Source organism: Lepidochelys kempii, chromosome 24, assembly GCF_965140265.1.
Source record: "Lepidochelys kempii isolate rLepKem1 chromosome 24, rLepKem1.hap2, whole genome shotgun sequence".
Classification (NCBI taxonomy): Eukaryota; Metazoa; Chordata; order Testudines; family Cheloniidae; genus Lepidochelys; species Lepidochelys kempii.
This window is the reverse complement of record NC_133279.1, coordinates 15,133,455-15,193,780: the sequence shown is the minus strand read 5'-3', so window position 1 is coordinate 15,193,780 and position 60,326 is coordinate 15,133,455. Positions and strand designations below refer to the sequence as shown.

General features: G+C 56.2%; 2 protein-coding genes across 11 annotated transcripts; one reads left to right on the top strand and one right to left on the bottom strand.

The window, feature by feature from the left end:
• Positions 1-3,386: 3,386 nt before the first annotated feature.
• On the bottom strand, positions 3,387-31,612 carry LSR (lipolysis stimulated lipoprotein receptor). Of its 7 annotated transcripts, none has more exons than XM_073322854.1 (11): positions 31,251-31,612; positions 30,538-30,856; positions 22,114-22,455; positions 14,257-14,376; positions 11,035-11,091; positions 7,799-7,945; positions 7,369-7,545; positions 6,825-6,884; positions 5,986-6,117; positions 5,138-5,727; positions 3,387-4,090 (listed from the first exon to the last, which is right to left on the bottom strand). In XM_073322854.1, the coding sequence occupies exons 1-11, from the start codon at positions 31,269-31,271 to the stop codon at positions 4,055-4,057; spliced, it is 2,001 nt and encodes a 666-aa protein (XP_073178955.1). In that variant the 5' UTR covers positions 31,272-31,612; the 3' UTR covers positions 3,387-4,054. The 7 variants fall into 7 exon arrangements, with proteins under 7 accessions (XP_073178955.1, XP_073178956.1, XP_073178959.1 ...); XM_073322855.1 differs by having other exon boundaries at positions 5,986-6,114; XM_073322858.1 differs by lacking the exon at positions 6,825-6,884.
• A 3,498-nt stretch (positions 31,613-35,110) lies between these two features.
• LOC140902664 (myelin-associated glycoprotein-like) lies at positions 35,111-59,740 on the top strand. 4 transcript variants are annotated; one of them, XM_073322995.1, is made up of 11 exons: positions 35,111-35,243; positions 45,179-45,253; positions 47,310-47,678; positions 48,200-48,496; positions 48,867-49,124; positions 49,450-49,710; positions 50,315-50,602; positions 50,840-50,936; positions 54,258-54,357; positions 55,599-55,638; positions 56,726-56,812. In XM_073322995.1, the coding sequence occupies exons 1-10, from the start codon at positions 35,216-35,218 to the stop codon at positions 55,629-55,631; spliced, it is 1,806 nt and encodes a 601-aa protein (XP_073179096.1). In that variant the 5' UTR covers positions 35,111-35,215; the 3' UTR covers positions 55,632-55,638; positions 56,726-56,812. The 4 variants fall into 4 exon arrangements, with proteins under 4 accessions (XP_073179096.1, XP_073179092.1, XP_073179093.1 ...); XM_073322992.1 differs by lacking the exon at positions 55,599-55,638 and adding an exon at positions 41,075-41,142 and having other exon boundaries at positions 35,139-35,243; positions 56,726-59,740; XM_073322993.1 differs by lacking the exons at positions 35,111-35,243; positions 55,599-55,638 and adding exons at positions 40,544-40,690; positions 41,075-41,142 and having other exon boundaries at positions 56,726-59,740.
• Positions 59,741-60,326: the final 586 nt, after the last annotated feature.

The window sequence follows — 60,326 nt, the reverse complement described above, 5'->3', positions numbered from 1 at the left end:
GCTATCGCTTCCTGGTTCTGGCAGGGGCTCCCCCTCGCTTTTCGACGAGGCCTCGTCTTGATCACTGGAGGAGACGTTTATTAGCAGTACTAGAAGTAGAAGGACTGGTACAGCAGGACCTTGTTTATCCCATCGAATTGGGACCGGGACCAGATCAGATAATAAAACACTCAGGTAATGTGGAGAATGGGGGAGTGTGAAGCTGCAGTGCTGTCTCGCGGCCACAGGAGAGATCGCCTGCTTCTGGACCTGTGTGCGCCGGTTGTTTGGTTAATACGGAGAGCTGGATAATGGAGGGGCAAATAAACAGGGGCTCTACTGTACTAGTATATTAGATGTATTACGGTAGCACCTACCAGGACGCCATTGTGCGCTACGAACTGCACATTATTATTAGGTGTATTATGGTAGCGCCCATTCCTGGACCAGGACACCACTGTGCTAGGCACTGTTCATTGTTGTTTATTAGGTGTATTTTGGTAGCACCAAGGCATCCATCATGGCCTAGGACGCTATTGTGTTAAGTGCTGTGTATTACTGTTTATTAGGTGAATTACAGTAGCACCTAGGTGCTCCAGTCAGGTCCCAGGGCCCCTGCTGTGTGGCAGGTGGTGGACGCTGGGATCCTGTCCCTCGTTCTGTGCCAAGCATCTCTCTCTCTCTCCTCTTGATTGCAGCGAGTGGCTTCACAACAGCTCAGGCCTGGATTTCCAGCCTCCACTTTGCAGCTGCTGGTTCTGCAGCTGCTGGTTCTGTATACTCCTAGGTTCCCAGAGCGGATGGGACCATCCTGCCCACACAGGCTGCCCCCTTGGCATAGTCCCTGCCCCAGGGATCACTGAGATCTAATCACATTTATTACTGTGGTAACTAAGAGCCAGCCAAGACCAGGGCCATATTGCTCCAGGCACTGCACAAACACAAAGCAGCAGGCAGGGTGGGGAAAGAGCTGGGACACCCCCACAGCACGATCAGAGATGGCAGCAAGCCCACATGGCAGGAGGTAAGGTACCTGGGTGGGTATATCTTGCCTTCGCAGCCCAGAGTCCAGCAGGGTGGTGGCATTAGAGTGGCCCCAGCTGGGCCCCATTTCACCCCCTCCAGCAGAGCAGCCCCTGCTTTGGCCTCTGCAGTCACAGCTGCTCCCTTGGTGAAGTCCTAGCCCAGCTGGACTGTAAATGATGATCACCCTGCATGCAACTTTCGTTGTAACACTGGACTCTAGCTGCAAACCCAGGGCTCCCACTGCAAGCGTGTCCGGGTCTCCCTTCATCTTTCTGCATGTCCATTGCATTACTGCAGTGCCATCGCCCCCGTACAGCGGTAGGAGCCCCTAGCCTTCCTCCACCAGGGAGCTTGAGACTTGCATGCTGCTGTTTTACTTCCCCCAGGGATTTTAGCAGCTGTAGTAGCTCAGGGCCTTTTGGAATGGCAGGAGTTTGCCTATTAACACCTGTCTAAGTGAGACAGCTTAAATTTTATACCTGCATCTTTGATTTATTTAGAGAGACTCCCATTGTCCAAGTAAATTTAAATCCTCTCCTGGATCCTACAGAGTTCTTCAGCTGGGTAATACCTTGTGGGCTGGAGTTCCACTGGCTGATTGGAACACTTGTAAAAAGTTGCAGTTCCCGGGGTTTGTCCCACTAGGTGGGGACACTCTAAACACCAGGGGCTAGAATGTTCCTACTGGCCTGTGCTGCTCATGGCCACACGAGAACACAGAGCTCAGCAGGATTCACAAAAAGATTGGGATGTTTATATGCATAATCTGAACATGCACAGTTACATGCCAGAGCAAGGAGTCGAACCCAGGAGTCCTGCCTCCCAGGCCCTCACCCTGCTTTAACCCACTAGACCCGACTCCCCTCCCAGAGCTGGGGATATAATCCAGGAGTCACAAGAACAGCCATACTGGGTCAGACCAATGATCCAGCTAGCCCAGGATCCTGTCTCTAACAGTGACCAATACGAGATGCTTGAGAGGGAAATGAACAGAACAGGGCAATTATCATTTGATCCATCCCTTGTCATCCTGTCCCAGCTTCTGGCACACAGAGGATTAGGGACACCCACCGCATGGGGTTACATCCCTGACCATCTTGGCTAATAACCATTGATGGACCTAACCTCCAGGAACTTTAGTTCTTTTTTGAATCTCGTTACACTTTTGGCCTTCACAACATCCCCTGGCAATTTTGTACCTGAAAACTTTGCCACTTTGCTGTTCACCCCCTTTTTGAGATCATTTATGACTATGTTCAACAACACAGAGCCAGGGGGTCCTTGCTATTTACCTCTCTCCACTGTGAAAACTCACCATTTATTCCTAACCTTTGCTTCCTGTCTTCTGACCAGTTAATGACCCACAAAAGGACCTTCCCCATCACCCCACGGCTTCTCGGTTTCCTTACCAACTGCTTGCAGCTCCCACAGCCACCACCAGGCAGAGCCAGTAAGTCACAAACTCCTGCCACTGCTGCCTTTCAGCCTCTGCTTTTCTATTTTTGCTGCCCAATTTTTCCCCTTTAATACTTTTTAAACAGGCACAGTCCTGCCCCCATTTGCCCCCCCGCAGAGCACTTGTTTTTCCAACAAGGTTGGGCCCAGGTGACCAGTCTCTGCCGCTCAGCCCACTTCAGAGCAGCTCCTGGATCTCTCTATTCCCAGCCGGATCAGGGGCCTGAGAGGTTGGGAAGAGGAGGGGAGCACTCCCTGTGGCACCTGCCCAGTCTCCTCCAGGATGTAAAAATTAACCCCTAGAGCCTTCAGGCATCCAGCTGAGGGCACAAATAGAGCCCAGCCACTGCCCCCAGGGCCATAGTGTGGAGGGCTCAATCCAGGGGACAAATGGCCAGGACTTCACAGCAAGAGGCTCAGGCTCTTGCAGGCAGTGCTGCTGCATTGGTCACACTTGGGGCAGCTCTCCCTTCTCCCAGCGATGGGTTCAGGGTCGCTGCATACTCAAGCAGCATTGTTCACATTGAGGGCAGCTCCCCCCTCTCAGGGCAATTGGCCCAGGCTTTGTAGACTCCGGCAGTGTCCTTCACCAGTTGCACCCAGGCAAGCTCCCCCCTCAGCGTGCAGTTCTGATTCCATCCCGTAGATGGAAGAATTGAACATGCCCCCTTCAATCCACCCAGTCGCCTCAGCCTCACCCTGGAGCAACCGAGGTGGGGTAGGCTGGGCTCGGTGTCTGGAGCCAATCCAACTCTCTGCCCCTGAGATGTGGGTGCCAATAGCTGATGCCATTTGTTCCCGCCCACTGGATCATGGTAGCTACAGTCACAATGTTGGGGTCTGTAGCCCCTCACTGTGGCTGGCTCTGTTGCCCCCTAGAAGGGAAAGGCCCCGTGTCCCATTCCCCTAATCCCCTCCCACACACATTTTTAGCTGAATTTTTTATTTTCTACAACAATCAGAAAAATCTCAAAAGCCTACCGATAAAAAAAACGGCCCAGCTTTTTGCAAAAGTATGTACAGCACCTGGGATTCCACAACTCTGCTAAAAAACATATGTAATTTTAAGACAGCTTTGAAAAAAATTAGTCTTAAAGCTTCAAAATATTTAAAAATATCCAGGGAAAAAATTTACAGTTCTGTGGACCAGCTGGGAATTGGAACCAAATAATAGGCCAGGTCTCCAGCTGGTGTCAAGCAGACGTCGCTCAACTGAGATCAATTTATACCAGTTGAGGAGCTGGCCCAAATATTTCAACCAAATGCTATGTTAAAATTAAGGCTAAAATTTAGAGACACCCTCTTCCCCGACAAGGGCTCCAGATTTCCCCAGTAATGCCCTGCTTTTCCGTGGCAATCAGGAGCCCCTGTCCCTTGCCTGACTTGAGAAATCTCAGGCTGCACGTTGATCCAATTCATAATAAAAGCACCAGGTAGACAAGGCCCCAACTGCTTTGCTGAGCCTCGTGGCAACGGGCCAGCCAGTGTCCTGTGTGCCCTCCGAGGAAAGACGTGACCTTCTCAGATCCATGGCCTCCATCTCCTGCACTGGTGGTGCTCTAGGAAAGCGATCGGGAAGGAAAGTGGATTGCGTTTAAACCACCAAGCTCTCTCTGCTGAGGTCGGGGTTCTGGAAGGAAACAGATGTAGCAGGATCAGCAAAGAGAGGGCCCGTCTCCTGGTCACAGGCCCCCCCAGAGTTGAAATGCCTTCCAGTGAGACTCAGAGCACACCACCTGTTGAGCTGATCATAAAGATCAAGAGGTGATTTCCTCGGGGGTTGGGGGTGGTCTAAAGGCCCTTAAGTGGGAGAAAATCCAAGGCATTAGCATTACAGCTGTGAGAGTCCCAGGATATTAGTGAGACAAGGGGAGTGACGGAATATATTGGAAGCCTGCCTCCTTCACCAACACGTGCACAGACAACATGGGCCAGGAACTCAAAAAACCCCCAGGGGATTGGCTTTAAAAAAAACAAAAAAACAAACAAAACCCCACATCATCTTGGGTGCTTATTTTGCAGTCTAGTTCCAGTCTCAAAAGAGGTGGGGGAGGGAAGAGAGAGAGAGAAAAATCAGCACATGCCTCAAGATGTGAGGGGAAATGCCTCCCCAGCCCTCTTTCCCCAGCTATGAGTACAAGAAAACTGCTTTAAAAAAAAAAATCCCCGCACCAAACAATAGGAGACTTGTGATGAAACCCGAACAGGCAGCCACAACACCTGTTCAGTAGCCAATTCAGCAACCAGCCAGCCACCAGGGCTTTCTGGGGAAGGCAGAGTCCAAGAGGGACAGGACAGCAGAGCCCTGAGCCGCCCGTTGGCTTGGAGGAGTTTTGGAGTCTAGTGCTCTCAGTTATGTGGGCCCGTGTACATCCGCCTGCCCCTCTTCTATCCCCTGAAGAGAGATTTATCCTCCGGCAGTTAAAGGCTTCCTGCCCCACACATCCTGTCAAAGACCCTTACGTGGAGGAACAATGATCCTAGATCACAGCTAGATTTGTGAGCCACAGCTGCCATTCCTGACATGGATTTGCAACTTGGCACCCCCTAGAGGAGAAACGCCACGTCCCATTTGCTGCCATGCCCCACTCCTCCTCCCGAGCCAGCGCCACACTGTGGAGTGGGATGGCAGCTGGTGCCCCCTAGAGGGGCAGGGCCCTGCATCCCATCCGCTTACCCGTCGGAGCTTGCGGTCATTCTTGCCCCGGGAGGAGACCGACTCTGTTTCTGTGTAGGGTGGTGGCGGTGGGGGGAAGCCATCTTCATCCCGGTCCCTCCTGTTCCCTGATCGCGCGCTGGACCCGCTGCCCCCGTCCAGGTCCTCGCGGCTGCCGGCCCTCCCCTTCTTGCGCAGCGCCTCCTGCAGGAGCCGCCCGTCGTAGTGGCCCCTATCAAGCTCCCGTAGGTCGTCCCTGCTGCGGCTGCGCCGCTGGCCGTAGTACTCCTCCTCCCGCCAGTCGGGGGAGCTGTCCCGACGCTGCCTGCCCCGCCCTCTGCCCCGTCCCTCCGGCTGTGGGGACCAGTCACGGTCCAGGTCATCCACAGAGTGGGAGCGGGGCCGCCGGGCGTAATGCTCCTCCTCATAGCGCTCGCCCCGCCGGGGAGGGGGGAGGAGGTGGTGCCGGGCCTCACTACTCCGCCCGCTCTCCCCCTCCCCCACGTCACTGATGGGTGACATGGGCCGGGTCCGCAGCCGCCCCAGCCCCTGGCGCAGCTCCTGGCGCCGGTCGTCTTCGTGGAGGGAGCTGATCTCACTCATCACTGAGACTGGGAGGGGAAAGAAAGAAAGGGTTAAATAGGCCTCCGTGCTCTCCCCAGCGGCCAGGGCTGGCCCCGATGCCCCAGGGCAGCATTAGGGGCACTGTGCTGCAGGGAGCAGCATGGGGGCACTCTCCCCTAACAGGGCTGGTCCCGATGCCCAAGCATGGCTCTAGGGGGTGTTGTGCTGCAGGGAGCTCTTAGCATCCCCTGGGTTTCTTGCTGGGTGGAAGGAGAAGAGGAATCTACAGCCAGGAGGCTACTCACCTTTCTCCAGCTTGCCATTGGCCTGGCCCGGCCGTGTAGGGTCGAAATTGGCCAGCTCCTTCTCCATGTAATAAAGGACCCGCATGGAGTCGTCCTGCTGGTTAGCCTGGATCCGGTATCCGCTCCGCACTGCTGGGGAGAGGGGAGTGAGTTAGAGACTCCCTTAGTGCCGATCCTGTCTGGAAGGGGCAGGCACTACCAGTGAGATGCAGCCACCTCTGAGGCAAGGCAGCTAGGTACAGCTTAATAGCAATGCCTGAGATGCAGCCACCTCTGGGAAGGGGCAGCTGGGAAACAGCTGCACATAACGCCGCACAACAGCAAAAGAAGGAGAATCTCAGATCCAAGTGAATGGGGGTGGACTGGAATTGCCCAGTGTGGGATTTGGCCATTGGGTGTATGGGGCACTTACAGACCTTTAAGAATCAACATGCTAAGCAGTCTTTATGTTGATTGGTGAGCACCTCTCTCCGCACAGCGCCCCCTACCACCAGGCTGGGGCACTGGGGCCAGCACTGACTGCAAGGGGAGAGCACTCCTCCCCCCAGCAGAGCACTCCCCAGCGCTGCCTCCGACTCCAAAAGACAAGGGTGCCCTTCTGACAACTCCCTATGCCATAGGTCTCCCATCCTAGCACTGTCCAGGCCTGACTCTGCTTAGCAGCATGGCTCAGGCGGTGAAGGGGCTATAACTCGCTGCCTGAGCTGAAGGGGACACGATGAGACACAGAGGAGCAGTGCCGACTCCATCCAACAGGGGGCAGCAGTATCACCTCACCAACTCCTGTTGCTGGACTGTCATCTGCCAGGTCTCTGCTTCACAGCCTGGCTTCTCCTTACCTGAGTTCCCACCACTATCGGTATCCCGGAGCAGGGGCACCTGGGAGCTGTTCCCACCAACTACAAGGAAATCAAGAGAGATTAAGGACATCAATAGTTTCAGCCTTGCGGCTCGGTGCCATGATTTCCCCTCTATGCGCCCTAGTCCTGCAAGTCCCAGCGCTGCAGGATCAGGGCCCATAGTTCTACCATTATTTATTTATAATCTGGTAGAACCCATTGTGCCAGGTGCTGCCCAGACGCAGTGAGACACAGTCCCTGCCCCAGCTGAGATCGGGGCCCCGTCGTGCCAGGTGCTGCCCAGACGCAGTGAGACACAATCCCTGCCCCGCAAAAGGAGTCAGCTGAGCACCATAACTATGTAACTAGGACTGGGCATGCTGCTATCCAGCTTACATCCTACCCTCAGGATAGCCACGGGTGATGTAAATCAGCATAGACTCCAGTGGAGCTGCAGCCAGTTGGCAGACCCCCAGCTGGGGTCACTGACTCCAGCACAGTCCCTATGGTGGGAACACATAATTGACACAGAATGCAAAGTTACCGGAGCTGGCTCTGTCATACTCTGCCCCATAACCGTTGTACATGGGGCCCATGGGGATCATGGGGGCAGGAGGACCTAGCTTCCCGGGGTTTGGGTGGGAGTAGATACTGGGGGCAGCGACACTCTGAGCGTAAACACTGGGGACGCCGGCAGTGGCAGCTTTTCCAGCGGTGTAGACTGAAAAGAGAAAGCAGGGGAAGTTTGAGGGATCGGAACATGCAGATCAGCAGAAATAGCCCCATTGCAGGACCTCCCCAAACTGCCCTCCCAGCATCAGGGAGAGAACCCAGGAGTTTGGTTCCCAGCCCCCCCCCCACACACACACTAGACACCACTCCCCCCGCAGAGCTGCAGACAGAACCCAGGAGTGCCCCCCGCCCACTCCTTTTGTCAGTTTGTCGTGCAGCAGGAGACAGAGGAGAGAACTCACGAGCTTCTGGGCAGCAGCACCTCTCAGGGCAGCAGGGGCACCGGACATAGCAGCAGCAGGTGTGGGGACAGCACTGGCACCAGCAGATGCCGAAGAGGAGGAAGAGGAGGAGGAATCCCAGCACCACCAGGACGACGAAGAGCCAGTCTGCGAAGAGGGAGAGGTTTCTCATTATAGACTCAGTCGCCAACTGAACCCACCCAGCGGATTGGCATCAGGGCCTCCCTGCCCTGGGGACACAGAGGCATACACCAAGGCCAAAGTTTGACCTGGGGCTTTGGGTTCGAGACACCCTAAGAGGGGCTGATTTACAGGAGGCCCCGTGGGAAACAAACCAGACCAACTGGGAGACAGCAGGGCCTGGTGGAAAATACCCAGTTCTATTCCTAGCTCTGCCAGTGGCCTGCTGGGTGACTTGGACACATCAAGGCTCTGTGCCTCAGTTTCCCCTTCTCTAAAGTGGGGATTATGATCTTGACCACCTTTGTAAAGATGTGCGAATGGAGCATGCTCTGAAGGAGCTAGGCATTACTATTAGGTGGCATCTGGAGTTAGATGCACAAAAATCACCATGGGAACTTGCATAGATTTCAAGGCCCAGACAGGACCATTCGGCCCTGCTGCATAGTCCAGGCTGAGAACCTCCGCCAGCAATTTCTGCCTGCAGCCCAGATCTGGGGTTGAGCAAATGCACCCTTAACTTCGCCCTTTTTGTAGATTTCAAGCCCTGATCTGGTAGTTGAGCTAGGGAGGAGCTTAGAGAGATGCCTGATCTCAGTGGAAAGACTCCGAGGGCTGGAGAATCTGCCCCGTCCCGGGAGCAGTCGTCCCCAGGGTTAATTCTGCCCCCTGGGGAAAAATCTGCCCTTATTTCCACTCTGGATTTGTCTTACTTCATCCCCCAGCCATCAGATCTTGGTCGCCTTTGTATGCTAGGTTAAAGAAGTGGTGTATACAAAACAGAGCCAGTCAGTGGGTGATTAGCCTGCGGAACTCATTGCCACAAGATACTGTTGAGGCTAAGAATTTAGTAAGATCCAAAGAGGGAGTGGATGTTTGGACAACCTTGGCAAAGCCCTTGATGGCATTTGTTTAACACAGAAAAGTATGAACACTGCATGCAATCCACTCCAAAACTCCAGGGAATGTTTTAGGCATCCATGGGTGGAACCCTATTGATTTTGGGGAGAAATCAGAAGTCCAGAAGGGGGAAAACGGAGGCCCCAGGGGCCCCAGCATCCGATTAGCAAAGATACAGTTTCAAGCAACTCTGCAATGGTCTATAAATGAAGGAACCAGTTTCTGGTGCCATTAACACCTTCAGGCATAACTCCCCTGCCCACAGCTCAGTGTCCAGATGCAGTTTAACATATAGATACCCTGCATGACTTGTCTCCCAGACAGCATGGTTGGGAACACACTAGCTCCTGGCATGGGGGGGGGTGGGGAGAAATCATGGCGGGCACAGAGTCCTTGGCATGGTGAGGTGGAAGGAATCCCTGAAATAGCATGCAGATAAATACATTGAAGAGTGTGAGATGCTTAGATAGGACAGTGATGGAGGCCAGGCAAGCAGATCACCACCATGGTCTGTCTGACCCCCCCCATCAGGCCTATATCTTGTAGTCTGAAAGGAAGATGGGGTCAAGTGGGTTAGAGTAGAGGGGGATGGGAAGGGGCTAGGAGCCAGGACTCCTGGGTTCTATCCCTGGCTCTGGAAGGGGAGTAGGGTCTGGGCTGGGAGGCAGGGTACATACTCAACTCTGCTCTGTGCCCTACCACAAGGAGAGCGTAATCTAAACAAACACCAGGAGATGTAGAGTTCAGGCTCTGGAGCAGGGGTGGGCAAACTTTTTGGGCTGACGGCCACATCTGGGTAGGGAAATTGTATGCAGGGTTGGGGTGTGTGAGGGAGTGCGGGGTGTGTGAGGGGGTGCGGTGTGCAAGAACGGGCTCAGGGCAAGGGGTTGGGTGCAGGAGGGATGCGAGGTGCGATGGGGGTTCAGGGCAGGGGGCTGGGGTGCAGGAGAGGTGTGAGGTGCAGGCAGGGAGTTGGGGGACAGGGTGCAGGAGGGGGTCGGGCTATGGGGTGGCAGTGGCACGGATCGGGGCCAGGGTAGGCTCCCTGCATGCCTGCCCTGGCCAGCGGCCGGAACCACGTCCCTGCGCGGCCCGGGGGAGGGGAGGTGAGGTGTGTGTCTGCACGCACTGCCCTTGCCACACCTCCAGGTACCTCCCCTGAAGCTCTCATTGGCCACGGTTCCCCATTCATGGCCAATGGGAGCCGCGGGGGGCAGTGTCTGGAGGCCAGGGCAACGCACAGAGCCCTCTGCCCTCCCGGGCCCAAGGGACGTGGTGGCAGCCACTTCTGAGAGCGGCGTGGGGCCTGCGGCACCACAGGAGGCGGTCCCGCGGGCCAGATCCAAAGCCCTGACGGGCTGTAGTTTGCCCACCCTTGCTCCAGGGGGACTTTCACCTTGAGTCTGGCCCCTTTGAGGCTTGCACTAAGGAGTAAAGCCAGGTCAAAAATATTCCATCAGGACAGTTTTCTGTCAGAAAATGCCACATTGATGAAATCAAAGCGTTTTGCAGGAAGATACCAATTTCGTGTAAAGTACTGCTGTTCAGACTTGTTGTGTGTTATATAAGCCTCTGGCCCCCAACCAAATGAAATATAAACACTGAAACAAAGTGCTTTGATACGGTATTTTTGGCATTCCGCCCCCAACTTGGGGAGACCGGAGCCTGTCAAGATCCCGCCCCGAATTCGGAATATCGCCATTTCCGTTCTGCAGGAAATGCGTTTCCACCAGCACTATCAAAGAATTCCATGGGGCACCCACAGCACTGTCACCCGCTGCGGGACAAAACCAGAACTGGATGATATTACCTAGAAATCGATAATTATTATGAGGTAATTACTTAAGTATTACAATAGCGCCCAGCACCCCATGCTGAGCACTGTACATTTTTATCGCTATTAGGTTTATTATGGTAGTAGTTAGGAGCCCCGCTCTCGGACCAGGACCCCATTGTGCCAGGCGCTGTACAGACATGGAACAAAACCTCTCCGAAAGAGCGAATTAAAGCCCCTTTAGCTACTTCTCTCCTCCCACTGGCTCACATCCTCCTAGCTCTGCCTCAGTCATGATCCAAGAGTAATGTTCACTGCATAAAAGTTAAGTGGTGGCATAATTTCCCCACCCTGCCAGCCCCAAATCTAGCAAGGCAAGTACCTTCCATGTGCCCTATCTGAAAGCCTGGTAAAAGCTCCGAGACTTCAGATGATTTGCCTATGGGACAGAGAGACAGACAGTTACTAGAGATATAGGTGAACGCCGTAATGGCAAGCAATTTGAAGCCAACTGTGCTATAAAGGGTGGAGGTGGGGATAGCAAGCAGCGCACTGGCCCAGGTGGGCATTCAAACTGGCACCCGAGTGGTTGGTGCTTTAGAGAGCTCACTCACAAAGGGAAGAAATTAAAAAAAAAAAAAAAGATTTCGGCTGTAGCTACAGCCAGGTAACCCTGCCAGTCAGGTAGATCATCAATGATTGGGCCCTGCCATGTGGGCATTTGGTGCCTGGAATGGAGGAGAGACTGAACTCCTCTTTTTCCACTTATCTAGCAGCAAATCCTCAAGCCAGGCTTTCAAACTTCACGGCTGCAGTGTCTGACTCTTGCCGCAGCAAGATTTGACGCGGCCATCCGGGCAGTCTCTCATATCCTACAGGAGTGAAGTGGAGCCAGATGCTACATACTCCAGCAGAGAACCAAAGCCAGGGTGGGTTTGGCCACAGATCCACATGGTCCTGTTCTCCAGAACCCGCAAGCTGAATCTAAGATGGATTTGGCTGTAGATCCACTATGTTCTCCAGGGCCTCCATAACAGGATCCATAACAGTTTGGACCAACGGCACATTATCCAGAGCACCAGAGACAACTCCATCCTCCTCTCCAAATGCCTCTCTCTGACCTCAGCCTCCGGGCTCCCATCAGCGCCAATCCCTTTGCCCAACTAGTCTTGCTCCCCTCTCCCTGTGGCCCCTAGGGTCTCTGTCTCCAATCTAGCCAGCACCCCCTCTCCCTTCCAAGCAGTCCACCCCCTCCTGTTGTGCCATGGTGGCTCTGGGTGGGGTGCTGGGCGAAGGCCTCGCCTTCTGGGTGGGATGATGGTACCTGTGCCTGAACAGCCATCCAGCCAAGACACCTCTTATCCCCACAATGGCCGAACCTATGAGCACAAGAGTGCTAGGGGCAGGTGGGCTCTAGGATAAGGACGTTTGGGGCAGTCAGGCCACTGCAGAGGGATATCTAAGTGGGGTGATGGGAGGTTACAGAAGACAACTCCTTTCAGATCAGGGCTCCCCAGGCACAGCTGTCCTGAGGGAGGCCCCCAGGACGGAGGCTACTCAGTAAGGGTGCCGGAAAAGCATCTCCAGACCCGGCAATATTTTGCCCACCACTGAGCTCCTTTGCATCACTGCATTTCCATTCTACAGAGAGAGGGGGATGGATGTGCCTGCTGAGATACAAGCCAGGAGTCCTGACTCCCAGCCCTCACCCGGCAGATCTCCATGGATGAGCTGTTCAGCACTGCTACACCCACACAACTGAGTGCCAGCCTCCTTTGCTGTCCCCTATGGCAGGGAACCGTGGCACTGCTCATGGGAGTGACACACTGGGATCAGTGACATAACCCTGGAAAAACGCAACAGGATCAGAGTAATTCCAGGGCTAATTACTATTAGGTCGTGGAGTTCCAGTGCCCAGAGGGCTGCTCTCTGAATGTTGAAACAGGCAGGACATTTGGGGAGAAGAGCACGATCAGCACAAAAAGCTCCTGATTCCCAACAAACTAGAACAGCCAGGCATAGAACCCAGGAGTCCTGTTTCCCAGGCACCCCCTTTAACCCATTAGACCCCAATCCCCTCACAAAGCAGGGATAGAACCCAGGAGTCCTGGCTCTCAATTCCACACACCCTCCTACCCCCCGCTTCCCCCCAAAAAATCCATTAGACCTGGGTTCTATGCCTGGTTTGGGGAGGGAAATGAGGAGTCCTGGCTCCCAATCCCCTGCTCTAACCCACTAGGTCCCACTCCCCCAGGGATGGAACCCTGGAGTCCTGGCTCCCAGCCCCCTGCTTTAATGCACTAGAGTCCGTATCCCTTTCAGAACCCGGGATAAAACCCACTGCAGAATACAGAATTCCTTTTAGCTCCAGCAGGTAAGCTAGCTTCTAACTCCCATACCTCCTGTTAGCAACCAGGTCAGGAGAAAGACAGTAAATTTATGAGACGGGCGGCAGGGAAGAAGAGACGCTTCAGGAGATTTGGTGGGAGGGGCGTGTGGAAAGTCACATCTTACACCAGCTGCGAGTGCTACTAGGTAGTGCTGCATGATGGTTGGCATTGTGACTGGGAGTCAGGACAACTAGGTACTATTCCCACCTCTGCCAATGACCTACTGCGTGAAATAGGCAAGTCACTTGGCCTGCAAGCATCAGCTCCCCCTTCCACTCTTTGTCTCGTTGCAAATTCTTTGGGGCAGGGACTGTCTCTCGCTGTATGGGTAGCGCCTGGCACAACGGGGCCCCAATCTCAGCTGGGGCAGGGACTATTTCTAGATATGTGTCCGTGCAGTGCCCATTGCAATGGGGCCCCAATCTCAGCTGGCACTATTGTAATGTTAATAATGAAGTGATTGCTCTTTAGGAAGCTAGGCCAGCTGTGCTGGACAGACACGCCAGCTCACAGATGACACTGAATGGGAAGGAGTTAATTGAAAATAGCAGAGAAGACAGAAGTTAATACAAAGGGACTGTTGGAAAAATCTTCTTAGTTTCTGCTCCCTAAGTCTCTTTGTATTAACTCCTGTCCTCTCTGTTATTTACCTGACTGGGAGGTTGAAATTCCTGTTTGCGGAGCAGTGCAAGCAGCACAGAGAGGAAAGGGTCCATGAGGAAGATGCCGTGGGGCAGAATCGGAAAGGCCCCGGGGATGAGGAAGGGAGGCAGGAGCTGTGTAAGAGCAGGACAGCACTGCCCTGGGTGGGCTGCAGGAGTCACCGCTTCCCCTTTCTGGTTACCCTCTTCCTAGCCCAAAATGCTGCTAATGCCTCTGATTGGTGCTGCTGTTACTCTGCTCCAAAAGCCACCGTCGGGGAAGTTGGGCACTGGGCAGAGAATGGCACGCACCGATTTACCAGCAACGTGTGGAAAGGGAAGTAGCTGCCTAATCTGGCCCAATATCTGCCCCTGCCCAGCCCCATGCGCCAATCTCCGACCCTTGCTGCCTTGGAGCAGAGTGGTGAGCCCATCTAGCCTGGTATCCCACCTCCTCCCCAGATCAGACCCATGGACCCATCTAGCCTGGCATCGCATCTCCGACAGCACCCCCCAAACCCCAATAGAACATCCCGCTCCCCACCTGTTTGTGTCCAAGTCCTGGCCACTTACCCAGCACGATGAGCTCGGCGTAGGCCTCGTTGTTGCCCTGCAGGTCTTGTGAAGAGGTAACGGTGCAGTAGTACACGCCGCTGTCGCCCCAGGCTGTCTGGTCAATGCTGAGGTCGGCATCTGCAGGGGAGACAGATGAAGGCAAAGCTGGAGACACCAGAGCCAGGGCAGGAGAATCGGAGTCACAGGCTAACATGCAGGAGGGGTCTCCAAGCAGGAGAGCCAGTGCACCAACAAGGCCTTTCAGCATAGTCTATGCAAAGGTAGTAGTGTCCAGGGGTTACAGCACAGAGCCAGGACTCCTGGGTTCTATCCTCAGCTCTGGGAGGGGAGTGGGGTCTACTGGGTTAGAACTGGGGAGGCTGGGAGTCAGGGCTTCACATTATTGATAAGATACCAGCCAACTGGACAGTATTTAGAGAAACAGCCACAAAAATGGAGGGGGTCCCTGGGGGAGGCTCTCTGGCCTGCGCTGTGCAGGAAGGCAGACTGGATGGGCATGATAGTCCCTGCTGGCCTCTGTGATGTGGGGGGCAGGAGGGGAAATGTATGAATTATCCAGGGCTCATGGGACCAAGTTATGCAGAGAAATTAAAAGCAGAATACTCCCTGCAGGGCTAAACGGCTGAAGCCCCCACCTGCTGATCTCGAACAATGGCACTTCCACCAATTGAGGGCTTTGAAAACCGAAATGAACACTAAACCCTCAAGTATGCACGCAAGCCACCATGCCCTGCTGTCAGGAACAGGCTGGAGTAGCAGGAAGCCAGAGAACAAGCCCTTTTGATCTCAGCAACCCAGTGGCAGAGCTGAGACTGGAATCCAGGTATCCAGAGTCCCGGCCTGGGCAGCTTTGGGACAAGATTTTTCAGAAGTGGGTAATGATTCTGGGCCTGGATTTTCAGAACGTGCCGACTTCCCAAAAAAGAAAAGAAGAAGTCAGGTCTCTGTAAGGAGTCCCACACAAATCACTAGTTGCGTCTGAAAAATTTCAGCCCAATGTACAATGATCCCTCTAATTTTTTACATGCGGAATGAATTTTATGTGCACCAGTATGGAGGTGATGTGCGGCGTGGGTGGGACTGAGGGGTTCGGAGTGTGGGAGGGGGCTCAGGGCTGGGGCAGAGGGCTGGCATACAAGGGTGTGAGGGTTCCAGCTGTGGGTGCAGGCTCTGGGGTGTGGCCAGGGATGAGGGGTTTGGAGTCCTGGCTGCCCCAGGGCTGCAGCGAAGAGAGAGAGAGGAGTTCTCGCAGCCCTCTCTCACCACGCTGGGGCAGAGGCACCTCTTGTCTGCCGCAGGAGTCCCGGGGCCGGGGGAGAGGCACCTCTTGCCCCTGCGCAGTCCTTGATAGCCTGCTATGTGGCCACATGGCTTAGAGGAAACTTAGCCTGGCTGTGTGGTGTAGTGGATAGTGCGCTAGACCGGGGGTTAGGACACCGGGGTTCTATCCCCAGCTCTTGCCTTGACCTCAGACATGCCACTTCACCTATGCCCAAGATCTTGTATATTGTTGGTTTTAGGACCTGAACCATGAGTCAGTTTTGACAAACTTGGTCTAGGATTTTGCTGCATGCCCATTAGATCATCTTGTATTTTGGCCGGACGTCTCCTCTCATCTGGCCTCCTGTATAACACAGGCCAGGGACTTTCACCCTGTTACCCACAGATTGTGTTGGACAAAACCATCTTCCAGAAAAGCCTCCAGGCTGGATTGAATGACCCCAAGAGATGGACAATCCACCACTTCCCTGGGGAAGTCATAAGGGTTAATCACCCTGGCTGTTAAATTTGCCCTTCCTTTCTACTTGAAGCGTGTCTGGCTTTAACTTCCATATGTTGGTTCTTGTTCTACCATTCTCCACTAGACTGAAGAGCTCATTAGTACCTGGGATTTTCTCCCCACGAAAAAAATCAAATCACCCACTGATCTTCTTTTGGACAAACTGAAGAGATCAAACTTTTTCATTCTCTCACTCTCAGGCCTTTACTCCAGCCCTTGGATTATTTTTGCAGCTCTTCTATACACCCTCTGCAGTTTTTCCAACATCCTTCATAAAAAGTGCACCCCAGAGCTGGACGCAGCCTTCCAGTATCGCTCTCCCTGATGCCAGCAAGCTTTTTACACTTTATAAACAAGCAGTGTCCTCAGCTGCTCCAATTCACTGAGTGATGCTGAAATCTGGGATCTGTGACATCAAACGATCATCATAAAATCCAGCCACAACACCTAGCAGCCTAACTAGGACATAACTAGAGTCCTGAGCTAATTGGTTCAATTCTGCTGACCTGCATCTTCAGCCACAGTTTCAATTAGATTGACACTTCCTGTCCCAAATGGTAATTAAACCTTTGCAAAGCACTGCAAGGATGGAAAGTGTTATGTAAGGGAATCATTAGAATTGTGATCAGCTGTAATTAGGGTTATGACTTAACTGTTGGGTACTGCTGTTAGCCAATTGCAGTGTTCCACCCCTGAGCTGGCTGCACTCTGGTAGGGGGAAGTGATCCAGAGTTTATAAGCACAAGACTCTAGATGAGTGTTAGAAACTGAAGATTTTTGCTGCATGAATCACGCACCAGTTTAGCCAGGTTACAACAAAGCTGCTGTTATCACAGAAACGCCTCCGGGTAAGACAACACAAAAAGAAAAGGCATGATAATTTAACAGAGTTTGGCTGGAGACAGTTGAAGCACAGCTCCAGTTGGTTTTAGACACATGATCACAGGGAAAAGAGTTTTGCTGTGGACTTTTGACCCACCATAATACAATGCGGTTGATTTACATTGTGAAACTACAGCAAAAGCAGTAGAACCTGAAAATATTTGTATTGGAGTAGAGCCAACCGATATCCAGGCCCCATCATGCCTGGCACTGCTGAGATGCAGTCCCTGCCCCAGCTGAGATCCAGGCCCCATCATGACAGGCGCTGCCCAGACACACAGCAAGAGACCGTCCCTGTCCCAAAAAGCTTCCAATAAAACTACACAATGGCAGGTTTTTTATCCCCAGATGGGGAAACTGAGGCAGAGGGGAAAGGACTTTTTTTCCAAGGTCACAAGGAGTCCATGGCAGAGATGGGAATTGAACCCAGGAGGCCTGAGTTCTAGTCTGTGCCTTAATCACAGGACAGCATCCCTCTCCCCTTCCTGATGGAGCTCAGAGCATCTGACACCAGAGCACTCAGCTTAACCTTAACCAGATACTGCTGTTCTGATACCCAGGCGTGGGTCACTGCAGGGCTATGAGTGGTTAGAGCTGGAACAGGACCCAGGAGTTCTAGTCACAGATGGGGGACTCAGCACCCTCACCCTAACCCAATGCCCCAGCAATGCTATGCTGCAAAGAGCTGGGTGGGGGCGCTCTCCCAGCAGAGTCAGCGCTGGCCCGAATGCCCCAGCATGGTGAAATGTGTAACAGAGACTGTGACAGTTTGCACAATGGTTAAAGATCCCCCACTACTGTTGGAGTTTGGCCACAACGCTCCTGCTATTATAGGGAGCTCAATTCTGCCCCTCTCATCTTCTCCACCTGCTTCCGGTCATACGCAGCACTCTTTGCTACCTGCCCTAAACTCTCTCCTGTTACTGTCCACTGTTAAATATTTGTTTTGCCAAATCCCAGAGGTGGCTGCATTTCAGCACTGGGTGAGTGACACAAAAGGGCTATTAAGGAGTTGTTGCATTCCACCCCAGAGGTGGCTGCATTTCTGTGGTGGTGAACTCTCTTCCAATAGCTTAATGGCAGCACTTTCTTTTCAGAGCTCCCACTTCAGTTTCAAAGCCACTGCTGTATTAGCTCCCTCCTTCTGGAAACCACCACGCCACCGGCATAAACAGGAATTATCCGGGCCTGGAGTTAAGACACTCAACTGGGACTCAGGAGATCTGGGTTCAGTTCGTGCCCTGCCACAGGCACCCTGAGTGAGCTTGGGCATATTACATCGCTCTGTGCCTTAGTTTTCCCAAATATAAAATGGGGATAATAATCCCCGCTCTGTATCTTTAGACTGAGCTCTGTGGGGCAGGGACTGTCTCTCACTGTGTGTGTCTGTGCGGCACCTGGCACTATAGCCCCAATCTCAGCTGGGGCGGGGACTGCCCCCATTTCTCTGGCTGCTACCATAAAACACCTAATAAGCAAGCAGTACAAACGCTCTGCCCCCCGCCTCCTGCTATCCCCATCTCAGTTGGGGGATCCCTAGGCCCCACCAGAATGCACCTAATAAGCAAACACACAGCAGTCCCTCTGCCCCATATATACTGAGGGTGATGGGACACCACTCAAAAGTCCCGAGCGCTACCGTAATACACCTAATAAGAGAGTTGGGGGTTACCATGGAATACCTAATAAATGACCAGCACAAGCCCTCCACCTGGCACAGTTACTCCTGAGGGCCTTTTGCACCAAAAAATTCTGCTAATTTTTTGGTCAAATAAATGTGGAGGCACCAGCATGGCATTGGGGAGCACAGGCCACTGGCTGCACAGACGTGGGAGAGATCACTGTGCAGCTCCCACTCTGGGGCACAGACTCAACGGTGAGGCTGCACCCAACCCTGACACAGCACAAGGACTCTGCCTGCCCTAGAATCATAGAATATTAGGGTTGGAAGGGACCTCAGGAGGTCATCTAGTCCAACCCCCTGCTCAGAGCAGGACCAATCCCCAATTAAATCATCCCAGCCAGGGCTTTGTCAAGCCTGACCTTAAAAACCTCTAAGGAAGGAGATTCTACCACCTCCCTAGGCAACGCATTCCATTGTTTCACCACCCTCCTAGTGAAAAAGTTTTTCCTAATATCCAACCTAAACCTCCCCCACTGCAACTTGAGACCATTACTCCTCGTTCAGTCCTCTTCTACCACTGAGAATAGTCTAGAACCATCCTCTCTGGAACCACCTCTCAGGTAGTTGAAAGTAGCTATCAAATCCCCCCTCATTCTTCTCTTCTGCAGACTAAACAATCCCAGTTCCCTCAGCCTCTCCTCATAACTCATGTGTTCCAGAGCCCTAATCATTTTTGTTGCCCTTCGCTGGACTCTCTCCAATTTATCCACATCCTTCTTGTAGTGTGGCACCCAAAACTGGACACAGTACTCCAGATGAGGCCTCACCAATGTCGAATAGAGGGGAACGATCACATCCCTCGATCTGCTCGCTATGGCCCTACTTATACATCCCAAAATGCCATTGGCCTTCTTGGCAACAAGGGCACACTGCTGACTCATATCCAGCTTCTCGTCCACTGTCACCCCTAGGTCCTTTTCCGCAGAACTGCTGCCTAGCCATTCGGTCCCTAGTCTATAGCTGTGCATTGGGCTCTTCCGTCCTAAGTGCAGGACCCTGCACTGGTCCTTATTGAACCTCATCAGATTTCTTTTGGCCCAATCCTCCAATTTGTCTAGGTCCCTCTGTATCCTATCCCTGCCCTCCAGCGTATCTACCACTCCTCCTAGTTTAGTATCATCCGCAAATTTGCTGAGAGTGCAATCCACGCCATCCTCCAGATCATTTATGAAGATATTGAACAAAACCGGCCCCAGGATCGACCCCTGGGGCACTCCACTTGACACCGGCTGCCAACTAGACATGGAGCCATTGATCACTACCCGTTCAGTCCGACAATCTAGCCGACTTTCTACCCACCTTATAGTGCATTCATCCAGCCCATACTTCCTTAGCTTGCTGACAAGAATACTGTGGGAGACCGTGTCAAAAGCTTTGCTAAAGTCAAGAAACAATACATCCACTGCTTTCCCTTCATCCACAGAACCAGTAATCTCATCATAGAAGGCGATTAGATTAGTCAGGCATGACTTGCCCTTGGTGAATCCATGCTGACTGTTCCTGATCACTTTCCTCTCATGTAAGTGCTTCAGGATTGATTCTTTGAGAACCTGCTCCATGATTTTTCTGGGGACTGAGGTGAGGCTGACTGGCCTGTAGTTCCCAGGATCCTCCTTCTTCCCTTTTTTAAAGATTGGTACTACATTAGCCTTTTTCCAGTCATCTGGGACTTCCCCCGTTCGCCACGAGTTTTCAAAGATAATGGCCAATGGCTCTGCAATCACAGCCACCAATTCCTTTAGCACTCTCGGATGCAACTCGTCCGGCCCCATGGACTTGTGCACGTCCAGCTTTTCTAAATAGTCCCTAACCACCTCTTTCTCCACAGAGGGCTGGCCATCTATTCCCCATGTTGTTATGCCCAGCGCAGCAGTCTGGGAGCTGACCTTGTTAGTGAAGACAGAGGCAAACAAAGCATTGAGTACATTAGCTTTTTCCACATCCTCTGTCACTAGGTTGCCTCCCTCATTCAGTAAGGGGCCCACACTTTCCTTGGCTTTCTTCTTGTTGCCAACATACCTGAAGAAACCCTTCTTGTTACTCTTGACATCTCTCGCTAGCTGCAGCTCCAGGTGCTATTTGGCCCTCCTGATTTCATTCCTACATGCCCGAGCAATATTTTTATACTCTTCCCTGGTCATATGTCCAACCTTCCACTTCTTGTAAGCTTCTTTATGTTTAAGATCCGCTAGGATTTCACCGTTAAGCCAAGCTGGTCATCTGCCATATTTACTATTCTTTCAACCCCAGGGCCCTGCCCCGCATGCCAGGTGCACCAGGGGTGGGCAGGCAGGCTCAGCAAGGCAGGATCCATGTGTGGAGGGACTTCATGAGGGGGGATCCAGGTGTGGGTTGAGAGGATTTTGCGTTGGGCAATCTGGGTGTGGGCAGCTCAGTGGGGTATCTGGGTGCAGAGGGATCTGGATACAGAGGTGCTTGTTGGGGGGGGTCTGGGTGCAATGGTAATGGAACTCCGCAGGGGAGGTCCAGGTGAAAGTGGTTGGGGCTTAGCAGGGAGGGTCTGGGTGTGTGTGGCGGGGGGGGGGGGGGGGACGACACACCGAACAGAGCTCAGCAGGGGGTCCGGGTGTCAGAGTGATACAGCTCAGCAGGAGGGTCTGGATGTGGGGAGCTCAGTGGTGGGGAGGTCCAGATGCTGGGGGAGTGGGATGGGGATCCAGATGCAGCTGGTTCGGACTCAGTAGGGTGGGGATCCAGGTGTAGGTGGCTCAGGTTAAGGGGGAGTGAGGCTTGTCAGGGGTGAGGGAGGCTCAGCGGGAGGGTCTGGAGAGGAGATAGTCTGGATGCACAGGGGTTGGGCAGATGGTGGAGCAGCTCCCTGTAAAGCGATCGCTCCTCAGCTGCAGGGGGAGGGATGCGTGCCAGAAGCACGGGGGGGGGGGGGGGCGGGGGGGGGGAAGAGAGAGAGAAGAAGGGAGGAAGTTTGCAGAGCTTCCTACAGCCAGAGGAGAAATCTGGGGGTGGGTTGACAGCCCCAGATGCTGTGCAAGGAAAGAGGAAGTCCTGTCCTCCCCAGGACTAGCAGCTGAGTCCAGCGCAGGGTAGGAGCCACCAGCCGAGTCTTCCCCAGTCCCGCCCCCTGCACCACAGTGATTTACCTCTCTGCCAGCTGCCCTGGGCACCCAAAACATACTGCTGGGGAGGGTCATATGACCGCTCCTGTGGCTTCCCTTTCCTTCACCATCAGAAGGCCATTTTTCCGTAGGGAAGCAAAGAAATCTGAAGGGGACACAAATTGTGCGCATGCACAGTGGCGCAGCATTCCTCCAGGAGTACACAGTGTTGTAATTCCCTGCACCCAGTGTATTACCATAATATACCTAATAAGCCCTCCACCTAGTACAATGCCCATCACACACCTAATAAGTGAGTTGCGGGGGCTACCACAACAAGCCCTCCACCTGGCACAACGCCCCCCTGGAATGCTACTTTAATCTATCTAATAAGTGATCAGTAAAAAAACCCCTCCACCTTCCCGTGAACCTACTGTTGGTGATGGTGATCCGACGCCCCTGATAGAAGTCCCCCAGTGTCACGGCGTTGCCCTGCTTTGTAGCCACCACCCGCACTGTGCGAGTGTTGTCCTGGCACTCCACATAGGGGTTGTATCCGGGGTTGTTCTGCTGCAGCTGGTTGTTGATCTGGTTCTCCTGACTGCTGGGGTTGAAGGCATCGGCCAGGCGGCTCCGGCAGTAGGACTTATACTTCCAGGTGACTATGGGCAGCTGGGTGGATGAGGTCTGATAGTTGCACTGCAGGGTAACAGGCTGGAAGAGGATCACCACGTTGAAAGGGTTCGGCACCGTGACTTGCATCCCGTGGGCAGGGCCTGGAACAGGGAAAGGGCAGGGTCAGCTGGGCCAAGGAGGGTCAGATGGGGAAGGGGGTACGCCCCAGGCAAGTGAATGACAGAGCCAGAAAAGAACCCAGGAGTCCTGCCTTCCAGCCATTCTAACCACTAGACACCACTCCCCTCCCAGAACTGGGAGCAGAACCCAGGAATCCTGACTCCCAGCCCCCCTGCTCTAACTACTAAGCCACATTCCTTTCACTCTAGAAGTCAGATTTCCATTACAGTGGTTGACTCAGACATGACCAGACTAACTTCTCTGTCCGCCCCCTTTTGAGAGTAAATAGCCATTGAAGAGTCAAGCGTAAGAGGTCTCAAGTGAATTGCCAAGCTTTTGGACCACACTGCAGCCCCTAAAGAGTTAACATCTAATTGTTTCCTTATTACAGAGCAAATCAGGAACTCATCATCACTTGGATCACCATCACTTCCACTGGCCCATGAGCCATTCTGTGACACACCCAGCCCCTTTCTAGCCCAACAATCCCTGACCTCACTGCATTCAAAACAGGAAAGCCTGGTGCTTTTCAAAGTCATCAGTTACTAACCCACACAGCTTCAAGTCTAAAAACAGCTTAGATATCATAAAGGTGAGTGGCAGAACCGGGAATAGAACTCGGGAGTCCTGGCCCCCAACTCCTCCTCCTCCTCCAACCCACCAGACCCCCACACCCCTCCCTTCCCCGAGCTAGGAAAAGACACCAGGAGTCCTGACTCCCAGCTCTAACCACTAGACCCCACTCCCCACCCAAACCCAGGGCTAAAACACAGGAGACAGAGTTGGGACTCTTCAGATTTATCAGGTCTCAAGCCCTCAGTGAGGAAATACAGCCTCATCTACTGTGACCCCACAGCAGCCATTTTAAAACACCCACAACACCACTGACCCCAACGCTTTCCAGGTCACGACGCCAACAACGTTCTCCGTGCACAGTATGGCATGCATTCCACTTAAAGGGCAGGAGGAAAGCCAGGGCACCAATTACACCGGAAACACGGTCATGACACCGGGGTCCACACCCCAGGGGAAGGGGGGAAATCCTGACCAGAGATATCAGCTATAGCTATCTTTTGCTGAGGGATCAGGGTGCTTTTCCAGTACCCTGCATTCACACCACCCCGCAGGGCCATGGGTAACAGAAAGCCCCTCCCTCAAGGCACATTACCCAGCAGGGAGTTTCGACAGGTGTGAGCTCACCAAGACAGGGCGGCTGCCCTTCCGGGAAGGAGGCCACACCTGTGTCTCTGGATTGGGGTGCACCCAGCGCCAGGGAGAGCTGTATGTATGTGACACAGGACACCCCGCAGTTACCTCACTTGGCGTGGGAGGCAGAACAGGTCAGCGGGCATGAAACCCAGGGTTGTGGGAAAGGTGAGGGCTGAGGAGGGAGCTATATTTGGCAGCTTCTTGTGCTACCCGTTTACCTTGGAGGGAAAAGTTAAACACACACATACAGCGCAGAGAGAGACAGGCTGGTTAGACAGAACTGGGGGAGGTGAAAGGACATATGAAGTCTCTGATCCCACTCCCCCACCCCGCTACCTGGGACCCCCGAGCTGCCCCCACCCCGCTACCTGGGACCCCCGAGCTGCCCCCACCCCGCTACCTGGGACCCCCGAGCTGGGCCCTGAACCGCCCCAGTAGCTCAAGGGGACCCCTATGCCAACCCCCCATGCCCACTAGTGGGGCCCCAGGCAAGGGGCAGCCCAGGGACCCACACTAACCCTGCCCACATCCACTAGGGGGGCAGCCTAGAGTCTCCCCCACTCCAACTAGTAGGGCTAAGAGCACACCCAGACTGGGGGGGGGGGGGAAACGACCAGCTCAAGGACCCACACCAACCCCCTCCCCCACGGGGGCACAGCAACCCCCACCCTGAGGGAGCCACAGCTGGGCGGCGCTAATCCCCCTCACACCTCTCCCCTCCAATCAGCCGTCGAGTTTCTCCCTTCCCGCCCCCTGTAGCTCGGGGCAGGAGACCCCGCAGAGCACAACTCCCCCTCAGAGGAGGGTGGCGGGGCGAGGAGTATGGCGGTGCCGTCGCTCGCTCTCCGGGCAGGGACGTTACCTGAGACCCATGCGCCGACCAGGAGCCACAGCAGAGTCCGCAGAGCCAGCTGGGGTCCCCGGGTCTCCATTCCCGCCTCCCACAAGCGACACAGGCCGGGCTGATTCGCCCGCATCAGGCTCCCCCTTCCCGCCAGAGGGGGAGGGGCGCTGCCCGCTTGATTCGGCCGCGTCCTACTCCCGCTGGATTCGCCCGTCCGCTCCGCGCGTCTGTCTCCAGCGCAGGTGCTGCAGCCTCGCCCAAGAGGCGGGACGTACCACTTCCTCGCGGGAGTGGGGGGGGGAAGAGAAATACCTCCCTCCTGCGCAGCAGCCCCTCAGGCGTGGGCTGTCAACTCTGATGCCATCGTGTCTTTGAATCAGGGGCTGCCCCCCCCTTCCCCTTTAAAGCTGGGTTTTAAAATACACAAACCCCTCACCTGTCTCCCTGTCCCCCCTCCCGGGTTTGAAAATGGTCCGGCCCAGGTACCCATAGGAGGGTACTTGGGGCAAACCAATTTGTAGTTTGGAAATTGGGAGTGAACTTTTGGTTGGTTTACCCTCCCCCCTATGCCAATGAATTGGCCCAGGGACAGCCTAGACCAAGTTGTGGGAGAAACCAAAGTAACCTTAAAAAGAGGGAAAGGTGAATGTAACGTTCCCCCCTTTATGAAAATGGACTGGCCCAGGGGCACACCCTTGAGAAAGGGGTGGGAAAAACCAAAGTAACTTTTTAAAGGAGTTGGAAGGAGCGAAATAAATATAGCACCCCTCACATAATTGGGAAATGGGCTGTCCCAGGTGCAGCCAGGCAAAGTGTGTGTGTGACTCTGTGTGTGTTGATGTTTCTCTTTCTTACAGGGCCAGTAGCATTGGGATCAAAGTGGAGTTTTACCACTGGCCTCAGGCCCAAAGCCCTCTTGATCTAACAGACTCTGTCCAAAAAGTTTTAAAGACTTTAGAAAGAAGGAAACAACATTGGGAGTGAAAAGTTTTAGAAACCTGTTTTTGGAGGGGGAAGGGGAAACTTTCAAAACTTTTTCCCCTTCCAAAAAAGTTTCTGAAACTTTTTCCACTGCCAACAAATGGTTTGGAAACTTTTTTGCAAACAGTGTTTAAAACTTTTCTCCATGCTCAACAAATGTTTTGAAAACTTTTTCCATCTCCAAAAGAAAGCTTCAAATGGTTTTTGCCTCCAAAAAGAGTTTCAAAAACTTTTCCTATTAAAAAAAAGTTTCTGAAACTTTACTACGAGTTTTGAAATCCCTTTATCCTTCCAAGAAGAGTCTCCAAAACTTTTTCTTCTTCCACAAAAATTTCAAAAACGTTTCCCTCTGCAAAAAATCAGTTTCAATTTTTTTCCCCATCTCCCCAAAAGAGTTTAAACTCCTTTTCCTGTGGAAAAAAAAGTTTTTAAAACTTTACTCTCGGCACAATAAAAGTTTCCAAAACTTTTTCCCCTTCCAATTTTTTAAAAAAGGTTTATTATTAATTATTTTTTATTTTATTTAGATTGGTGTAACATCTAGGTGCCCTAGTCACGGACCAAGATCCCAATGTGCTAGGTACCATACAAACACAGGACTGAAAGACAGTCCCTGTTGCCAAAGAGCTTTCAATGTAAGTGTAAGAGAAGAGACCATATGGATTCAGACAGACCGAAGGGGGACTGTGAGGAAACAGTGAGAAAATATCCAGCTCCCACCAAATATTTATCTCCCCCAGAACTTTTTTACCTGAGAGGCAGAAAAGTTATAGAAACTTTTTTTGAGGGGTGGGAACTTTCAGAAACTCCTTTTTAATGGAGGAAAAGTCTTCAAAAGTTCTTTGTTTGAGGAAGGAAAACGTTTTGAAAGGAGACATGGTTCAGTTATGAAAATCTGGGGCAAAAAGGTATTCAAACTTTGTGGAGGAGATGTTTTCCAAAACTTTTGTTGAGGGCTGAAAAAGTATTCGAATCTTTTCTAAGAGAGGGGAAAGATTTTGAATGTAAGGACGAAAACGTTCAGGAAAGTTATTTTTGGGGGGCAGAAAAAGGTTTTGAGAATCCTTGGGAAACTTTTTGGGAACCCATTGTATTGAAGGGAGTAAAGTTTTCAAAACCTTTTCATAGAGAAAACTAAGGTCCCAATCCTACAAACACGTATGCATGTGATTGCAGCGGAATTACTTCACTCCCACTGGGAACTCACTTGGCTATGTCTGCACTGCCCTTTTGTCAGTCAAACTTTTGTCAGTCAGGGGTGTGAAAAAAACATCCCCCTGGTGGACAAAAGTTGTACGGCTGTAAAGTGCGGGTGTATACAGCACTTTGTCGGCGGGAGACGCTCTCCCGCCAACAAAGCTACCGCCCCTCGTTGGGGGTGGTTTTATTTTGTTGGGAGGTGCGCAGTGTTGACATAGCCTTAAAGTTAGGCATATGCTTAATAGGAGCAGGACTGAAACCCCGAGCCCTGGCAGGTGCACCCTGCGGGGCTAAAACCCCAAGACCCTCCTCCCTGCTGGGCAGAAGCCCTTGTCCCCCCACCCTGCTGCAAGGGGTGGCCGGGCGAGGGCTGCCCCAGCGGGGGCTGGAGCTGCGGGTGGAGAGCTGTGAGGTGCCATGTGACAGGACCCCCGCTGCAGTCACCAGTTGGGGGTTGACTCAGGATTGACCCTGAGGGAACTGAGATCAGAACCCAGCCCTGCCCCCGCTGCAGACAGGGGTGACTCTGGATCGATCAGAACCCAGCCCTGCCCCTGCTGCTGTTGTGGGGTGACCCTGGATCGACCCGGAAAGCTGAGATCAGAACCCAGCCCTGCCCCCATTGCAGTGGGGGTGACTCCAGATCGACCCCAGGGAGCTGAGAATCCAGCGTGCTCTCCCTGGGGCTCCCCAGCTGGCCCCTTCTGAGCTAGGGCAATTATGACCTCACTCTCTGACAGATGACATCACAATGAGGTCAGAAAGCCGTTGCCTCCTGCTCCAACCACTGGGCACACCCCAGCCAGCCATGTGCCCCCGAGCAGTGGCCCTCAGCTTCCTCTTTGTCTTGATCTCTGCCGTGGCCAATGGCGACCCATCCCAAGGCGTCTCCCTGCCAGAGCCCTGCCTCCCGAGCCGCTCATGCACCCTGGCCTTGATCTCAGACAACCCTGTGACCCTGAGGTGCCCAGGCCCCCCCCACCAGGGCCCAGTCTCTTGGCAGTATGCGGATCCCTCCCGGCCCGGGGAGCGGCCGGCCACCTTCATCCGCACTGGGCACCCCTTGGCGCTCATCCCCACTCGCGCCAAGCTGTGGCGGCTGCGCTTGAAAACCCGGCTGCTCCAGGGCGACCTGCGGATTGTGGATCCTGGCGTGGGGGACTCGGGCATCTACAGCTGTCGCCGCGGTGATACCACGCTGGCCTACTACGAGGTGGATTTCCAGGACGCTGGGCGCCTCCACATCAGCCACGCCAGCCTGGGAGAGGCCACCCTGGCTAACACCACCGTGGATCTGGCTGGCGGGGCCCGGGGCCAGCTGTTCACCGCCTGGGCACGCTGGCAGCCCTGCGACCGCTGCGGAGGCCCCGGCGAGAGGAAGCGGGTGGGGTTCTGCTACGCCCGGTTGGCATCACGCCCCGAGGGGCCCCTGCCATGCGGGGTGGCCGGGCGAGGGCTGCCCCAGAGGGGGCCGGAGCTGCGGGTGGAGAGCTGTGAGGTGCCATGTGACAGGGCCTACGGCCCCAGCCGGGATGAACTGGGCAGGGCCCCTCTCCTTGTCGTCACCCGCTACCGAGCCCTGCCTCACGCCCGCGCCAGGCTGAGGTGCCCAACAGCCTCTATATACAGGTACAGGGAGCCGTTCCATGCTGGGGAGACCCAGGGGCCCATGCAGCCAGGTATCCCAACCCTCCACCCCTGGATCAGACCCATGGGCCCATCTACCCTGGTATCAGGCCCCCTCCCTGCTAGCCCAGATCAGAGCTATGGGCCCACCTAAGCTGGTATCCCCACCCCAGATCAGATGCATGGGCAGCCCATCTAAAGCAATATTCCCCCCATCTCTAAAAATCTATCCCCTAGCCAGGAGCTCAGGTCTGTGGCAGAATCCAGCCCAAATGTATGGGGATAAATCCGGGCTCCTTGGTGGGGTGAAGCTGGAGGAGCCCCCCGGGAGCATTCGGGGGTAGGTTGGAAAGAGTCAGAAGGAACTTGGGCCCAGCCTGTTTGCACTGAGCTGGTTTCTGTGTGGGTGTTGGGAAGGGGAGCCAGGTTAATAAATTACCACCGCACTGAACTTTCACCGTGGTCGAAACTGAGCTGTGGGATCAGGAGACAGTGCCTGGAACAAAGGGGTCCCAGCCCAGCATTAGAGGGCAATGTGCCACAGGGGGCAGGGGAGGGGCACGCTCCCCTGGCAGTCAGGGCTGGCCCCAATGCCCCAGCATAGCCCTAGGGGGCGCTGTGCTGCAGGGAATGGGGTGGGGCGCTCTCCCCTCTTAATCAATGCTGGTGTCAATGCCATCCTTAGCAAAGTGTAACACCATGTCCCTGCCCGGGTATGGTCTTTTAAAACCCCATCACACTTTAATACAAGAGATGCTGGCTATGAACCCAGGCGGCCTGGCTCCAAATGAGTCTAGCTCCTGCTCAGGGGATACAAATTCCACCTCTGGGGGCTTCTGACCCGTAGCTTTCACCATCCCCTAACTTCATCTCAGATCCTGACAGAAAATCACATCTTCTCGTTAATTCCTTCCCCGGGCGCTATGTTCTGGTAGCATCCAGTGGTGCCAGCTCTCGTGAGTTTATTGTGACTCACGATTTTCCTAAAGCCCTCAACCGCTGGAATCATGTTAGTTCTTGAGCCTCTCAGCTTTCACGGAAGAAGCATGACTAGTCCTCATGGCTCCACAGAAACCCTTGGAAATGTGACTCCTCCCACCTCCAACATCAGAAGGCCAATTAAAACCAACCGGACACTGATCATTTCTTTACCCGTATGAGTTTTGGAAGCTGCTCTCGCAGGTTTTTAGCCAGCCTCAGACATTTTTTAAAGCCAATCTCACCATTTTTTAAACCAAACAGAGTTTTTGGAGCTGATCTCACGATTTTTAAGGCAGTCTCGCAATTTTTCGATGGAACGCCTCATTAAAAGTGAATGCCAGGTTGCCCTCTTGTGGCTGACGCATTGGAGAATAACCTACTACCGCTTCCAGCTAGCCATGCTTCTCCTGTAGCTCAAGCACTAGTGTCTAGGTTTCAAAATCCTGCATGAGGCCTGTTTTGGTGGCATCCCCCCTCCAGCCCTGCCTGGCTGTGTATGTTCATAACACATCGGTGCAAATGAGTTTAGCTCCTGGCTGCAGACGTCTACCACTGGCAAATCTGATCCCACTCTAGCCCCAGCCTGTGCTTAAGGCTCTGGTGGGGTTGGCATCAGCTGTTGTGGGGATTGTGGTAATTTCATCTTGTGGGCCAGGCACATCTCAGGTAGTTTCACTGGGAGACGCTGAAGGCCATTTTTGCTGCCTGTTAATTCCATAGATAAGCGCAGGGAGGAGGGAAAGATTCCCACCATCCTTGTCCCAGCCATCCTGGACCAATTTAGCCCCCCTAGCCCAGCACCCCAGACACCCCCACCCCCCCAGGGTCTCCCTCTAAGGGAGATCAGGCTCCATGGGTAGCCAGCCTTTGGCCTCTGGTGATGAGAGCAAGGGGGGCTGGTTAGTGCCAGTTGAAATGGACAGAGACTGGCTGAACTCATTCCAGCCAGCACCCCTTAGAGGGGTCCCATTCTCCACCCCCTTGAGCCAGCCAGTTCCCTGCCCTGGGGCTGGATCGGAGCTGGTGCCCCCCAGCAGGGTAATGCTTTACTCTCAGCCCCCTGGCTCTAACCTCTGGACCCCATTCCCCTCCCAGAGCTGGGGAGAGAACCCAGGAGTCCTGGCACCCCGTGAGCATGTGCAAGGCCCACACCAGGCTCTGCTAACCTCTCTCTTTCTGCTCCCAGCCCCGTGTACTGGCAGGAAGGCCCCACCGCCCTGACCTGGCTGGACCTTCATCAGCGCAACGGCTCCATTGGCCTGGACAAGGCGACCGGTGGCGGGACCCTGCTGCTTTCCTCCTGGAATGGCACCGATGCCGGCTATTACCAGTGCTACGTGGGCGGGCAGCTGGTGGGCCAGTTCCTGGTCACCCCGCCTAGGGTGCTGGCCTCCGCCCCAGAGCTGACCCGTGCCTACTCGGCCATCGAGTCCCTGGTGGTGGGGCTGTCCATCTTCCTCCTCTTCCTCCTCTTCCTCAGCATCCTGCAGTCCTGCCGCAGGAAGCCAGGAGCCATCATGGCCTGAGGGGGCTGCAGCCGACTGGGGAATAAACATATTGACCAGCAGCTTGGCTAGGTGTGCGCTAGGCAGCTAGGGGGAGCGGGGTGGGAGCTCTCCCCTGGCAATCAGGGCTGGTGGCCCCAATGCTCCAGCATAGCACTAGGGGGCGCGGTGCTGCAGGGAGCAGGGTTGGGGGCTCCCCCCTGGAAGTCAGGACTGGCCCCGATGCCCCAGCGTGACGCTAGGGGGCCCTGTGCTGCAGGGGTTTGCCGCCCTGATTTTACTTGCATGCTAAAGCTAGGTGCCTACCTCAGTCAGCAGAGGGAGCTAAAAAGCCAGTTCTCAGATACAGATGCCCCAGCCACCTTTAAAGTGCCATCACGAGGTAGGCACCCCACCTGGCCAGTAGGGGTCACTGTTCCCATAGACTTACCAGCCTCTCCTTGCTCAGCATGATGGTGTGGGGTTGTTTGCAGTCAGCTCCCTGCCTCAGTTCCTCTCCATAGGCCAGTTATCAGCTGTGTAGCCCACTCTCCGCTGGATCAAAGCAATGGGCCCATCTACCCCGGTATCCCTCCTCCCCATGCTACCCCAGGGCAAGAGGTCCAGTTAGCCCAGGCCTTGGGTAAGGAGCAGAACTAGGGGTAGAACCCAGGAGTCCTGGCTCCCAGCTGCCCTCCCCATGGCTCTATCCACTCAACCCCACTCTTCTCACAGATCTGGGGCTAAAGTCCAGGAGTCCTGACTCACCACCTTCCCTGCTCCCACCACTAGACCCCACTCCCTTCCCAGAGCTTCGGACAGAACCCAGGAGTCCTGACTCCTCCCCTCCCCCCACTCTCTCCCATGTCCTGCTGCCTTGTGTTTACAAGGGGAGAAGGAGGAGAACGGCTGCAGGTATCCAGATGCGTCCGGCCAGCACACTCGGGTGAGTTAATTACCCGCCCCGCTGCCCGGAACAATTAGCCAATTCTCTGCTCCTAACTGCGAGGGGTCGGTGGCCGGTGATCCTGTTCCTTGCTGCCTTTGTCTGTGCGATGAATCAGTCACACTGCTCCGCAGGATCGCCGTGACTCATGGGCGCTCACAAGCACGGCCTTTGTGTGCCCGTCCAGCGGGATGGGACGCTCCGTGACTGCCACCAGCTTTCTCACCCCGCGCCAGGGGCCAGCCAACCGAGGGGTCTTCAGATACGGCCACTTCTCTGACTGCCTGAATCCAGCCCTGGGCAAGCCCCGGGAACGTGCGTGTGTGAATCAAGAGCGGAGCTTTGCACTGGGCACCTGCAGGGCGTGGCACCTTAAACGTTTGGGAGACGTGTGCCAGGACGCAGCGGGGATGGGCTCTCCGGGGCCGCAGTTGGCTTAACCACGCTAGAGGTCAAACAAACCACGAAGGAAGGTTTCTGGGCCTCTGGCCTGGTGGCTGCCACACAAGAAATGGATGAAGTTCATCTCGAAATCCTTGGCTTCACGCTGGACCAGGCGTGGAGGTGGGTGGCTCTGAGGCTCAGGGGAATGCAGAGCAGATCTTAGGAGAGGGGACTGACTGAAAGAGGTTGGCTGGCTTAGCCCACCAGCTGTTTTGAGGGTAAACAGCAGAAAGGGGGAAGAGCTATTGAATTGACATCTAGAAATCAGATTGACCCGGGGCGAATTAGTGAGGTCAACCCCCAGTGTGGACGCAGCTAGGTCAGTGGTGAAATTCTTCCGTCCATCTAGCTACCACCTCTCCGAAAGGGGGGGTTAATGACAGGGACTAGTACGCACACTATCCTGCTGGCTGCCACATAGCACTTGCCCTGGTCTCTGGTGCACACAGGCGGATTTAAACCGCAGGCAAGCAGAGGGTTAGCAGCTGGCATATGCTGCACTAGGGCATGCTGGGTCGGGCACGTGTTGCATCGGTGCAGGCAGGCTGGGTTCAGCTTGCTGCCTGCCCAATCTGGCAGCAGGCGATTCGTGCCTCAGTTTCCACTTCAGCTCTGGGGCCAGCCGCAGATGTGTGTCAGCAAACTGCAATGTGATGAGACCGGCCCCCTCCCTGACTGTCTTTTTCTTTGTTCTGTGTTTGTACAGCGCCTGGTGCAACTGGCCCCTGGGCCATGAATGGAGGGCCTAGGCACTACCATAATATACCTAATAAATTGCACTATTAATGTACAGCAGGGAGTTTTGGTCCCTGACTGGGGTGCCGACATGCTACCATAATACACCTAATAAATAGCACCAGTAATATACGATGCTGAGCTCCATGGGGTTTTGGTCCCTGACTGGGGCGCCTACATGCTACTGTAATGCACTAATAATGTACACCACCTAGCACAATGGAGCTGTGGGCCACGCCTAAAGCTGCTTACTGCTCCTGTAATGCACCTAATAAATGAAAACGTACAGCTCCTAGCACAGTGGGGTTGTGGTGCTCTCAGGCGTGATGACAGTACAAATAATCACAACAACAGTGACATAATGGTCCTGCAGTGATCTCCTTCTGATGGGGCAGCTCCATCTCTGGAGTTCTCTGTATGATCCTCGGTGAACCTCTTCAGGGATGACTATTCCTTTCGATCCATCCAGGACACCACCTCGTCCTTCCACGAGCGTCTTCTGCCACCGACAGCCCCTTCTGGACGTGGAGATTCAAAACAACAAAGCTCTCGAGCCGTTGTACACAAGTTGTCAACATCACAGCTCCAGATATACAAAGTAAACCCCCCGAAATCAAACGGTGATAATCTCGCAAGCTGCCGTTTTCTTACTTTGTCTGTCGGTAAGTTTGGACTTTTGTCGGTGGGAATCATTTTTCGTCAGTCTGTGTGTAGCATCACCAACCCTCCAGGATTGCCCTGGAGCCTCCAGGAACAAAAGAGTAACCTTTAATGAAAGAGTATGTCGCGTGATGAAACTCCAGGAATACGTCCAACCAAAACTGGCAACCCCATTGCGTCTGTATGGTGAAATCGACATCTACCGATAAAAAGCTAATCCTCCCAAGCCTATATATATACATAGTGTAGCAACAGTGGCGAGTAAAATTGCCAAGGACACTGTTCCTTCATGGAAATCTTCCTTCCAAAGGATGCTTGTCCTTGGCCAGCTGGGCACCTGGTTCAAACACCCTGCATGGGAGATCTCGGTTTTAGATCCGGCTATGCTGCCCCATTGGGTATAATCTAACGCAACGATTCCTCGAACGCTTCTTATGCCACGGCAGGTCTGTCTGATTCTTTCAGGTCCCTTTTCATGGGCGTTGCTTTATTCACTCAAACAACACTGGCAAAGTAGAACATAACACGCAGGCTACAGTGGCTCTTCACTCAGCTCTACAGCCAATCAATCAATCAATCAATCAATCAATCAATCAATCAATCAATCACCTACCCACCTTCCTGCATCCCCCCCAACCACCCCTGGCTCTGTCCTTCCTAGAAAACACCTGATGCATCTCAGCTGGGTCTAATCAATTGCACGCGGCGCTGGCTGGCCCCGGGACCTGTGGCTCCTAAAGGACCAGGCTCTACACCGGGCCCACGTTTTGTGAAGTTTTGCCCGTCTTTATGGAGCCCACCAGTGGCGTCGTGAGTCCCCCCGGCAGCGTGGCAGGGTTGGCCTTTGAGCATCGATGAGCCGCGCCGGGAGCTGCCTGGGCGCGGATTGCTCACTGGCCTTTCGCCGCCGATCCCTGGGGCGAATCCAGCCCCTGCTGAGAGCCCCCCCGTAACTCGCTGGCCGAGGCCTCAGCCCCAGATCCCAGCCAGACACATCTGCCCCGGGGAAAGGGCTGATGGTTGTGGACGCAGAGCTCCCTATTCCCAGCCCCGTCCCAGACAGGAAAGGCCCCGTGCCCCATTTCCTGCCCCCCTGAGCCAGCCAGTCCCCGCCCTGGGGCCAAATTGGAGCTGGTGCCCCCTAGAGGGAAAAGCCCCTGTGCCCCATTCCCCACAAGCCATGCCCTGGAGCTGGATGGGAGCTGAGGAACATTGGCTTGGGGGCTGTTTTGGGGGGGGGCTGGGGGCTCTATTTTAGTGTGTGTGTATCTATTGGGGCTCTGGAGGGTGTGGGGGGGCTCTATGTGTGTGGAGGGGGGAGCTCCTCCTGCCTCTCTTCCTCCCCCCACCCCAGATTCTGGCCCCAGCCCCCTTGACTCCCAGATCCCACCCCAACTCCCTTTTCCTTCCTCCCCCCGTCCCCGCTGCTCCTCCCATCAGTACAGAAGCCCTGCCCCACATCTGGCCCCGAACTCCCCTACAAAGGGAGCCATTGTGCTGGGTGCCTGCTCTGTCACTTCCTCATCGTGCCCATCTGGCTCTGGAGAGCCGGCCATCGAGGCTGGCAGACGCTGGTACCCATCCCAGGGACATAAACCCTTCCCAGGTCTCGGCTGGACCCCGGAGATCGGATGCTTGGAGACACCCTGTGGATTCCGGGTAGGTGTCTCCAGGAGACAAGGGGGCTTCGGGGCAGCATTAGAGGCTGGTGACAGGAGAACCGGGGGGTGGCCACACTTATGCTTCTGGGCATGGGTGGGAGCTCGGCTGGCAGGGTCAGGAACCAATGCAGCACAATTAAGGATCTTAAAGGGAGGGGCTAATGCTTCTCTTTTATGAGACTGATGGATAGTTGCTGCATTGGGTTCTATTCCCTGCTCTGGGAGGGGAGTTGGGTCTAGTGGTTAGAGCTGGGGGAGGGCTGGGAGCCAGGAGTCCTGGGTTCTGTTAGCCTCAGTTTCCCTTTCAGTGTAACAGCAGTGACTTCTCAGCCAGGAACTCTGGAGTTTCACCCCACCTGCCTTTAACCAAGAGATGCCAGGTTCTGGCCCCATGTTACCCCAAAGCCCTGGCTTCTCTCCCGAGCAAATCAGACTCGCGGATCTTAGACGACAGACTCAGGAACAGGGAGGAAGGATGGGCCAGTGGTCAGGGCTCCAGCCTAGTACTTCGGTGACCCCCTGTTCAGTTCCTAGTGCTGCCCCCAGACTCCCCACTGGAAGTTAGGCACCTGGTTGCCCTGTGCCTCAATTCCCCAGGTGCCGTGGCCCAAAGGTGACTGCATCTTAGTGCTGGGTGAGCCATCCCTTTGCAGTGTTATGTGCGGCTGTTCCCCAGCTGCCCCAACCCAGAGGTGGCTGCATCTCAGTGCCAGGCAAGGGGTCACTTTGATTCTAACAACTCCGTTGGGTGCTGACTCTGCCTTAGTTAAGGTTGCACCAGAATCTGCATTTTAAACAGTGTGGGCTGTGCGTTAGCTCTGGGGCTGCAAAGACTTGTGAGTTTGAGTTGAGGGCTGTGTGGTTGGTTTGTTATTGTAGGGTCTCTCCTGAGCACTGGGGCTGTGCAATCGGGTTTGTTATTGTAGGGTCTCCATGCACAGGGTTGGTGCGGTTTGGTTTGTTGTTGTAGGGTCTCTCCTGAGCGCTGGGGCTGTGCAATCCGGTTTGTTATTGTAGGGTCTCCATGCACAGGGTTGGTGCAGTTTGGTTTGTTATTGTAGGGTCTCTCCTGAGAGCAGAACCTGGTTTGTTATTGTCGAATGGTTCCCTGGTGCTTTAGTAACAGGGAGAGCCAGGGCTCCTGGCACAGGTATGTCTGAGACCCCTGTGAGGACAGGACAACGGGACGCGTCAGAGCGCGTCCCCTTAACACATCACAGAGAATCACAACACGACACCAGGCTGGGTACCTGCCTGACCTGGAGGGGACAGATCGCATCCAGCAGGGGGCAGTGCTCAGACACACCCAGCTCTGCTGGTGCCCCTCACTCCTGAACCGCAGCCCCTGCTAGCCCAACCCTGGGCTCCACCCTGCCCCCCAGCTCTGCCGGTGCCCCTCGCTCCCGACCCGCAGCCCCCTTGCCCCGGCCATGTGACACCAGCAGATTGCACAGCCCAGCCCCAGACAAACAGCTTTGTTATTGGAGGGGCACCGCGTGGCGCTGCCAGGCTGTGCCATTCGGGGGCTGCCACCACCTGCTGTGACGAGCCGCATGGAGCCGGGTGCTCGAGAACCAACCCTCGAGGGGCAAAGGGAATTGGGGCCCCAGAGAGAAATGTGCTCTGCCCGCTGCTCCTAACACGAGACCCTGCTCCCCTCCCTGAGCCGGGGACAGAACCCAGGAGTCCTGGCTCCCAGTCCCCTTCCCCCCCACTCTAACCACTAGACCCCGCTTGCCTTCCAGAGCCGGGGACAGAACCCAGGAGTCCTGGCGCCCAGGCCCTCCTGCTCTAACCACGAGATCCCGCTCCTCTCCCAGAGCTGGGGATAGAACCCAGGAGTCCTGGGTCCGAGCCCCCTCTGCTGTAACCACTAGACCCCGCTCCTCTCCCAGAGACGGGGATAGGACCCAGGAGTCCTGGAGCCCAGCCCCCCCGCTCTAACCACTAGACCCCGCTCCCCTCCCAGTGCTACGGCTGTGATTTTTCCAAAGTTACCTGCCATGCAGTCTGGGCCTTTACCTACCAGTGGGAGCCAGGACTCCTGGGTCCAGTCCCAGGCTCCAGGAGGGGAGTGGAGGGCTAGAGAGACAGATGCCGCAGTGGAGGGGTAGACAGAGGAATGATTCACATGTATCATTGTCTCCCCTGAGCAGGGGGGTCTCCTCACACTCACCGTCCTGGCTGTATCGGCCCCTGCCAGCAGGGGGCACTGCCAAGGCCTTGAGAGCCAGGCCCCCGAATCCTTTCCCCCACCCCTGAGCGAGCAGCCCCGAAGCTGTGGGGCAGGAGCACAGCTGCTGCTGGGAGGGGGGATCGTTCACACCCCACCCCCGGTGCAGAGCAGCTGGGAGAACACGTGAGGGGCTGGGGAACCCCGGAGACAGACACACGCCGGAGGCAGGGATCTGAGACACACGTACACACACTGCGCAGAGAGGCTGTTGATTGAAAGCAGCATCCCAGGGCGAGTGCCCACAACGGCTCCCCCAGATTCACCCCTGGCCTTGATGCAGCACCCCGGGCTGGGGGTGAAGTTGCCCCATGCACCTGTGAGGCCGAGCTGGCTTTGAACCAGGAACCTGCCTGTGGAACGCACGAACACCTACTAACGAAGCAGCAGCCAGGCTGTGATCCACTAGAAATGGTGCTAAAGGGACTCGCTCCATTAGCTGGCAGCAGTAGCAGGGTTGTTATCCTCTAGGTGGCGTAAAGGAGTCGCTCCATTAGCTGGCAGCAGCAGTAGGCTTTTATCCTCAGTGTGGGCCAGGTCACCAGAGGGGGCTTGGACTTGCACTGAGCTGATGTGTTGCATTTTAACGGCCCTGCCCTGTCTCGTGTCAGTACATCCCCCACCCCGAGGGGGACCCAGGCACTCAGTCCATCAGCAGCTCCCTCGGCCTGGGGGAGGTCGGCAGTTTGACGGATCCGCCGATGCCTGTCGGTGTCACCATCCGGGGTCATAGCCCAGCTGCCACAGATACCAGGGTCATCCCTCTATCCCTCCATATACATGCCCTCCCTCCCTCCATATGCACATACATACCCTCCCTCCCTCCCTCCACCCATATACACATACACACCCTCCATTCATCCCTCCCTCCCTCCCTCCCGCCATCCATCCCCTCCTTTGCTTCCCTATCCATCCATCCATCCATCCCTCTATCCATCCAGCTACATGCCCTCCCTCCCTCCATCTCCTCCTTTGCTTCCCCATTCATTCATTCATCCATCCATCCATCCATCCACACATGCCATCCCTTCATCCATCCATCCCTCCCTCCATCCCCTCCTTTGCTTCCCCATCCATCCATCCATCCATCCATCCATCCATCCATATACACGCCCTCCCTCCATCCCCTCCTTTGCTTCCCCATCCCTCCCTACCTCCTTTTATTTTCCCATCCATCCATCCTATCTCTCTATCTGTCTAATCTCCTCCCACTTGGGCCTGGAGTGGGATTACCCGGCTATTCGCCTGGCCCTAGGGGCTGTCAGGTTTCCTGTGGAAGCTGGCCCAGGGCTGGGTCCATCAGGCTGGCTCTGAGCCGGAGCTGGGAACTGGCCCTGGCAATGCCCGTCACATGGGCACAGGCAGACAGAGTTTGTTCCTTAGCTGAAGTCAGCTGCGCTGGCTGCCATCTGCTCTGTGGAGCGAAGCGTCATCATCCTTATAATTATTAGGGGCTGTATCCTGCGGGCCCTGGCTCCCCGTGGCACCAGTTCAGTCAGGCAGAGCCCAGGGGGTGTAACTGAGAGCAGAATCAGCCTCGATGACTCAGAGATCAGGAGCGATTTTTGCAAAGAGCCTTGAAAATTCAATCCACCCACGCGGGAGATGCAGCAGCCTCTGGGGCTGGGCAGCTGGGGAGCAGCCGCATAGGCAGGGGGATGACTCGCCCAGTGCGGAGATGCAGCCATTTCTGGGGTGGGGCTGGGGCAGCGGGGGAACATCTGCACAGCAACACTGTGCGGGGATGGCTTGCCCGGCGCTGAGATGCAGGACAGCTGGGGAACAGCCACACATAACACTGCATGGGGCAGGCCTCTCCCAGTGCTGGTTTGCAGCCACCTCTGGGGTGGGGCAGCTGGGGAACAGCCACACATAACACTGCATGGGGCAGGCCTCCCCCACAGCTGGGTTGCAGCCACCTCTGGGCTGGGGCAGCTGGGGAACAGCCGCACAGTGACGCCACATGGGGTTCTCACTGCCAGGCAAGCTGAACCCGTGCAGCATTGCTGTGCGGCTGTTTCCCAGATTTACCCCTCCCCAGAAGTGGCTGCATCTCAGCACCGGGCAAACCCTCCCTGTCCTTACATTTCCAAGTGTTTGCGCTTTTTGCGAAGAGAAATGCTGTGAATTAGAGCCCAGGGCTGGCGCGGGTCCCATCAGCTGGAGAGATTCTGGGTGTGCCCAGCGTGTGCCCAGTGTGGGGGCATTACACAGGGCTCCTTTGTGCCCAGCTGTGTCTCCCCTGGGCGGGGAGGGAGGGAGCTGGGGAAGCGTAGGGGGGGAAATGTGTTGGCAGCACACAACAGGCATGCCAGGAATTCCTGCCCCTGGAATGAATCCACGGGGTGAGGGTGTCACGTGACCCTGGCCAGGGAAATTCGGGTCCTCAGTACAAACTGCCATGGGCTTGTATCTGCCAGGGATCGAACCCAGGAGTCCTGGCTCCCAGCCCCCCTGCTCTAGGGTGACCAGATGAAATGGACAAAATGTCAGGACACATGGGGGAGGCAAAAACAAAAAACAAACAAAAAAACCACCGGAGCGGCCAAAGCAGCACTATCGGGACAAATGGCATCTCAACTGTGCATCAGTCGGGATGTGGGACAAAGAACTAAAAATCGGGACAGTCCCGATTTTATCGGGATGTCTGGTCACCCTACTCTGCTCTAACCACTAGAGCCCACTCCCCTCCCAGGGGCAGGGATAGAACCCAGAAGTCCTGGCTCCCAGCGCCACCCTCCATTCACGCATGAGACTCCTCTTCTCCCAGAGCTGGGAGAGAACCCAGGAGTCCTGAGGTCTCTGATCTCCTCTCAGGGGAAGATGCATGAATAAACTCAGAGCCGAACTATCCTTCCTCCGGCCCAGTGTGACCCGAGGGCTAGACCCGCTTGGGCCCTGTGGGACCACCTCCCCACAGCCCCGGGAGGCAGAGAGCTGTGCCGGGAGTAGCAGCCAGCACGTGAAGCCAGCTCCCCCTCCCCTCCCTCCCGGTGGCAGGTCCCCCCCACGCACACGCTGAGCCGGAGGAATTTGTGTGTGGGCTCCGCTCACTCGCAGAAACGCAGAGCGACCGGCACCCCGGCTCGCCGGCTGCAGGAGGGGACGCCAGGCCAGCGCCTGGCCCAGGATGGGACACTGCCCCGCTGAGAGCCAGCGGTGGGATCCATGAGGGGGAGGCTGGTGCCACATCGTGGGAGCTCTCTGCACTGGTATCCCCTGCTGCCCCAGCTCAGTCACCAGCTAGCCTGGGGTTCCCCTTTTCCCTGCCACCCCGGATCAATCCCTGGGCCTGCTAGCCCCGTGTCCTCCTTCCCCATTGCCAGGGATCAGATTTGGAGCCTCCCTAAGTTGGTATCCCCCCCGGGCCTGGTAGCCCAGTGTCCCCCTTCCCCACTGCCAGGAATCAGATCTGAGGTCCCCCTAACCTGGTATCCCCCACTTCCTGCTGACTCAGATTAGAGCGTTTCTCTAGAAAGGCCAGTCCCAGCTGTGCAGAGGGGGGCGTTGTTCCGGCCGCTGCCTCGGACCTGGGACTCTCTGATCACTCCGGGGTCCATCTGTGGCTCTGACCCCACCGGTCCCTTCGGTTACAGGTGCCGGGATTTTGCCAACTTCATGTTGGAGTCGCCGAGGGGTTAGACAGCCTGGAGGACACTGAAAGGTATGAGAATGCGGAGCGTCGCCGTGTGCCAGAGTGGGCTCGGGTGGCTTAGAGCAGGCAGGGCTGGGAGCCAGGATGCCTGGGTTCTATCCCCAGCTTTGGCAAGGGAGTGGGGTCTAGTGGTTAAAGCAGGGGGGCTGGGAACCAGGACTCCTGGGTTCTGTCCCTGGCTTTGGGAGGGGAGTGGTGTCTAGTGGTTAGAGCAGGGGGGCTGGGAGTCCAGATTCTGGGTGATTAATGAGCCTCGTAGCTCTGCTGACATTTTCCCTCAGGAGGCACAAAGGCCTTTGTCTCTCATGTGGGGAGAAGTCGCCTGTTTATCTCCCTGGGACCTGTGTGGGCAAGCGGGGTGGGGTTGTCCTAGTCACTACTGATCAAAAGAACCAGGAGTCCTGGTGCCTACCCCCATCCCTGCTCTAACCACTAGACCCCGCTCCCCTCCTGGAGCCGGAACCCAGGCGTCCTGACCCCCCTCCCCCCGCACGGTCTTCTGATAAGCTCTCTCAGTATGTGTAACCCAAGCTGGTGCCAATCACCAGCCATGGATGGCAGCCGTGCCCACGACCGGGAGGCCGAGCCCCACGTTGCCTGGCTACCCCCTGGCCTAGGCCTGCTGCCCCTGGCTTTTCTCCCCAGCTGAGTGTGGGCAGCAGGGGTGTGTGTGTCACGGCTTGGATGGGAGACCCTCGCCTCCCAGGGGACAGGACTGGTGGGAGGAGTGTTGGGAGGGCACAGAGCCCGGCGAGGGCTTGTGGGGAGCTAGAGCTGGGGCTGGTCTGGGGCTTGGGGGGGTCAGAGGTTGAGGACTGGAGGGGTTCAGGGAATTTAGGGGGGCAGATGGAGGGCCAGTGGATTTGGGGGGGCAGAGGGCAGGATTTGGAGATGGGGCCACAGGGGGCATGAGGGGTTGAGGCGATTCAGGGGGAAAAAAGCGGGGTAGCTCATGGTTTCAGGGGAAATGGGGGTCAGGATTTTTTGGGGGGTGAGCAGCTAGAGGTGTTGGGGGCCAGATCAGGAGAGCTGTTCTGGGGAGGATCAGGAATGAATGGGGTGGGGCGGAGCCGTGGGGGAAGGATCAGGAGGGCGGAGGCCTCCCCCGAAGGGTTACGGGGCCGCCCTACATCAGGACGGGGCTGGCTCCACGGCCCGTGGGGCTCACACCAGGGCTGGGCCATGGCAACCGGGCTGGGCCATGGCAACCAGCCTGTGCCAGGGAGCTGGGGGTTGGAGAGCGGCGGAAGCATGGAAATGGGGCCTGATGCGGGCAAGGGGCTGGAGCCATCTTTCCCGGCAGCCATCTTGCCTCTGACCTGCAAAGGCCTGGGTAGAGTTTGCCCCATAGGCCTCTCATTAAGGTTGCCAACTTTCTAATCACATAAAACCAAACACCCCTGCCCCGCCCCTTCTCTGAGGCCCCGCCCCCTGCTCCGCCCCTTCTAAGAGGCCCCACCCCCCACTCACTCCATCCCCCCTCCTGCTGTCGCGAGCTCTCCCCCACCCTCTCTGGGCTGGGGCAGGGGGTTGGGATGCGGGGTGGTGAGGGCTCAGGCTTGGGGTGCGGGCTCCGGGGTGGGGCCAGAAATGGGGGGTTCAGGGTGCAGGAGGGAGCTTCAGGCTGGGGCAGGGAGTTGGGGTGCAGGAGGGGGCTCCGGGCTGGGGCAGGGGGTTGGGGTGTGGAGGGGGGTGCAGAGTGCAGGCTCTGGGAGCTCAGGGCTGGGGCAGGGGTGCGGGGCTAAGGCAGGCTCCAGGCCTGAGTGGGGTTGGCCTCTCCGCACAGGTCTCTCATCCCCTTCTCCCCATGTCGTGGGGCTACTCAAGGCCTAGGCCTGAGTTGGGTTGGCCCCACAGACCTCTCTACCCCGTCCCCTAGCATCTGGTTGCTACTCAGAGACTAGGGTTGGCTCCATAGACCCCTTTCCTCCTTCCCCCCCATGCCATGGGGCTACTCAAGGCCTAGGCCTGAGTTGGGTGGGCCCCACAGACCTCTCTACCCCGTCCCCTAGGATCTGGTTGCTACTCAGAGATTAGGGTTGGCTCCATAGACCCCTTTCCTCCTTCCCCCCCATGCCATGGGGCTACTCAAGGTCTAAGCCTAGGGAGCCCTGGGTAGAGTCGGCCCTAGCCACCCCTTCTGGGCCCCGTGTCATGGTGACCATTCAAGGCCTGGGCCCTCAAGGCCCACCAGGGTCGGGGGGCCCAACCCATGGCCGTTGTGTCTGTCAGGGCTGCTCCATTGCTAGCTCCCCACGGTGCCCCCCGCCCCACAGCTCTGCTGGCCCGTCGGAGTCACCTCCTTGGACCCGGCCAGCCTGGGAATTGTGCTGGCTCATAAGGGAGCGTCTGTGTCCTCGGGGGGGGACTGTCTTTGAGGTTAAGGTGGGACAGGCTGGGAGCCAGGACTCCTGGGTTCTCCCTCCAGGTCTGAGAAGGGAGTGGGGGCTAAGGCGGGACGGGCTGGGAGCCAGGACTCCTGGGTTCTCCCTCCAGGTCTGAGAAGGGAGTGGGGGCTAAGGCGGGACGGGCTGGGAGCCAGGACTCCTGGGTTCTCCCTCCAGGTCTGAGAAGGGAGTGGGGGCTAAGGCGGGACGGGCTGGGAGCCAGGACTCCTGGGTTCTCCCTCCAGGTCTGAGAAGGGAGTGGGGGCTAAGGCGGGACGGGCTGGGAGCCAGGACTCCTGGGTTCTCCCTCCAGGTCTGAGAAGGGAGTCGGGGCTAAGGCGGGATGGCTGGGAGCCAGGACTCCTGGGTTCTCCCTCCAGGTCTGAGAAGGGAGTGGGGGCTAAGGCGGGACGGGCTGGGAGCCAGGACTCGTGGGTTCTCCCTCCAGGTCTGAGACGGGAGTGGGGGCTAAGGCGGGACGGGCTGGGAGCCAGGACTCCTGGGTTCTCCCTCCAGGTCTGAGACGGGAGTGGGGGCTAAGGCGGGACGGGCTGGGAGCCAGGACACCTGGGTTCTCCCTCCAGGTCTGAGAAGGGAGTGGGGGCTAAGGCGGGACGGGCTGGGAGCCAGGACTCCTGGGTTCTCCCTCCAGGTCTGAGACGGGAGTGGGGGCTAAGGCGGGACGGGCTGGGAGCCAGGACTCCTGGGTTCTCCCTCCAGGTCTGAGACGGGAGTGGGGGCTAAGGCGGGACGGGCTGGGAGCCAGGACTCCTGGGTTCTCCCTCCAGGTCTGAGACGGGAGTGGGGGCTAAGGCGGGACGGGCTGGGAGCCAGGACTCCTGGGTTCTCTCCCTGGCTCTGCTACTAGTGGGCTGTGTGTGAATGTGGCGAGGCCCCACTGCCATCTTGTGGCCATTGTGAGAACAGCAGCGACTGCTCGGTTCCCATGTTTCCTTGGGTGGGGTTGAGGTTGCGTTTCTCTCCCCCCACACTCCCCCCCCCCACCCCCTCCACGCCCTGGGCCAGGGATCTCCCTGCCGTGCTGGAGTCACAGCAACATCTCCCTGGGCCTAGTGTTAAATCTCCTGAGTGTCAGGGAATGATCCCAGGAGTCCTGGCTCCCAACACCCCCCCCCCCCACTCTAACCACTAGACCCCACTTCCTTCCCCTTGTTGGGAAGTGATTCCCCAACCTCAGAGACTCCCTCCCCCGCTCCTGCATTGGGGGAACTGTCCCCTGAGATCCACCCTGAAAGTGTCTCTCCAGTTAATCTAATCCTTACTTCTGTAGGGGAAGGGTCTGATTGCAGAGGGTGGGGCACGGGAGTGGAAGCCAGGACTCCTGGGTTCTGTCCCCAGCATGACCCTTAGGGGGCATCACAGCGGTTGCTGCTTGCAATGAATGACCTCTAGTTTTGGTGCCCGTGTGCCCTGGTCTCTCCCCAAGAAACTCGCCGGCTGTTTGTTTGAAGGCCCCAGCACCTCCTGCTGGCAGGGATGGATCTGCTCTGTCGGGGTGCATGCTGCCCCCTGCTGGATGGGATCAGACCTACCGTGTGCACACAGTGGGCTCTCCTGGGTCGGGTCCCATTTGCCCTGGGGGTGAGATGGGGAAACACCAACCACACCTCATCTAAACCCCTCTTCTCTCTCCCCAGTTGACCCAACGCCGCTGCCCCCGGAGAAGATGAAGGCTGCTGGCATTCTGCTCACCTTCGGGATCCTATTTGGAGGTACCGAGGGGACCCCAAGGGAGCAATCCACAGCCCCATTTCCTGTCTTTTACAGCCCTGTCTCCAGAGAGTGGGTTTGAACCTGGGGCTCTCGGGAGCGAACAGCCAGAGCTGTTGCTCACTGAGCCAAAGGGGAGTAGGTGGCGTGTACACCTCAGTGCATGAACTGTCCACTCGCCCTGTGTCATCACACAGACTTAGCCAAGCGGCGGGATGGTGCATCTGATTGGTTTTCCAGCCCCGCCAATCAGCTCACCGTCGGCGGTTCAAATTTTCCTGGCGCGTGAGCTGACTTTGTTGGACCTTGGTCTAGCTCTGTTGTACCCCTGGACTGAGGGCTGGGTGGTCCCAGGAGAACAAGCTACCCAGTCCCTGCTGGGGCGGTGTCCTCCAAGGTGGGGGGCTGCGGGTGTGTGTTTTGGGGAGCTCTCCACATTGTGGGGAAAAAGAGGGATGCTCTCCATGAGATATTCCCTCCCCTACCCCAGCAGCCAGGCTCCCACAATGAGAGCTTGGGGAGTAGGATCCAGGTTCGAACTGGACACTGAAAGCGGGTGGTTGAGTCAGCAGGGAAACTGAGGCATGGGAGGAGTTCCAAGGTCAGGTGCGTGTTCATTCAGGTCTAACATTCGCAGCATGGGAAAAGCCCTGAACTAGCTCCACCGGAACTAGCTCTGGCGGAAGAGAGTTCCCAAAGGCCTCGGGTTCAGGCTGTGCTCACAGGATAGCTCGGGGGGATAGCTCAGTGGTTTTAGCGTTGGCCTGCTAAACTCAGGGTTGTGAGCTCAATCCTTGAGGGGGCCATTTAGGGATCTGGGGCAAAAATTGGGGATTGGTCCTGCTTTGAGCAGGGGGTTGGACTAGATGACCTCCTGAGGTCCCTTCCAATCCTGCTATTCTATGATTCTATGATCGGGGACCCTGCTGGGGGGAACATACAGGCAGCCCTGCTTGGTGTCCTCGCTGGAGCAGGATCCGTTGGGGCGACTCAAAGAGGAGGCCGTGAGGGTCAGAACTGTAATTTTATGTCAGTTGAATTGTACCTGTTGCTGGGGTGGCGTTTAGATATGGTGCCACCCAGGTGTCTGAGAAATAACTAGAGAGAGATGAAAGCAGGGATGGCTGGATGGTGGGTTGGATGAATGGATGATTGGATGGGTGGGTAGGGGGATGGATGGATAGAAGGTAGGTTGGTTGAGTGGATGATTAAATGAACAAATGGTTGGTTCAGATGGTTGGGTGGGTAGGTGGATGGATAAATGGTGGATTGTTTGGATGGATGGACAGAAGGACGGATGGATGGATGGTTAAATGGTTGGATGGATGGACCGTTGGCTGGCTGGATGGGTAGATGGATAAATGGTTCATTGGATGGATGTGTGGATAAATGTTTTTGTGGGAGGGAGGGAGGGATGGTTAGAGTGGGATGAATGGATGGATGGATAGGTGGAGAGATGGATAGAGAGGGATGGATGGATGGATAGCTGGAGAGAGGGATGGATGGATAGAGAGGGATGGAGAGATGGATGGATGGAAATGGATGGATGGATAGGTGGAGAGAGGGATGGATGGAAACGGATGGAGGGATGGATGGATAGAGAGGGATGGAGAGATGGATGGATGGAAATGGATGGATGGATAGGTGGAGAGAGGGATGGATGGAAACGGATGGAGGGATGGATGGATAGAGAGGGATAGAGAGATGGATGGATGGATGGATAGAGAGCGATGGAAAGATGGATGGATGGAAATGGATGGATGGATAGGTGGAGAGAGGGATGGATGGATAGGTGGAGGGAGGGAGGAATAGATGGATGGATAGGTGGAGAGAGGGATGAATGGAAACAGATGGAGGGATGGATGGGTAGAGTGGGATGGACAGACGGGTAACAAACCAGGGCCCAGCGGGGTTTGGCAGCTGGGCAGAGAAGAGGGCAGTGGGAAAATCGACAGGAAGGAGACTGGACCATGGCAGGAGAGGTTGGGGGCAAAGGGGACGGGCGTGTGGGTTCCTGGCCCCACTGCCCAGTGCCTGTTGCTCCCATCTGCCCGCCAGGCACCCTGGGTGGGCCGTGGAGCGCGTGGATGCCCCAGACCATTGTGGCCTTCGAGGGCACATGTGTGGCCATCCCGTGCCGCTTTGACTACCCGGACGAGCTGCGCCCCTCGGCCGTGCACGGCATCTGGTACTTCAACAGTCCCTACCCCCGGAACTACCCGCCCGTGGTGTACAAGTCACGCACCAGCATCGTTCACGAGAGCTTCCAGGGCCGCACCCGCCTGCTGGGTGACCTCCAGGCCCGCAACTGCACCCTGCAGCTCGGCCGCCTCAGCCCCGAGCTGGCGGGGAAGTACTTCTTCCGCGGGGACCTGGGCGGCTACAACCAGTACACCTACTCGGAGCACAGCAACCTGGAGATCATCAGTGAGTGGGGGCGCTGGGGCCAGGCCCCTTGGACGGCTAAATCGGGGAATGAGACACAGGGCCTTTCCCCTCTAGGGGGCGCCGGCTGCCATCCAGCTTCAGGGCATGGGACTGGCTGGCTCGGGGGGCGATGTGGGGGGTGGAAATGGGGCACGGGGCCCTTGACCCTCTAGGGGCTCAATTAATAGTGATGAGAGAGCCCCCCCCCGCAGTGAATCTTGCACCCTGTGCCATGGAGCTCAGCACCCCCCTACTGTTGCATCAGGGCGCATTTGGGTCTCTTCTCGTCTCTGGAAGGGGAGTGGGGTCTAGTGGTTAGAGCCGGGGAGGTGGGGACTTGGAGCAGGACTCCTGGATTCTCTCTATGGCTCTGGGAGGGGAGTGCGGTCTTGTGGTTAGAGCCGGGGAGGTGGGGACTGGGAGCAGGACTCCTGGGTTCTCTCTATGGCTCTGGGAGGGGACTGGGGTCCAGTGGGTTGGAGCCCGAGTCTTTGGCTTTACCCAGCCTCTTCCCTCGCCAGACAAACCCACCATTGTGCCGCCGGCTGCGGTGGTGGTGGGGACGGAGGCGGAGCTGCGGTGCGTGGTGCCGGATAACTGCCCCACCATGAAGCCCGTGGTGAGCTGGCTACACCACGAGGTGCTGGAGGAGCAGGCTGTCTTCGGCCAGCTGGAGGAGGAGAGCGGCACCTGGAGCCAGGTGTCCCTGCTCAAGTTCCGGCCCTCGCGGGAGAACGACGGGCACGAGCTGGGCTGCCAGGTCACCTACCCCAACACCACCTTCCTCTTCGAGGCCTTCGCCACCCTGGACGTCAAGTGTGAGTCCCCAGAACTGCCCCCCGGCCAGCCTGCTGGGTTCTAGCCCTGGTGCCAGCAGGGGAGTGGGGGCTAGTGCTTAGAGCAGGAGGAGTTAACCTGCGGGTTAACCCTGCTGCCACCCAGTGGCAGGGAGTCCCATGGGTTAACCCCACTAATACCTGGTAGCGTGGCCTTAACACCCAGTGGCAGGGAGTCCCGCAAGTTATCCCCGCTGACCTCCAGTGGCAGGGAGTCCCATGGGTTAACCCCACTAATACCTGGTAGCGTGGCCTTAACACCCAGTGGCAGGGAGTCCCGCAAGTTATCCCCGCTGACCTCCAGTGGCAGGGAGTCCCCCAGGCTAAGGACACTCTGCCTCCCCCACCGCAGACGTGCCCCGGATCCTGCAGGTGAACTCGTCCCTGGAGATCACGGAGGGCTCGCACGTGGTGCTGGCGTGCGTGGTGGACAGCAACCCCCTGGCCTTGCTGGCGTGGTTCAAGGAGGAGGCCGTGCTGCGGGAGGAGCCATCCACCAACCTGACGCTGGAGCTGGACAACGTCACTCACGCGCACGACGGGATCTACACCTGTGTGGCCGAGAACGTGTATGGGCGGGTGAACCGCTCCCTGGCCCTCACCATCATGTGTGAGTGCCTGGAGGGGAGGGAAGTGGGGTCTAGTGGTCTGAGCGGAGCGGGGGAAGGGCTGGGAGCCTGGGCTCCTGGGTTTTATCCTGGCTCTGGGAGGGGAAGGGGGATTGAGATCTAGTGGTTAGAGTGGGGATGGTGCGGGGGCTGCTCCTGGGTTCTATTCCCCAGCGGTGGGAGAAGTGGGTCCTAGTGGTTAGAGCGGGGGTGGGGGGTTGGGAGCCAGGACTCCTGGTTTTCCATCCTAGCTCTGGGAGGGGAGTGGGGCACTTTGCTTATAGTTCTGGCTCTGTGGGTCAGTGAACGCGTGCCCTCCCTTCGCAGACGCCCCGCGGAAGCCGTCGGTGAACTCCTCGGTGGTGGCAGTGGAGGGGGAGCCGGTGACTATCCTGTGCACCACCGAGAGCAACCCGGAGCCCATCATCACTATCTTCAAGGAGAAGCAGATCGTGGCCACGGTGGTCTACGAGAGCGAGCTGCTGCTGGAGATCCCCGCCGTGACCCACGAGGACGACGGGGAGTACTGGTGTGTGGCGGAGAACCAGTACGGCCAGCGCGGCTCCGCCTTCAACCTCACCGTGGAGTGTGAGTCACCCATGCCCGGTGGCAGAGGGTGTCAGGGCTTTCCCCCCTCTATCCTACCCCCCCCCCCAGAGGTGGCTGTCCCTGAGCACCAGACGAGCTGCCCCTGGGCAGCGTTATGTGTGACTGTTCCCCAGCTTCCCCACCCCAGATGAGGCTGCATCTCAGCCAGCTATGGCGCAGGCCATCCTTGCGCAGTGTTATATGTGGCTGTTCCCCAGCTGCCCTGCCCCAGAGCTGGCTGCATTTCAGCGCCAACCTAGCTGTTTCCGTGCAATGTTATGTGCTGCTGTTCCCCAGATATCCCGCCCCAGACGAGGCTGCATCTCAGGTAGCTCTCGTGCAGGCCATCCCCATGCAGTGTTGTGTGGCCGTTCCCAAGGTGCCCCTCCCCACAGCTGGCTGCATCTCAGTGCCGGGCAAGCTGTCCCCATGTAGCGTCGCTGTGCGGCTGTTCCCCAGTTGCCCCACCCCAGATGAGGCTGCATCTCAGGCAGCTCTGGGCCAGGCCATCCTTCTGCAGCGTTATGTGTGGCTGTTCCCCAGCCGCCCCACCCCAGAGCTGGCTGCATCTCGTCGATGCTGATGCTGTGTCTCTCCTCCGCAGTCGCTCCCATAATCCTCGTGGAGTCGAAGTGCACGGCGGCCCGGGACACGGTGCAGTGTGTCTGCGCTGTGCTGGCCAATCCGGAGCCCGTGATCTCCTTCGAGCTGCCCACCCGGAACGTGACGGTCAACGAGACTGACCAGGAGTTCGTCTATTCCCAGAAGACGGGCTACACGGTCACCAGCATCCTGACGCTGCGTGGGGAGCCGGACTCGCAGCTCTTCATTGTCTGCTCCGCCCGCAACCTGTACGGCACCAAGAACCAGCAGCTCCAGTTCCACCACTCCAGTGAGTGTCCGCCTGTACAGCGCCCCCTGCTGGGAGTGGCCGGGGCTGGGGTAGCCAGGAACTCCCCCCACGGCCAGTGCTCCTGCCCCACTCCCCACAGTGCCCCCTGATGGGAGTAGCCAGGGCTGGGGTAGCCGCGAGCTCCCTCCATGGCCAGCACTCCCCTGCCCCCCACTCCCCACAGCGCCCCCCGCTGGGCAAGGCCGGGACTAACCCCAGCCTGCATGCTGCTTTCAGACAATCTGATGTGGGCGAAGGTGGGGCCGGTGGGTGCCGTGGTGGCCTTTGCGATTCTCATCGCCGCCGTGTGTTACGTGAGTCAGACACGGAAAAAGTAAGTCCGGAGCCCCCCGGGGCTCAGCTGCACTAACAAATGGGAGCGGGGGGACGCTGGGGCCCGAATCCAGGCCGGAGCCAGACGGGATCGCAGACCGTCCTCTTGCCATAGAATCATAGAATCATAGAATCATAGAATATCAGGATTGGAAGGGACCCCTGGTGGTCATCTAGTCCAACCCCCTGCTCAAAGCAGGACCAATTCCCAGTTAAATCATCCCAGCCAGGGCTTTGTCAAGCCTGACCTTAAAAACCTCTAAGGAAGGAGATTCTACCACCTCCCTAGGTAACGCATTCCAGTGTTTCACCACCCTCTTAGTGAAAAAGTTTTTTCCTAATATCCAATCTAAACCTCCCCCACTGCAACTTGAGACCATTACTCCTCGTTCTGTCATCTGCTACCATTGAGAACAGTCTAGAGCCATCCTCTTTGGAACCCCCTTTCAGGTAGTTGAAAGCAGCTATCAAATCCCCCCTCATTCTTCTCTTCTGCAGACTTAACAATCCCAGCTCCCTCAGCCTCTCCTCATAACTCATGTGTTCCAGAGCCCTAATAATTTTTGTTGCCCTTCGCTGGACTCTCTCCAATTTATCCACATCCTTCTTGAAGTGTGGGGCCCAAAACTGGACACAGTACTCCAGATGAGGCCTCACCAGTGTCGAATAGAGGGGAACGATCACGTCCCTCGATCTGCTCGCTATGCCCCTACTTATACATCCCAAAATGCCATTGGCCTTCTTGGCAACAAGGGCACACTGCTGACTCATATCCAGCTTCTCGTCCACTGTCACCCCCAGGTCCCTTTCCGCAGAACTGCTGCCTAGCCATTCGGTCCCTAGTCTGTAGCTGTGCATTGGGTTCTTCCGTCCTAAGTGCAGGACCATGCACTTATCCTTATTGAACCTCATCAGATTTCTTTTGGCCCAATCCTCCAATTTGTCTAGGTCCTTCTGTATCCTATCCCTCCCCTCCAGCGTATCTCCACTCCTCCCAGTTTAGTATCATCCGCAAATTTGCTGAGAGTGCAATCCACACCATCCTCCAGATCATTTATGAAGATATTGAACAAAACCGGCCCCAGGACCGACCCTTGGGGTACTCCACTTGACACCGGCTGCCAAGTAGACATGGAGCCATTGATCACTACCCGTTGAGCCCGACAATCTAGCCAGCTTTCTACCCACCTTGTAGTGCATTCATGCAGCCCATACTTCCTTAACTTGCTGACAAGAATACTGTGGGAGACCGTGTCAAAAGCTTTGCTAAAGTCAAGAAACAATACATCCACTGCTTTCCCTTCATCCACAGAACCAGTAATCTCATCATAAAAGGCGATTAGATTAGTCAGGCATGACCTTCCCTTGGTGAATCCATGCTGGCTGTTTCTGATCACTTTCCTCTCATGCAAGTGCTTCAGGATTGATTCTTTGAGGACCTGCTCCATGATTTTTCCAGGGACTGAAGTGAGGCTGACTGGCCTGTAGTTCCCAGGATCCTCCTTCTTCCCTTTTTTAAAGATTGGCACTACATTAGCGGCAGAACTGCTCTTAAAGGGAGAGCAGCTGTTCTGGGCGTCAGTCGATTGAAATCCTTCCTGGACCAACCCTCGGCCTAACTGCCATCACCAGGTGGACCTTCCGATCCAGTTGGGTTTTCAAACGAGGGGCGCTCTGACCGGGGCGGGCGGCGAACGGCCTTGCACCGAAATAAGTGTCGTTCCCCGCAATCGTTTTAAACGCGTCTCCGTCGTTGATTTTCGACGGAAAGGGCGACTTTGGCAGGGGAAGGCCACCATTTTTTGTCTCTCCAAATAAAGGCAGAATAACAATTAACACACATGACGGCTCTTCGCTTAAAACTAAGGAGCATTTTTGTAGGAGAAGGATACACATTTGTATCCAGATCAGTAATCGACAATCGCTGGTTAAATGGCATTTCTCGCGAACAGCATAATTCACGAAGCACCAATGTTAATCCGTGTTCGGTAATTAGCAGTCACCTATTGATCAGTCTGGGGCATTAGCCACGAATTGATCCTAATCAAAGATGGTTGGTGGGTAATTAATGATTGATAATTCATTAGCAACTATCAGTCACTGATACCTCAGGAGCAAACTGCTACCTTTGGATTATTAAGATCATTATTAAATTATGTCATTAATGCAGATGCAGTTATGTCATGCAGATTGTTAATTGAGTAATGAGATACGCGGGAGCTCTGGGGGGTCGCCCAGCGACAGGGCATGGCCCCTCGCTGTGTTGGTCGCCCAGTGACAGAGAATCCCCCCTCCCACTGTGGGGGTCGCCCAGCGACAGAGAATCCCCCCTCCCACTGTGGGGGTCGCCCAGTGACAGAGAATTCCCCCCCCACTGTGGGGGTTGCCCAGTCACAGAAAATCTCCCCCCCCACACACACACTGTGGGGGTCGCCCAGCGACAGAGAATCCCCCCTCCCACTGTGGGGGTCGCCCAGCGACAGAGAATCCCCCCCCCCGTGGGGGTCGCCCAGTGACAGAGAATCCCCCCTCCCACTGTGGGGGTCGCCCAGCGACAGAGAATCCCCCCTCCCACTGTGGGGGTCGCCCAGTCACAGAGAATCCCCCCTCCCACTGTGGGGGTCGCCTAGTCACAGAAAATCTCCCCCCCACACACACACTGTGGGGGTCACCCAGTGACAGAGAATCCCCCCTCCCACTGTGGGGGTCACCCAGTGACAGAGAATCCCCCCCCCGCCCCACTGTGGGGGTCGCCCAGTGACAGAGAATCCCCCCTCCCACTGTGGGGGTCACCCAGTTACAGAGAATCCCCCCTCCCACTGTGGGGGTCGCCCAGTGACAGAGAATTCCCCCCCCACTGTGGGGGTTGCCCAGTCACAGAAAATCTCCCCCCCACACACACACTGTGGGGGTCGCCCAGCGACAGAGAATCCCCCCTCCCACTGTGGGGGTCGCCCAGTCACAGAGAATCCCCCCTCCCACTGTGGGGGTCGCCCAGTCACAGAAAATCTCCCCCCCACACACACACTGTGGGGGTCACCCAGTGACAGAGAATCCCCCCTCCCACTGTGGGGGTCACCCAGTGACAGAGAATCCCCCCCCCGCCCCACTGTGGGGGTCGCCCAGTGACAGAGAATCCCCCCTCCCACTGTGGGGGTCACCCAGTTACAGAGAATCTCCCCTCCCACTGTGGGGGTCACCCAGTGACAGAGAATTCCCCCTCCCACTGTGGGGGTCACCCAGTGACAGAGAATCCCCCCCCCCGCCCCACTGTGGGGGTCGCCCAGTGACAGAGGTGTCTGTGTCGTCTCTCTCTCCCCAGGAAAAACGTGAACGAAAACTCCAGCTTCGTACAGCTGGAGCACCCGCCCGTGGCGTACAGCGGCGAGTACCGGCCCCCGGGGGCCCTGGACAAATCTGAGGTGGGACGATGGGATTGGCATGGCAGGGAGAACATGGAGGTGGACAGAGTGCTGTGTGTGTGGGTAGGGAGGGGGGCCTGGGGGGCATTAATGGATGGATGGAGGGGTGTCTATAGGGGTGGATAGGTGGAGGGATGTGTATGCGGATGAATGGGTGGATGGAGGGGTGTGTATAGGGGTGGATGGATGGAGGGAGGGGTGTGGAGAGATTTTGGTGGGGATGAATGGGTGATGGAGGGAGGGAGGGAGGGAGTGTGTATAGGGGTGGATAAGTGGAGAGGTGTGGATGGGGATGGAGGGAGGGAGGGTTGTGTATAGGGGTGGATGGAGGGAGGGAGGGGGGTGTATGGGCTGGCTGGCTGGAGGGTGTGGATGGGGATGGATGGATGGGTGGAGGGAATGTGGATAAGGGAAGAGGTGTGGATGGGGATGGAGGGAGGGAGGGGTGTGTATGGGGTGGATGGATGGAGGGAGGGGTGTATATAGGAGTGGATGCAGGGGGTGTGTGGATGGGGGTGGGTGGATGGAGGGAGGGGTGTATATAGGAGTGGATGCAGGGGGTGTGTGTATGGGGGTGGGTGGATGGATGGATGGATATGGGGTGGAGGGATGATGGAGGGGTGTGTATGGGGTGGATGGATGGAGGAAGGGGTGTATATAGGGGTGGATGAGTGGAGTGGGGTGGATGGGGATGTATAGTTTAGATAAAGTTGATCCCTCTATGTTGTCAGTCACTACTTAGTTTCCATAACCGGAGAGGAAACCTAGCCCAGACTGGCTGGCTCAGGGGGGTGGGGAATGGGACACGGGGGCCTTTCCCCTCTCGGGGAACTAGATCAGTTCCTGGATGACGGGTCCATCAATGGCTATTAGCCAGGATGGGCAGGGATGGTGTCCCTGGCCTCTGTTTGCCAGAAGCTGGGAATGGGCTGGATCACTGGATGGTGACCTGTTCTGTTCACTCCCTCTGGGGCGCCTGGCACTGGCCACGGCCGGACGACCGGACACTGGGCTAGATGGACCTTTGGTCTGACCCAGCCTGGCCATTCTTATGTTCCTATGATCCAGCCCCAGGCTGGTGCATGGGGGTGGGGGAAGGGATTCTTCCATCCCTTTGCGTCCCAGACCCAGTCCGTAAAGCTGCAGCTTTGGAGGTGCTCCCCAGAGGCATCCTCCATATGGGGCAGCAACAAGGGGTCGTCCCCCCAGGTACACAGTGACTGCTCTTCCTTCTCCGCTAGTCTAAGGAGATCTGCTCCCTGGAGAGCCACTGACCCCCGGGTAAGTCTGGATTCCCCAGTCTGTGTCACCCCCCACCAGTGTGCGTCACACCTCGGCTCGGACACGGGGACCTCCTCTGCACCCCACAGTCATGCAGCGGAGTGGCTGGGCAGGGAATGGGACACAGGACCTTTCCCCTAGGGGGCGCTGGCTCTGATGTGGCCAGAGAGTCGGGGACTGTTGGGCTCATGGTGGTGGGGAATAGGGCACGGGGCCTTTTCCCTCCAGGGGGCACTGGTTCTGGTTTCTATCCTGTTGCTTGGGTGGCTCTCACAGGTCAGCTGTGGGGCAGGGCATGGGGGTCTTCCTGGAATACTGGCAGCCCCTTGTCCTGGCAGCAAGGTCCCTTGCAGCGTTGTGGTGTTTTCCTTTCCCCCTCTGCTTGTTTCGTGGTCTCGTCTCTTTGTGGCGTAAAATCTTAACAGACAGCCCCCCACCCCCACATGGGACAGTCCTCGCACCCCTGGCACCCCCTGCCCAGGAGAGCTCTGATTAGGAATGCATCCTTTGGAAAGGATCCTGCAGCTATTAGTTCCCCAGGTTAATACCAATAAAGTCCCACGGGCTAATCCCAGTAAGATCAAGTGGCAGTGAGTTTTCTAGGTAAACTATGGTATTATTGGACCAGCTAACCCCAATGGTATCCTCCTGAAGCAAATCCAATATGTTGAGCCCCTAGTATCCAGTGGCAGGGAGTCCCAATGGTTAACCCCACTAAAACCCAGTGGCAGGGTGTCCTGTGAGTTAATCCTATAATATCCAGTGGCAGGGAGCCCCAATTGTTAATTCCATAATACCCAGTAGGTAGGACTCCTGTGGGTTAATATCCAGTGTCAGGGAGTCCCACAGCTAATCCTATCATATCCAGGCTCTGGGAGTCTCACAGATAAGCCTATAATTTTCACCAGCAGGGCGTCCCACAGGTTTATCCTATAATATACATTGGCAAGGAATCCCACAGGTTAACCCTGTAATATCCAGTGGCAAGGAGTCCCGCAGGCTAACACTGTACTCTCCAGTGTCAGGGAGTCCCACAGGTGAACATGCCAATCGTACCCAGACTGATGCTGCTCTGCTTCCCCCGTAGTATGAGCGGCGCCTGGCCTCCGACAAACACCTCCTGAACAAGCCCGAGGGCTCCCTGGACCTGAACGTGGACTATGCCAACATCGACTTCACCAAACTGGCCACCAAGGACAGCTACACCCTGACGGAGGAGCTGGCGGAGTATGCGGAGATCCGCGTCAAGTGAGCGCCCCCCGCCTCCCCCCAGTGACACGCCTTCTGCCATGGAAACCTTGCCCGCCGGAAACAGGACCTGTCTGTGCCCCCAAATCACCAGGCATGCCGCCGTCCCAGAAACCCCGCCTACCGGGATCAACCCCCTGCAGAGTGCAGGTCCTGCCACGCCCACTAATGGCAGGACACGCCCCCTGCCATGGAAACCCCACCCACTGCCATCAGGACCTCGGACTGAACGCAGCTGGGACTGGGACTGTCTCTCGCTGTGTGTCTGCACAGTGCCTGGCACAATGCGGCTCCAATCTCAGCTGGGGCAGGGACTATCTCTTGCTGTGTGTCTGGCCAGCGCCTCATACCCTGATGGGGGCCCCTTCTTTGACAGCCCTATGGCTGGTTATGTGGGTCTGGCCCTGCACTGGGACCCAGGAGACCTGGGGTTTCAATCCCACCTGTGCTACAGACTTTGTGCTACCTTGAGGTATGTCCTAACCTCTCTGCGTGCCTCAGTTTCCCCACAATCTCTTAATTTCCCCTGTGCACAATGTGGCTCATAATTCCCTCCCACCCCAGGGCTTTTGTGAGGCTAAATTTGGAACCGTTTGGGAGGCTCAACCAAAGCCCTGTTGAATCATTAATTACCCCGTTGAGCTATCTCTCTAGGAGCCATGCAAGTACCTGCCTAGATAGCCCAGGTGGACCCTGTACAAAACGGGCCTGGCTCCTCCCTAAACCCATCCAGTCCTTGTTCTAATTCCCCCAATCTGTCTTTCCACGTGCGGAAGGAACAACTTGGTTTTTCTTCTGCATAAAGATTTGTCTGTGGTATAAATCTGCTGAGACCAGCACAGCCATCCCCAGCCAGGAAGGGGAAGACACTATACTGGGATAAAGCCCTGTCCTATAGGGCTAACTGCCTCCACAGCTGTACTGGTATAGACAGGGCTTGTGCTGGTGGTCTACCTAGATCAGTAGAAAATCACACGTCTAATTGACATAGTTATTCCGGGGGGAAATCTCTGGGTGGCTCAGATGTAAATCAGGAGTCCAAAAAAACCCCGCAGCTGTAATCTTTGTTTCCCACTGGGATAAACAGGTGCTCACGTTCTGGGTCCGATCCCCTGGAATTCTATGATCCATCGGCACCAGCCATCCTGGGGGGAAATTTAAAACAAATCGTCATTTATTTTTGGTGTCATTTTTTTTAACCGATATTTGCCTGATGATAGACAACGAAATAAATAAAAAGCCCAGACTAACAACGTCGAAACTCTCTAACCAGCGCTTAATTCTGCCCAGAAACCTCCCCCTAACCTTGTTAACCCTTCCAGGCACCCGGATCGAGGCTCTATTTATTGATAAGCTGGATGTGACGTGATTAGATGCCAAATCAAACACAGCGCTTGAGGCACTGGTATAATAATAGCAAGGCCACTTCACAGAGCTCTGGCAGGTAAAGGAACCATGCAAATGGCGTTGCCATGAGGGCAGGGTGGAAAGGATCCAGGGACCTCGCGAGGCACCCAGCCGCCCGCACTGATGCAGAACCAAGTAGCCCCAGACCATCCCTGTCAGGCGTTTCTCGAACCTGGTCTTAAAACCCTCCACTGATGCGGATCCCACAACCTCCCTTGGAAGCAGAGTCCAGAGCTGAACGCCCCCGGAGAGTTAGGAAGTTTTTCCTAATACCTGACCTCAATCTCCCCTGCCCAGAACATGGTCTGAAGACTGTTCTCAGGTCTGCCCTCAGCCTCCTCTTCTCTAAACAGGCCCAGTTATTTTACTCTTTTCTCAATGGTCAAGTTTTTTCTAAACCTCTGATCCTTTCTGCTGCTCTCCCCAGGAGCAGCGGAAGCTGTCTAAAAGTGGGGGGCCACCAGTGCCTGAACCATGGCCCCGCCCCATCCCCCTGAGGCCCCTCCCCTTCTCCCCGCCACCACCCTGCCCCTTCCCCCGGGGCCCTGCTCCCACCCCACCTGTTCCCCTCAAGACCCCCGCCCTCGCTCCCCTCTCCCCCCACTCATTGCTGACCCTTACGGCCGGTAGAAAGTGATGGGGCCATGGCCCCGTGGCGCCCCCCCGTTCTGGAACTCCTGGCTCTCCCCCGGACTCTCCATTCGGGCCACCCCTTTCTGAACGGACAGCACCCCAAACCAAACATGGTTCTCCAGCTTCGGCCTCCCCAGAGCAGGCCAATTCCCGCCCGTGTTGTACGTCCGACACTCCTGTTTCTACCGCCCAGAACGACGTCAATTTGGAAATAAAAAAGCTGAAATGGAAACAAAAAGTTTCCATTGACCCCAAAAAGAAATCCCCCCCCACCCCCGCAATTTTCTCTTTGCAGGAAATTTTGCCATTTTCTTCTGATTCAGAGCCCTTCTTCTGTTTGAAAACACAGAATCGCTCCCCCGCCACCAAAGCCAAAATGTAAATTCTAATCGGCTTTCATTTCCACCCCTCTCACTTGGCTTTCTGCTCCCAGCGCTGGGAAAAGAGCCGCGGCCTAACCCAGAACACCGCCTCCGTCGATTTACACTAAGTCGTGTGGACAATTCCCGTTCTTGGCTTCTATGTAAATAGGGAAGACTATAAAAAATAATTGAAGCCGGGATTAGCGCAGTAACTTTGTAGTATCGTGTGTGCGCGTGTGTACGTGTGTTACAGGACACAATTGTGCCTCTGGCTTAGGCAGCCCTGCTCCCAGGTAGAATTAGGCTAGCGAACATATCAGGAGAGCTGGATTAATTCCACGACTATGTCCGTTTCGTTGTGTATCGTCGTTCCGTGAGGTGCCAACTGTTTAATGACTTTAACCCAGCAGACTTTGTATTCCGAAGGAAATAAAATGTATTTTACAAATCCACATGGTGTCTAGCATTGTGTTCCCTTTCGGGGGGTCTTCCCAATGCCACAGCATGGCGCTAGGGGGGCGCTGTGCTGCCGGGGGCAGGGTGAGGGCGCTGTCCCCTGGCAGTCAGAGCTGGCCCCGATGCCCCAGCGCGGCACTAGGGGACGCTGTGCTGCAGGGAGCAGGGTGGAGGTGCTCTCTCCTGGCAGGGCTGGCCCCGATGCCTCAGGGCAGCAATAGGGGGCGCTGTGCTGCAGAGGGGCAGAGTGGGGGCTCTCCCATGGCAGTAAGGGCTGGCCCCGATGCCCCAGTGTGAATCAAACCGAGCAAGGGCTTGAATCTGGGTCTCCCACAGCACCAGGGAGGGGGGGTGCCTTGGTCCAGGTCTAGCAGCACCTCTCTGGGGAGGGGATTTTGGGGAGCAGAGGCTGGTTAACCCACCCCACAAAGGCAAAGCGAGCTCTGATGGCTGGGGGATGAAGCCAAACAAATACAGACTGGACATAAGGGGCAGGTTCTTCCCAAGGAGAGGACTTGACCCTCGCAACAACCACCCCAGGGAGGGGGCAGGTTCTCCAAACCTTTGAGTCCTTCCATTGCG

Coding starts and splice junctions, on each gene's coding strand:
- LSR (XM_073322854.1), bottom strand. CDS start 31,271: ATGCTGAGCAAGGAGAGGCTG. Junction 22,456..30,537: donor GCTGATGAAGGTCCAGCCAG/GTCAGGGCGGTG, acceptor TCCCTGTTCCAG/GCCCTGCCCACGGGATGCAA. Junction 11,092..14,256: donor CGCCGAGCTCATCGTGCTGG/GTAAGTGGCCAG, acceptor TCTGTCCCATAG/GCAAATCATCTGAAGTCTCG.
- LOC140902664 (XM_073322991.1), top strand. CDS start 35,216: ATGCTTGGAGACACCCTGTGGATTCCGG. Junction 47,679..48,199: donor CAGCAACCTGGAGATCATCA/GTGAGTGGGGGC, acceptor TTCCCTCGCCAG/ACAAACCCACCATTGTGCCG. Junction 50,937..54,257: donor GTGAGTCAGACACGGAAAAA/GTAAGTCCGGAG, acceptor CTCTCTCCCCAG/GAAAAACGTGAACGAAAACT.